General features: G+C 43.3%; 3 protein-coding genes across 10 annotated transcripts in view; all 3 read left to right on the top strand.

Annotated features, from left to right (window-relative positions):
- LOC110520786 (phospholipid-transporting ATPase ID) overlaps positions 1-31,276 on the top strand; it is an 86,212-nt gene extending 54,936 nt beyond the window's left edge. For all 4 annotated transcript variants that reach the window (XM_090223570.1, XM_090223568.1, XM_090223572.1 and 1 more), the window contains 15 exons: positions 441-475; positions 694-853; positions 4,509-4,697; positions 8,845-8,960; positions 9,128-9,292; positions 10,919-11,030; positions 17,449-17,554; positions 18,180-18,444; positions 19,420-19,603; positions 20,225-20,448; positions 20,913-20,996; positions 21,072-21,317; positions 22,558-22,827; positions 27,198-27,767; positions 27,880-31,276. In XM_090223570.1, the coding sequence (XP_090079696.1) occupies positions 441-475; positions 694-853; positions 4,509-4,697; positions 8,845-8,960; positions 9,128-9,292; positions 10,919-11,030; positions 17,449-17,554; positions 18,180-18,444; positions 19,420-19,603; positions 20,225-20,448; positions 20,913-20,996; positions 21,072-21,317; positions 22,558-22,827; positions 27,198-27,767; positions 27,880-27,978 (2,825 nt within the window). In that variant the 3' untranslated portion in view covers positions 27,979-31,276. The remainder of the gene's footprint in view (positions 1-440; positions 476-693; positions 854-4,508; positions 4,698-8,844; positions 8,961-9,127; positions 9,293-10,918; positions 11,031-17,448; positions 17,555-18,179; positions 18,445-19,419; positions 19,604-20,224; positions 20,449-20,912; positions 20,997-21,071; positions 21,318-22,557; positions 22,828-27,197; positions 27,768-27,879) is intronic.
- Positions 31,277-32,510: 1,234 nt separating this feature from the next.
- LOC149984436 (uncharacterized) lies at positions 32,511-45,340 on the top strand. Of its 3 annotated transcripts, none has more exons than XR_016492451.1 (10): positions 32,511-33,390; positions 38,438-40,387; positions 40,551-40,674; positions 41,203-41,381; positions 41,697-41,857; positions 43,135-43,279; positions 43,426-43,619; positions 43,706-43,760; positions 44,411-44,513; positions 44,838-45,340. XR_016492451.1 is itself a non-coding variant. In XM_036963718.2 (10 exons), the coding sequence occupies exons 1-10, from the start codon at positions 33,309-33,311 to the stop codon at positions 45,091-45,093; spliced, it is 3,093 nt and encodes a 1,030-aa protein (XP_036819613.2). In that variant the 5' UTR covers positions 32,511-33,308; the 3' UTR covers positions 45,094-45,340. The 3 variants fall into 3 exon arrangements, 2 of the variants coding, with proteins under 2 accessions (XP_036819613.2, XP_036819611.2); XM_036963718.2 differs by having other exon boundaries at positions 43,579-43,619; positions 43,709-43,760; XM_036963716.2 differs by having other exon boundaries at positions 43,579-43,619.
- A 6,038-nt stretch (positions 45,341-51,378) lies between these two features.
- On the top strand, positions 51,379-60,188 carry LOC149984435 (uncharacterized). 3 transcript variants are annotated; one of them, XM_090223538.1, is made up of 9 exons: positions 51,433-51,588; positions 52,449-52,600; positions 52,922-53,047; positions 53,495-53,573; positions 54,347-54,489; positions 54,929-54,956; positions 55,130-55,201; positions 56,125-56,221; positions 59,882-60,188. In XM_090223538.1, the coding sequence occupies exons 1-9, from the start codon at positions 51,531-51,533 to the stop codon at positions 59,934-59,936; spliced, it is 810 nt and encodes a 269-aa protein (XP_090079664.1). In that variant the 5' UTR covers positions 51,433-51,530; the 3' UTR covers positions 59,937-60,188. The 3 variants fall into 3 exon arrangements, with proteins under 3 accessions (XP_090079675.1, XP_090079664.1, XP_090079685.1); XM_090223549.1 differs by lacking the exons at positions 53,495-53,573; positions 54,347-54,489 and having other exon boundaries at positions 51,379-51,588; XM_090223559.1 differs by lacking the exons at positions 51,433-51,588; positions 52,449-52,600; positions 53,495-53,573.
- Positions 60,189-70,902: the final 10,714 nt, after the last annotated feature.

Raw genomic sequence — 70,902 nt, 5'->3', positions numbered from 1 at the left:
TAGTTGCTGCCTTGACAGGAACTAATGGGGATTCTTAATAAACCCCAGGAAGAGTAGCTGCTGTCTTGACAGGAACTAATGGGGATCCATAATAAACCCCAGGAAGAGTAGTTGCTGCCTTGGCAGGAACTAATGGGGATCCATAATAAACCCCAGGAAGAGTAGTTGCTGCCTTGGCAGGAACTAATGGGGATTCTTAATAAACCCCAGGAAGAGTAGCTGCTGCCTTGACAGGAAGTAATGGGGATTCTTAATAAACCCCAGGAAGAGTAGCTGCTGTCTTGGCAGGAACTAATGGGGATTCTTAATAAATAGAAATAGAAAAATACACACACAAATCAGATCAAATCAGCACTGTCCTGTTCCCCCAGTCAATGTTGCAGACGTCCTTGTGGTGCTGGGTAACTCTGAGTCTAAGTGTGAGTGTGTTCTATTGTCAGGTGAGGTGATCGACCCGTTGGGAGCACAGCCAAAGGTGAGCAGGCTAACGTAAGACTAACAGTATGACTAACAACACAGCATACTGTTCAGCTTGCTCTGTGGCAATGACATCACTCTGGCACTGTGCACTTTGCTATTTGACCATAGGAGAATACAAAGCATAGTTCTAACGGTGAATACTACAACTGTCCTCCTTCCTCTCTTCCCCCCTTCTCTGTCTCCCCTTCTCTCTCTCCTCTTCTCTCTTTCCAGAGGCTAGACTTCTCCTCCTTTAACCCCCTGGCGGACCCTGACTTCTGTTACTATGACAACGGTCTGCTGAAGTCGGTGAAGCTGGGAGACCTTCACAGCCACGAGTTCTTCCGGCTGCTTTCCCTCTGTCACACCGTCATGAGTGAGGAGAAGAAGGAGGGTGAGAGATAGCAGGAGGGAGGGATGAAACGAGGGTGAGAGAGAGGGATAGAGGGAGGAATAGAAGGAGAGGGAGGGTGAGAGAGAGGGATAGAAGGAGAGGGAGGGTGAGAGGGAGGAATAGAAGGAGAGGGAGGGTGAGAGATAGCGGGAGGGAGGGATGGAAGGAGGGTGAGAGAGGAATAGAGGGAGGAATAGAAGGAGAGGGAAGGTGAGAGAGAGGGATAGAAGGAGAGGGAGGGTGAGAGGGAGGAATAGAAGGAGAGGGAGGGTGAGAGAGGGATAGAGGGAGGGATAGAAGTAGGGTAAGAGAGAGTGAGATGAGGAATGAGGGAATGAGGGTTAGATAGAGATAGAGGGAGGATGAGAGGGAATGTGGGTTATAGAGGGATAAAGGGAGGGATGGAAGGAGAAGGAGGGTGAGAGAGGGGTAGAGGGAAAGAGAGGGAGGGGTAGAGGGAAAGAGAGGGAGGGTGAGAGAGGGGTAGAGGGAAAGAGGGAGAGAGAGAGAGGGGTAGAGGGAGAGAGAGGGGTAGAGGGAAGGAGAAGGAGGGTGAGAGAGGGGTAGAGGGAGGGATGGAAGGAGAAGGAGGGTGAGAGGGATAGAGGGAAAGAGAGGGAGGGAGAGATGGGAGATGAGGAGAAGGAGGGTGAGAGGGATAGAGGGAAAGAGAGGGAGGGAGAGATGGGAGATGAGAAGGAGGGTGAGAGGGATAGAGGGAAAGAGAGGGAGGGAGAGATGGGAGATGAGGAGAAATAAGTTGAACTTGTAATTATAGTCCATGTTTTTAAAGCTGCAAGTTCACATAGAGGTTCACATAGAAATGTGAGTTATGAATCTGCTCATTGAAAGGAGAAAGTCTATGTGTGCTATATCTATGCTGTGCTATATCTATGCTGTGCTATCAGTTTTGTTTTGGCGTCTTACTTTGTGTTTTGTAACCAGCTTCAAACAGCTGAACATACTATACTGAACCAAAATATTTTACTGAGTTACAGTTCATATAAGAAAATCAGTCAATTGAAATAAATTCATTAAGCCCTAATTTATGGACTTCACATGATTGGGCAGGGGTGCAGCCTTGTGTGGGCCTGAGAGGACATAGGCCCACCCACTTGGGAGACTGGCCCACCCACAGGGGAGCAAGGCCCAGAAAATTTTCCCCACAAAAGGGCTTTATTACAGACAGAAAATCAGCTGTTTGGGTATCTGGTCTCAGACGATCTCGCAGGTGAAGAAGCCAGATGTGGAGGTCCTGGACTGGCGTGGTTACAGGTGGTCTGCAGTTGTGTGGCTGGTTGGACGTACTTCCAAATTATGAAACAACGTTGGAGGCTGCTTATGGTAGAGAAATGAACATACAATTCTCTGGCAACAGCTCTGGTGACATTCCTGCAGTCAGCATGCCAATTGCACGCTCCCTCAAAACCTGAGACGTGTTGTGTGACAAAACTGCACATTTTAGAGTGGCCTTTTATTGTCCCCAGCACAAGGTGCACCTGTCTAATTATCACCCTGTTTATTCAGCTTCTTGATATGTGACACCTGTCAGGTGGATGGATTATCTTGGCAATGGAGAAATTCTCACTAACAGGGATGTAAACAAATTGATGCACAACATTTGAGAGAAATAAGCTCTTTATGAGTATGGAACATTTATGGGATATTTTATTTCAGCTCATCAAACATGGGACTTTACATGTTGCGTTTATATTTCTGTTCAGTGTATATTTTTGGTTGTTTAAAATGTATTTCATAGCGGTTTAGATGGTACAATGATTCTCTACACTCTGCATTGCTTGTTTTGTCACATAAACTGAAATTCTGCGAACCATGAAATGGCGGAGGGGTTTTTGCATAGTGCATCTTAAAAGCATGTTGTCTTTTGTGTTCACCTACATGTATAGAATGTGTTTAATAGATACTGTATTCTCTCTCTCTCTCTCTCTCTCTCTCTCTCTCTCTCTCTCTCTCTCTCTCTCTCTCTCTCTCTCTCTCTCTCTCTCTCCCTCCCTCCCTTCCTTCCTCCTGCCCCCATCCCTCCCTCTCTGTTAATCTCTCTCTCTCTCTCTCTCTCTCTTTCTCTCTCTCTCTCTCTCTCTCCCTCTCTCTCCCTCTCACCTCTCTCTCTCCCTCTCACCTCTCTCTCTCCCTCTCACCTCTCTCTCTCTCTCTCTCTCTCTCTCTCTCTCTCTCTCTCTCTCTCTCTTCTCTTTTTCTTTCTCTCTCTCTCTCTCTCTCTCCCTCTCTCTCCCTCTCACCTCTCTCTCTCCCTCTCACCTCTCTCTCTCTCTCTCTCTCTCTCTCTCTCCCTCTCTCTCTCTCTCTGTCTCCCTCTCCCTCTCTCTCTCTCCCTCTCACCTCTCTCTCTCTCTCATCGCTCTCCCTCTCTCTCCCCCATCGCTCTCGCTTGCTCTCTCTCCCTCCCCCATCACTCTCTCTCTCTCTCCCATTGCTCTCTCTCTCTCTCCCCCATCGCGCGCTCTCTCCCTCCCCATTGCTCTCTCTCTCTCTCTCCCTCCCCATTGCTCTCTCTCTCTCTCCCTCCCCATCACTCTCTCTCTCTCTCTCTCTCCCCATTGCTCTCTCTCTCTCTCTCCCCCATCGCGCGCTCTCTCCCTCCCCATTGCTCTCTCTCTCTCTCCCTCCCCATTGCTCTCTCTCTCCCTCCCCCATTGCTCACTCTCTCTCTCTCTCTCTCCCATTGCTCTCTCTCTCTCTCCCCCATCGCGCGCTCTCTCCCTCCCCCATTGCTCTCTCTCCCTCTTTCCCCCATCACTCTCTCTCTCTCTCTCTCCCATTGCTCTCTCTCTCTCTCCCCCATCGCGCGCTCTCTCCCTCCCCATTGCTCTCTCTCTCTCTCCCTCCCCCATTGCTCTCTCTCTCTCTTTCCCCCATCACTCTCTCTCTCTCTCTCATTGCTCTCTCTCTCTCTCCCCCATCGCGCTCTCTCTCCCTCCCCCATTGCTCTCTCTCTCTCTTTCCCCCATCACTCTCTTTCTCTCTCTCTCTCTCCCATTGCTCTCTCTCTCTCTTTCCCCCATCACTCTCTCTCTCCCTCTCTCTCCCCCATCGCTCTCGCTTGCGCTCTCTATCTCTTTCCTCATCACTCTCTCTCTCTCTCTCTCTCCCATTGCTCTCTCTCCCTCTCACCTCTCTCTCTCGCCCCATCGCTCTCCCTCTCTCTACCCATCACTCTCTCTCTCTCTCTCTCTCTCTCTCTCCCCCATTGCTCTCTCTCTCTCTCTCACTCTCTCTCTCTCCCTCTTTCCCCCATCACTCTCTCTCTCTCTCTCTCTCTCTCTCTCTCCCTCTTTCCCCCATCACTCTCTCTCTCTCTCTCTCTCTCCCATTGCTCTCTCTCTCTCTCCCCCATCGCGCTCTCTCTCCCTCCCCCATTGCTCTCTCTCCCTCTTTCCCCCATCACTCTCTCTCTCTCTCTCTCTCCCATTGCTCTCTCTCTCTCTCCCCCATCGCGCTCTCTCTCCCTCCCCATTGCTCTCTCTCTCTCCCCCATTGCTCTCTCTCTCTCTCTTTCCCCATCACTCTCTCTCTCTCTCTCTCTCTCTCTCCCCCATCACTCTCTCTCCCCCTCCCCCATTGCTCTCTCTCCCCCATTGCTCTCTCTCTGACTCCCCCACTCTACCCCCTCTAGGAGAGTTGATGTATAAGGCCCAGTCTCCAGATGAGGGTGCGTTGGTGACAGCAGCCAGGAACTTTGGTTTTGTGTTCCGGTCTAGAACCCCTGGTACTGTCACTGTGACAGAGCTGGGCCGACCCGTCACATACACACTGCTGGCCATCCTCGACTTCAACAACATCCGCAAGAGGATGTCCGTTATAGGTATACGCATGCATGCATACGCACTCACACAAGCACGCACACACCTTGACATACAGTAGACACACACACGCTCACCAAACACACCTTAACATAGTGCACTTCAGCAACTTACGCACGAGAAAAATAAAAATAAACAGGGGAAAATATCTTTGTTTAAAACATACTGTACAACAATATAAATATATGACATTAAAATGCCTATTTACTCTGTTTCATCTGACTGTGCAATCCACTGTCTCATCAGCCCAGCCAGGCAATTTATAAAAGCATCTAGACATTATCTCACATTTCTTTTAGACTAACATTTAGTTAGTGTGTCTGCAGTGCGTAACCCAGATCATATTAAAGTATGTCTCTGTCTGCAGTGTGTAACCCAGATCATATTAAAGTATGTATCTGTCTGCAGTGCGTAACCCAGATCATATTAAAGTATGTGTCTGTCTGCAGTGCTTAGCCCAGATCATATTAAAGTATGTGTCTGTCTGCAGTGCGTAACCCAGATCATATTAAAGTATGTGTCTGTCTGCAGTGCTTAGCCCAGATCATATTAAAGTATGTGTCTGTCTGCAGTGCGTAACCCAGATCATATTAAAGTATGTGTCTGTCTGCAGTGCTTAGCCCAGATCACATTAAAGTATGTCTCTGTCTGCAGTGCTTAGCCCATATCATATTAAAGTATGTGTCTGTCTGCAGTGCTTAGCCCATATCATATTAAAGTATGTGTCTGTCTGCAGTGCTTAGTCCAGATCATATTAAAGTATGTGTCTGTCTGCAGTGCTTAGCCCAGATCATATTAAAGTATGTGTCTGTCTGCAGTGCTTAGCCCAGATCATATTAAAGTATGACTCTGTCTGCAGTGCGTAACCCAGATCATATTAAAGTATGTGTCTGTCTGCAGTGCTTAGCCCATATCATATTAAAGTATGTGTCTGTCTGCAGTACGTAACCCAGATCATATTAAAGTATGTGTCTGTCTGCAGTGCTTAGTCCAGATCATATTAAAGAATGTGTCTGTCTGCAGTGCTTAGTCCAGATCATATTAAAGTATGTATCTGTCTGCAGTGCGTAACCCAGATCATATTAAAGTATGTGTCTGTCTGCAGTGCGTAACCCAGATCATATTAAAGTATGTGTCTGTCTGCAGTGCTTAGTCCAGATCATATTAAAGTATGTATCTGTTTGCAGTGCGTAACCCAGATCATATTAAAGTATGTGTCTGTCTGCAGTGCTTAGCCCAGATCATATTAAAGTATGTGTCTGTCTGCAGTGCTTAGCCCAGATCATATTGAAGTATGTGTCTGTCTGCAGTGCGTAACCCAGATCATATTAAAGTATGTGTCTGTCTGCAGTGTGTAACCCAGATCATATTAAAGTATGTGTCTGTCTGCAGTGCTTAGTCCAGATCATATTAAAGTATGTGTCTGTCTGCAGTGCGTAACCCAGATCATATTAAAGTATGTGTCTGTCTGCAGTGCGTAACCTAGATCATATTAAAGTATGTGTCTGTCTGCAGTGCTTAGCCCAGATCATATTAAAGTATGTATCTGTCTGCAGTGCTTAACCCAGATCAGATTAAAGTATGTCTCTGTCTGCAGTGCGTAACCCAGATCATATTAAAGTATGTCTCTGTCTGCAGTGCGTAACCCAGATCATATTAAAGTATGTGTCTGTCTAGAGTGCTTAGTCCAGATCATATTAAAGTATGTATCTGTCTGCAGTGCATAACCCAGATCATATTAAAGTATGTATCTGTCTGCAGTGCGTAACCTAGATCATATTAAAGTATGTCTCTGTCCGCAGTGCGTAACCCAGATCATATTAAAGTATGTGTCTGTCTGCAGTGCTTAACCCAGATCATATTAAAGTATGTGTCTGTCTGCAGTGCTTAACCCAGATCATATTAAAGTATGTGTCTGTCTGCAGTGCTTAACCCAGATCATATTACAGTTTTTCTCAATTGCTAAAACACTAAAAACCCATTGGCTGAACAAAGTTCTCAGTTGCCTGGACTCATTTAGCTAATTATGCAGTCTGTTGTCAATACCTTAAACCATTTCACATGGTAAAACACAATTTGCAGATCTCATTTAGACTTTTCAGCAAAACTCTAAACACATTCTGCGCTCTAATGCACATGTCATGCATACTGGTAAACACAAGCGGCGAGTGGTAGAGAACATATGTCATTGATTGAACACAACCACTCAAAATGTATTTAACCTGTTTCAAATGCTGCGACACAACCACTATAAGCCAGTTCAGAGAGCAAACAGGTTGTTGAAGGTGGGAAGGAGAAAGTCTGAGAATGGATACTGTAGTACAGTGCATTGTAGGCTGTATACTGTACAATGGACAAATGGTATGGCCCTGAACATTGTCCTTTCCATTTATTAACAGTACTGACTGATCAATAGATTTTGACTGGTTGCAGGTTCATATCAACAAAGAACAAGAATTACAGTATCACAGAGACAAAGGACAAGTTTGTGAGATGCAGGGTACAGTACTTTTAAAATAGGGGTACAAGGAGGAGGAAGAACAAAAAACAAAATTGCAAAGAGCAAAGCAGAGTAGTCATTTCTGATAAATTTTGAGTTTTCGTTCATCAAAAGACAATGACGGAAAAATATGAATATTTTTTTAGATTAAAAATGTACTTCTCCCTGAGAATTGTATGTTTTGAACAATGTGTTTTCTATTTTTCGGTGTATCGTTTACTGACTGCTTGAGAGTGTATATCATTTTGATCACTTGGTTTATGATTTGAGAGCAGCGTTTGATTTTGAACACAGGTAAATCTGTTTTGAGGCGAATGTTTCATTTTGCAAGAGGAGTCAGAGGTTGTGTAAATAGTGCTTGAAAGTATCTGTCTGCAGTGCGTAACCCAGATCATATTAAAGTATGTATCTGTCTGCAGTGCGTAACCCAGATCATATTAAAGTATGTATCTGTCTGCAGTGCGTAACCCAGATCATATTAAAGTATGTGTCTGTCTGCAGTGCGTAACCCAGATCATATTAAAGTATGTGTCTGTCTGCAGTGCGTAACCCAGATCATATTAAAGTATGTATCTGTCTGCAGTGCGTAACCCAGATCATATTAAAGTATGTGTCTGTCTGCAGTGCGTAACCCAGATCATATTAAAGTATGTGTCTGTCTGCAGTGCGTAACCCAGATCATATTAAAGTATGTATCTGTCTGCAGTGCGTAACCCAGATCATATTAAAGTATGTGTCTGTCTGCAGTGCGTAACCCAGATCATATTAAAGTATGTATCTGTCTGCAGTGCGTAACCCAGATCAGATTAAAGTATGTCTCTGTCTGCAGTGCGTAACCCAGATCATATTAAAGTATGTGTCTGTCTGCAGTGCGTAACCCAGATCATATTAAAGTATGTATCTGTCTGCAGTGCGTAACCCAGATCATATTAAAGTATGTATCTGTCTGCAGTGCTTAACCCAGATCATATTAAAGTATGTATCTGTCTGCAGTGCTTAACCCAGATCATATTAAAGTATGTCTCTGTATGCAGAGCGTAACCCAGATCATATTAAAGTATGTATCTGTCTGCAGTGCTTAACCCAGATCATATTAAAGTATGTATCTGTCTGCAGTGCGTAACCCAGATCATATTAAAGTATGTATCTGTCTGCAGTGCGTAACCCAGATCATATTAAAGTATGTCTCTGTCTGCAGTGCTTAACCCAGATCATATTAAAGTATGTATCTGTCTGCAGTGCGTAACCCAGATCATATTAAAGTATGTATCTGTCTGCAGTGCGTAACCCAGATCATATTAAAGTATGTATCGGTCTGCAGTGCGTTACCCAGATCATATTAAAGTATGTCTCTGTCTGCAGTGCGTAACCCAGATCATATTAAAGTATGACTCTGTCTGCAGTGCGTAACCCAGATCATATTAAAGTATGTGTCTGTCTGCAGTGCGTAACCCAGATCATATTAAAGTATGTCTCTGTCTGCAGTGCGTAACCCAGATCATATTAAAGTATGTCTCTGTCTGCAGTGCGTAACCCAGATCATATTAAAGTATGTGTCTGTCTGCAGTGCGTAACCCAGATCATATTAAAGTATGTCTCTGTCTGCAGTGCGTAACCCAGATCATATTAAAGTATGTCTCTGTCTGCAGTGCGTAACCCCGAGGGGAGGATCCGTCTATACTGTAAAGGAGCTGATACTCTGTTGTTTGAGAGGCTCCACTCCTCCAACAATCACCTGATGAACATCACAACAGATCACCTTAATGTGAGTTACAAACAAAATTATCAGAGTTCCTATTCAGCCTATCACAGCTCTCTCTTATACAAGTAACAGCACTGCCCTCTGGTGGTTAAATGTTTTCCTGCACACTACTATAGCCATCAGGAGATGATTGATTGTTTATCAATTCTTCAATTCACTTGTGTGTCTAGGAGTATGCTGGGGACGGTCTGCGGACCCTGGCCCTGGCCTACAGAGACCTGTCAGAGGAGCAGTGGGAGGAGTGGTCAGAGAGACACCGCCAAGCAGACAGAGCTACAGACTGTAGAGAGGACAGACTGGCTGACATATATGAATACATAGAACAGGACATGATGGTATCACGCTGTGTGTGTGTTTGTTTCTGTGTGTGTGTGCGTGTGCGTGTGTGTGTGTGAGCACATGTGTCCTCTCTGTAACATCATTGGCACCAAAATAAAGTTCAATCAACTTGTGTAACTGGCAATAAAGTTATATTCTACTCTGTGCTATTCTACTATTCTCTATTCTACTCTTCTCTATTCTACTCTGCTCTATTCTACTCTTCTCTATTCTACACTTCTCTATTATTTGATACTCTGCTCTATTCTCTGCTCTATTCTACTCTTCTCTATTCTACTCTTCTCTATTCTGCTCTATTCTACTCTGCTCTATTCTACTCTGCTCTATTCTGATCTATTCTACTCTGCTCTATTCTACTCTGCTCTATTCTGATCTATTCTACTCTGCTCTATTCTACTCTGCTCTATTCTGATCTATTCTACTCTGCTCTATTCTACTCTGCTCTATTCTATTCTGATCTATTCTACTCTGCTCTATTCTATTCTGCTCTATTCTACTCTGCTCTATTCTACTCTTCTCTATTCTGCTCTATTCTACTCTGCTCTATTCTACTCTGCTCTATTCTGATCTATTCTACTCTGCTCTATTCTACTCTGCTCTATTCTATTCTGATCTATTCTACTCTGCTCTATTCTATTCTGCTCTATTCTACTCTGCTCTATTCTTCTATGCTGTGCTCTACTCTGCTCTATGCTCTATTCTACTATGCTCTATTCTGCTCTATGCTCTATTCTACTCTGCTCTATGCTCTATTCTACTCTTCTCTATTCTGCTCTATTCTACTGTTCTCTATTCTACTCTGCTCTATGCTCTACTCTGCTCTATTCTGCTCTATTCTACTGTTCTCTATTCTACTCTGCTCTATGCTCTACTCTGCTCTATTCTACTCTGCTTTATTCTACTCTTCTCTATTCTACTCTGCTCTATTTTACTCTGCTCTATGCTCTACTCTGCTCTACTCTGCTCTATTCTACTGTTCTCTATTCTACTCTGCTCTATGCTCTACTCTGCTCTATTCTACTCTGCTTTATTCTACTCTTCTCTATTCTACTCTGCTCTATTTTACTCTGCTCTATGCTCTATTTTACTCTGCTCTATGCTCTATTCTACTCTGCTCTACTGTGCTCTATGCTCTATTCTACTGTGCTCTATTCTACTCTTCTCTATTCTACTCTGCTCTATGCTCTTTTCTACTCTGCTCTATTCTACTCTGCTTTATTCTACTCTTCTCTATTCTATTCTTCTCTATTCTGCTCTGCTCTATTTTACTCTGCTCTATGCTCTATTCTACTCTGCTCTACTGTGCTCTATGCTCTATTCTACTGTGCTCTATTCTACTCTTCTCTATGCTCTATTCTACTCTGCTCTATTCTACTCTGCTCTATGCTCTATTCTACTCTATGCTCTATTCTACTCTGCTCTATTCTACTCTGCTCTATGCTCTATTCTACTCTGCTCTATTCTACTCTGCTCTATGCTCTATTCTACTCTGCTCTATTCTACTCTGCTTTATTCTACTCTTCTCTATTCTATTCTTCTATATTCTACTCTGCTCTACTCTGCTCTATGCTCTATTCTACTCTGCTCTATTCTACTCTGCTCTATGCTCTATTCTACTCTAGCTCCTGGGAGCCACAGCCATAGAGGATAAGCTACAGGAGGGAGTTCCTGAGACCATCGCTATTCTCTCTCTTGCTAACATCAAGATCTGGGTCCTCACTGGAGACAAACAGGGTGAGACACACAAACACACACAGACACACACACACAGACACACACAAACACACACACAAACTAGAGCTGGCTATTTATCACTAGGATAAACTAAACCTTTCCTTTCCCTCACTTTTTTGTCTCTCTCTTTCTGTCTCTCTCTTTCTGTTTTTCTTTCTGTCTCTCTCTTTCTGTCTCTGTCTCTCTCTCTGCCGCTCTCTCTTTCTGTCTCTTTCTTTCTGTCTCTCTTTCTGTCTCTCTCTTTCTGTCTCTGCCTCTCTCTCTGCCTCTCTCTCTTTATGTCTCTCTCTTTCTGTCTCTCTTTCTGCCTCACTCTCTTTCTGTCTCTTTCTGTCTCTCTTTCTGCCTCTCTGTCTTTCTGTCTCTCTCTCTGCCTCTCTCTCTTTCTGTCTCTCTTTCTGCCTCTGTCTTTCTGTCTCCCTCTCTGCCTCTCTCTCTTTCTGTCTCTCTCTCTGCCTCTGTCTTTCTGTCTCTCTTTCTGTCTCTCTCTCTGCCTCTGTCTTTCTGTCTCTCTTTCTGTCTCTCGCTCTCTCTGTCTCTCTTTATGTCTCTCTTTCTGTCTCTCTCTCTTATGTCTCTATTTCTGTCTCTTTCGTTCTGTCTCTCTTTCTGTCTCTCTCTTTCTGTCTCTGTCTCTCTCTCTGCCTCTCTCTCTTTCTGTCTCTCTCTCTTTCTGTCTCTGTCTCTCTCTTTGTCTCTCTCTTTCTGTCTCTCTTTCTGCCTCTCTGTCTTTCTGTCTCTCTTTCTGCCTCTCTGTCTTTCTGTCTCTCTTTCTGCCTCTCTGTCTTTCTGTCTCTCTTTCTGCCTCTCTGTCTTTCTGTCTCTCTTTCTGCCTCTCTGTCTTTCTGTCTCTCTTTCTGCCTCTCTCTCTGTCTGTCTTTTTCTGTCTCTCTTTCTGCCTCTCTGTCTTTCTGTCTCTCTCTCTGCCTCTCTCTCTTTCTGTCTCTCTTTCTGTCTCTCGCTCTCTCTGTCTCTCTTTCTGTCTCTCTTTATGTCTCTCTCTCTGCCTGTCTCTCTTTCTGTCTCTCTCTTTATGTCTCTCTTTCTGTCTCTCTTTCTGTCTCTCTCTTTATGTCTCTTTCTGTCTCTCTTTCTGACTCTTTGTCTCTCTTTCTGTCTCTATTTCTGTCTCTCTCTTTCTGTCTCTCTTTCTGTCTCTCTCTTTCTGTCTCTCTTTCTGTCTCTCTCTCTTTCTGTCTCTCTCTCTGCCTCTCTCTCTTTCTGTCTCTCGCTGTCTCTGCCTCTCTTTATGTCTCTCTTTGTCTCTCTTTCTGTCTCTCTTTATATCTCTCTCTCTGTCTCTCTTTATATCTCTTTCTCTCTCTCTCTCTCTGTCTGTCTCTCTTTCTGTCTCTCTCTCTCTCTTTCTGTCTCTCTCTCTGTCTCTCTCTCTTTCTGTCTCTCTTTGTCTCTCTTTATATATCTCTCTCTGTCTCTCTTTATATCTCTCTCTCTGTCTCTCTCGCTCTCTTTCTGTCTCTTTCTGTCTTTCTTTCTGTCTCTCTTTCTGTCTCTCTTTCTGTCTCTCTCTCTCTGTCTGTCTCTCTTTCTGTCTCTCTCTCTCTTTCTGTCTCTCTCTCTGTCTCTCTCTCTTTCTGTCTCTCTTTGTCTCTCTTTATATATCTCTCTCTGTCTCTCTTTATATCTCTCTCTCTGTCTCTCTCGCTCTCTTTCTGTCTCTTTCTGTCTTTCTTTCTGTCTCTCTTTCTGTCTCTCTTTCTGTCTCTCTATTTCTGTCTCTCTCTTTCTGTCTCTCTCTTTCTGTCTCTCTTTCTGTCTCTCTGTGTCTCTCTTTATATCTCTCTCTCTGTCTCTCTTTATATCTCTCTCTCTTTCTGTCTTTCTCTTTCTGTCTCTGTCTCTCTGCCTCTCTCTTTCTGTCTCTCTCTTTGCCTCTCTCTCTTTCTGTCTCTCTCTCTGCCTCTCTGTCTTTCTGTCTCTCTTTCTGTCTCTCGCTCTCTCTGTCTCTCTTTGTCTCTCTTTCTGTCTCTCGCTTTGTCTCTCTTACTGTCTATTTGTCTTTCTTTATGTCTCTCTTTCTGTCTCTCTCTTTGTCTCTCTTTCTGTCTCTCTTTATATATCTCTCTCTGTCTCTCTTTATATCTCTCTCTCTGTCTCTCTTTATATCTCTCGCTCTCTCTGTCTCTCTTTCTGTCTCTCTCTTTGTCTCTCTCTCTGTCTCTCTTTATATCTCTCTCTCTGTCTCTCTCGCTCTCTTTCTGTCTCTTTCTGTCTTTCATTCTGTCTCTCTCTCTTTCTGTCTCTCTTTCTGTCTCTCTGTGTCTCTCTTTATATCTCTCTCTCTGTCTCTCTTTATATCTCTCTCTCTGTCCGTCTTTATATATCTCTCTCTGTCTCTCTTTCTGTCTCTTTCTGTCTTTCTTTCTGTCTTCCTTTCTGTCTCTCTTTATATCTCTCTCTCTTTCTGTCTTTCTCTTTCTGTTTCTGTCTCTCTTTCTGCCTCTCTCTCTTTCTGTCTCTCTTTCTGTCTCTCTCTCTGCTTCTCTCTCTTTCTGTCTCTCTCTCTGCCTCTCTGTCTTTCTGTCTCTCTTTCTGTCTCTCGCTCTCTCTGTCTCTCTTTGTCTCTCTTTCTGTCTCTCTTTTTGTCTCTCTTTCTGTCTCTCTTTATATCTCTCTCTCTGTCTCACTTTATATGTCTCTCTCTGTCTCTTTTTATATCTCTCTCTCTGTCTCTCTCGCTCTCTTTCTGTCTTTCTTTCTGTCTCTCTTTCTGTCTCGCTCTGTCTCTCTCTGTCTCTCTCTCTCTGTCTCTCTTTCTGTCTCTCTCTGTCTCTCTTTATATCTCTCTCTCTGTCTCTCTTTATATCTCTCTATCTGTCTCTCTTTCTGTCTTCCTTTCTGTCTCTCTCTGTCTCTTTATCTCTCTCTCTCTGTCTCTCTTTATATCTCTCTCTCTTTCTGTCTTTCTCTTTGTCTCTGTTTCTGTCTCTCTTTATATATCTCTCTCTGTCTCTCTTTATATCTCTCTGTCTCTTTTTATATCTCTCTCTCTGTCTCTCTCGCTCTCTTTCTGTCTTTCTTTCTGTCTCTCTTTCTGTCTCGCTCTGTCTCTCTCTGTCTCTCTCTCTCTGTCTCTCTTTCTGTCTCTCTCTGTCTCTCTTTATATCTCTCTCTCTGTCTCTCTTTATATCTCTCTATCTGTCTCTCTTTCTGTCTTCCTTTCTGTCTCTCTCTGTCTCTCTTTATCTCTCTCTCTCTGTCTCTCTTTATATCTCTCTCTCTTTCTGTCTTTCTCTTTCTGTCTCTGTTTCTCTGCCTCTCTCTTTCTGTCTCTCTCTCTGCCTCTCTCTCTTTCTGTCTCTCGCTCTCTCTGTCTCTCTTTGTCTCTCTTTCTGTCTCTCGCTTTGTCTCTCTTACTGTCTCTTTGTCTTTCTTTATGTCTCTCTTTCTGTCTCTCTCTTTGTCTCTCTTTCTGTCTCTCTTTATATATCTCTCTCTGTCTCTCTTTATATCTCTCTGTCTCTCTTTATATCTCTCGCTCTCTCTGTCTCTCTTTCTGTCTCTCCCTTTGTCTCTCTCTCTGTCTCTCTTTATATCTCTCTCTCTGTCTCTCTCGCTCTCTTTCTGTCTCTTTCTGTCTTTCTTTCTGTCTCTCTTTCTGTCTCTCTTTCTGTCTCTCTATTTCTGTCTCTCTCTTTCTGTCTCTCTCTCTTTCTGTCTCTCTTTCTGTCTCTCTGTGTCTCTCTTTATATCTCTCTCTCTCTGTCTCTCTTTATATCTCTCTCTCTGTCTCTCTTTATATATCTCTCTCTGTCTCTCTTTCTGTCTCTTTCTGTCTTTCTTTCTGTCTTCCTTTCTGTCTCTCTCTGTCTCTCTTTATATCTCTCTCTTTGTCTCTCTTTATATCTCTGTCTCTTTCAGTCTTTCTCTTTCTGTTTCTGTCTCTCTTTCTGCCTCTCTCTCTTTCTGTCTCTCTTTCTGTCTCTCTCTCTGCCTCTCTCTCTTTCTGTCTCTCTCTCTGCCTCTGTCTTTCTGTCTCTCTTTCTGTCTCTCGCTCTCTCTGTCTCTCTTTGTCTCTCTTTCTGTCTCTCTCTTTGTCTCTCTTTCTGTCTCTCTTTGTCTCTCTTTCTGTCTCTCTTTATATCTCTCTCTCTGTCTCTCTTTATACAGTGCCTTGCGAAAGTATTCGGCCCCCTTGAACTTTGCGACCTTTTGCCACATTTCAGGCTTCAAACATAAAGATATAAAACTGTATTTTTTTGTGAAGAATCAACAACAAGTGGGACACAATCATGAAGTGGAACGACATTTATTGGATATTTCAAACTTTTTTAACAAATCAAAAACTGAAAAATTGGGCGTGCAAAATTATTCAGCCCCCTTAAGTTAATACTTTGTAGCGCCACCTTTTGCTGCGATTACAGCTGTAAGTCGCTTTGGGTATGTCTCTATCAGTTTTGCACATCGAGAGACTGACATTTTTTCCCATTCCTCCTTGCAAAACAGCTTGAGCTCAGTGAGGTTGGATGGAGAGCATTTGTGAACAGCAGTTTTCAGTTCTTTCCACAGATTCTCGATTGGATTCAGGTCTGGACTTTGACTTGGCCATTCTAACACCTGGATATGTTTATTTTTGAACCATTCCATTGTAGATTTTGCTTTATGTTTTGGATCATTGTCTTGTTGGAAGACAAATCTCCGTCCCAGTCTCAGGTCTTTTGCAGACTCCATCAGGTTTTCTTCCAGAATGGTCCTGTATTTGGCTCCATCCATCTTCCCATCAATTTTAACCATCTTCCCTGTCCCTGCTGAAGAAAAGCAGGCCCAAACCATGATGCTGCCACCACCATGTTTGACAGTGGGGATGGTGTGTTCAGCTGTGTTGCTTTTACGCCAAACATAACGTTTTGCATTGTTGCCAAAAAGTTAAATTTTGGTTTCATCTGACCAGAGCACCTTCTTCCACATGTTTGGTGTGTCTCCCAGGTGGCTTGTGGCAAACTTTAAACAACACTTTTTATGGATATCTTTAAGAAATGGCTTTCTTCTTGCCACTCTTCCATAAAGGCCAGATTTGTGCAATATACAACTGATTGTTGTCCTATGGACAGAGTCTCCCACCTCAGCTGTAGATCTCTGCAGTTCACCCAGAGTGATCATGGGCCTCTTGGGTGCATCTCTGATCAGTCTTCTCCTTGTATGAGCTGAAAGTTTAGAGGGACGGCCAGGTCTTGGTAGATTTGCAGTGGTCTGATACTCCTTCCATTTCAATATTATCGCTTGCACAGTGCTCCTTGGGATGTTTAAAGCTTGGGAAATCTTTTTGTATCCAAATCCGACTTTACACTTCTTCACAACAGTATCTCGGACCTGCCTGGTGTGTTCCTTGTTCTTCATAATGCTCTCTGTGCTTTTAACGGACCTCTGAGACTATCACAGTGCAGGTGCATTTATACGGAGACTTGATTACTCACAGGTGGATTGTATTTATCATCATTAGTCATTTAGGTCAACATTGGATCATTCAGAGATCCTCACTGAACTTCTGGAGAGAGTTTGCTGCACTGAAAGTAAAGGGGCTGAATAATTTTGCACGCCCAATTTTTCAGTTTTTGATTTGTTAAAAAAGTTTGAAATATCCAATAAATGTCATTCCACTTCATGATTGTGTCCCACTTGTTGTTGATTCTTCACAAAAAAATACAGTTTTATATCTTTATGTTTGAAGCCTGAAATGTGGCAAAAGGTCGCAAAGTTCAAGGGGGCCGAATACTTTCGCAAGGCACTGTATATGTTGAAGAGGGTGGGGCTTAAGCTACATCCCTGTCTAACCCCACGACCCTGTGTGAAGAAATGTGTGTGTTTTTTACCAATTTTAACCGCACACTTGTTGTTTGTGTACATGGATTTTATTATGTCGTATGTTTTACCCCCCAACACCACTTTCCATCAGTTTGTATAGCAGACCCTCATGCCAAATTGAGTCGAAGGCTTTTTTGAAATCAACAAAGCATGAGAAGACTTTGCCTTTGTTTTGGTTTGTTTGCTTGTCAATTAGGGTGTGCAGGGTGAATACATGGTCTGTTGTACGGTAGTTTGGTAAAAAGCCAATTTTACATATGCTCAGTACATTGTTTTCATTGAGGAAATGTACGAGTCTGCTGTTAATGATAATGCAGAGGATTTTCCCAAGGTTACTGTTGACGCATATTCCACGGTAGTTATTGGGGTCAAATTTGTCTCCACTTTTGTGGATTGGGGTGATCAGTTCTTGGTTCCAAATATTGGGGAAGATACCAGAGCTAAGGATGATGTTAAAGAGTTTTAGTATAGCCAATTGGAATTTGTTGTCTGTATATTTGATCATTTCATTGGGAATACCATCTCTCTGTCTCTCTCTTTCTGTCTCTCTCTCTGTCTCTCTCTTTCTGTCTCTCTCTCTCTCTATGTCTCTCAGAGACAGCAGTTAATATAGGTTACTCCTGTAAGATGCTGACTGGTGATATGACTGAGGTGTTCATCATCAGTGGAAACACAGTGCTGAGTGTTAGAGAGGAACTCAGGTACTCTAACTATCCTCTATTCCTCCCTCTATCCATCTATCTCTCTATTCATCCCTCTATCCATCTATCTCTCTATTCCTCCATCTATCCATCTATCTCTCTATTCCTCCCTCTATCCATCTATCTCTCTATTCCCTCCTCTATCCATCTATCTTTCTTTTCCTCCCTCTATCATCTATCAGGGTGACACACACACACACACACACACACACAGACCCTCACACACAAACACACACACAAACTAGAGCTGGCTATTTAAAACTAGGATAAACTAAACCTTTCCTTTCCCTCACTTTTTTGTCTCTCTCTTTCCGTCTCTCTCTTTCTGTCTCTCTTTCCGTCTCTCTCTTTCTGTCTCTCTTTCTGTCGCTCTCTTTCTGTCTCTCTCTCTTTCTGTCTCTCTCTCTTTCTGTCTCTCTCTCTTTCTGTCTCTCTCGCTGTTTCTTTCTGTCTCTCACTGTCTCTTTCTGTCTCTCTCTTTCTGTCGCTCTCTTTCTTTCTCTCTCTCTCTCTGTCTCTCGCCGTGTCTCTCTGTCTCTCTCTGTTCAGTGTATTAATCAACTATTCACCCTCATCTCTTTGTCCTGTCCTGTCATTTCTCCTCCCTCATTCTCTTTCTCTTCAGGAGAGCGAGGGAGAGGATGATAGAGTTTGCCCGTACGAGAGAGGGAGGAAAGGAGGAGGGGATGGAGGGATGGGGCGAGGCCTGTTCTCTGGGGAATGGGTTTGGGGGAGACGGGGGAGGAGATGGGAGAGAGTGGCCCTCCGTGGGGGACAAACAGCAGCAGTGTCCCCCTCCCCCTGGCCCTCCCGCCCCTCGACCCCTCTCCTCAACCACGCTAGACTCCATATCTGGAGAGTTCGCCCTCGTCATCAACGGACATAGCCTGGTGAGACGACACACACACTCACACCAATGATGTATATAAGCCCTGGATTGCTGTTGCTATGTAATGGCCAATGAGAGGCTTTGATGCCACTGGTCGGCCATATTGGCACTGCCCAGAAGGAGCAGTCCTCCATTGGAATGAATGGATTTATTTACATGTATTTAAGTGTTTTTGTTGTAGTGGGGACAGTAAAATGTGTACTTTTAAAAAATTATACTTGTTTTTATATATGTCCTTTTTATGTTTAGCTCACATAATATAATTTCAAAGTCTGCATTACGGTGTCTGTAATAGAATAAACATGACAAAAGCAAATGTAGAAATTAATAAATGTATTTCTATACCTTCCTAAATGTGTTTTACACTGGTGAGGGAGAGCCAAGATGGAGGCGCGGTGGCTTAAAAGCTGCCCTAGTAATCTAGGGGATATATAACCCACTAGATATACAAACACTACTTGTGCAATAGAAAACATGGCGCTCATAACAAATCTAAAATATCCAAACAAGTTCTCTCTCTCTCTCTCTCTCTCTCTCTCTCTCTCTCTCTCTCTCCCTCCCTCCCTCTCTCTCTCTCTCTCCCTCTCTCTCTCTCTCTCTCTCCCTCCCCATCTCCCTCTCTCTCTCCCTCTCCCTCTCCCTACCCCTCCTTCTCTCTCTCCCTCCCCGTCTCTCCCTCCCTCTCTCTCTCTCTCTCCCTCTCTCTCGCTCTCTCTATCCCTCCCTTTCTCTCCCTCTCCCTCCCTCTCTCTCCCTCTCTCTCTCCCTCCCTCCCCCTCTCTCCCTCCCCTCCCTCTCTCTCTCCCTCTCTCTCTCTCTCTCTCTCCCTCTCTCTCTCTCTCTCTCTCTCTCTCTCTCTCTCTATCCCTCACTCTCTCCCTCTCCCTCCCTCTCTCTCTCCCTCTCTCTCTCTACCTCTCTCTCCCTCTCTCTCTCCCCCCCTCCCTCTCTCTCTCTCTCTCTCTCTCTGTGTCAGGCCCATGCGTTGGAGGCTGATATGGAGGGGGAGTTTGTGTCAACAGCGTGTGTCTGTAGAGCAGTGATCTGCTGCAGGGTGACTCCTCTACAGAAAGCCCTGGTGGTGGAGCTCATCAAGAAACACAAGAAAGCTGTCACCCTGGCCATAGGAGACGGGGCTAATGATGTTAGCATGATCAAGAGTGAGTTAGAGAGAGAGGGGGATGGAGGAGAGGATGTCAGAGGAGGGTTGGAGGAAGGGCGAGTGACAGAAGTGCTTGGCAAAGATGATAACAGAGATGGGAAGAATTGAGAGATAAGGGGAAGGAGGAGATATATTGAAGCAAAGTGCTCTGGCAGCACAGTCTATTTGTAAGGTCATGGAAAGTCCCCAGAATCCCCACTTTATCTGTTTACGTGTAGTTCTCTCTCCTTACGTCCTCTTTTCTCACGCCTCACCATGCCTTTCACAATTGTGTGTATGTGTGCGTGCATGTGTGTTTGTGTGCACGCATACAAGTGTGTGAGTGTGTGTGAGTGTGTGTGTGTCTATGAAAAGCAGAAGAGAGGAGGCCTCTGAGGGAGGAGAGGTCCTTGTGGTTTCACATCCTGTTTTCTGGGCTCGACACTATGTCCTTGGATACATTACTCAACTTGTTGACTGGTTACCAAACCTGAATCTGAGGGAAGAGCATAGCAGGCTTCTGTGCCAGCCCAGCACTAACACCCCTGATAATTACACTTTTCAATTGTCTACAGTTGCTCTCTGTCCTTGTCTCCTCTCCTATATCCTATATGAAGTGTCTGTCTATCCCCCCACCCAGCGGCTCATATAGGAGTGGGCATCAGTGGTCAGGAGGGCATCCAGGCAGTGCTGGCGTCTGACTACTCCTTCTCCCAGTTCCGCTTCCTCCAGCGCCTGCTGCTGGTCCACGGACGCTGGTCCTACCTCCGCATGTGTCGCTTCCTCTGCTACTTCTTCTACAAGAACTTTGCCTTCACCATGGTGCACTTCTGGTTTGGCTTCTTCTGTGGCTTCTCTGCCCAGGTGAGAGGTCAGGGGTGAGGGATCAGGAACGGTGGTTTAGAGGTGAGGGGTGAAGGGTTTTATAAGTTGGGTTGCGGTAAATAGTTTTGACTTCACTGTCAAAAAACACGTTAGGGGTGTTTAGGAGGAACTATAAGGGTTGAAGTGAAGACTCATGGGGCATGATGTTATATTGGTGCTTAAATGGGGTGAGGTTGTCGTTCTTACTGTGTGTGTTTCTCTCCCTCTCCCTCCCACCCTCTCTCTCTATCTCTCTCTGTTATCTCCCTCCTACCCTCTCTCTCTCTCCCTCCCATCCTCTCTCTCTATCTCTCTGTTATCCCCCTCCTACCCTCTCTCTCTCTTTTCTTTCTCTCTCTCTTGCTCTCTTTTTCCATCCCTCTCTCCATCCCTCTCTCTCTCTCCATCCCTCTCTTCATCCTTCTCTCTCTCTCTCTCTCTCTCTCTCTCTCTCTCTCTCTCAGACAGTATATGATCAGTACTTCATCACTCTCTATAACATCGTCTACACCTCTCTCCCCGTGCTGGCCATGGGAATATTTGACCAGGTGAGTCTCCCAAGCACTTCTGTACCCTTTGACCCCTGACCCCTGACCCCTGGTTGTTCCTCTTTCCCTCTGTAGGACGTCCCAGAGCAGCGTAGTCTGGAGTATCCTAAGCTGTATGAGCCAGGTCAGCTTAACCTGCTGTTCAACAAGAGAGAGTTCTTCATCTGTATAACCCAGGGTATCTACACTAGTGTTGTGTTGTTCTTCGTACCCTATGCCATCCTGTCCCACGGAACCCAGGGCACCGGGGAACCCCTCGCTGACTACCAGACCTTTGCTGTTACCACGGCCACCGCCCTGGTGATCGTGGTCAGTGTGCAGGTGAGCGGGGGGAAGGACTGTAGTATCCACTTCCTGTAGGCAACATGTTTGAAGGTTTGCTACATATGATAAACCGGGTAGTTTGGGCCGTGTGTATATCAGACAATATACCACGGTATTACACAAAAAGACTTGTTTACTGTTCTAGTTATGTTGGTAACCAGTTTATAATAGCAATAAGGCACCACAGGGGTTTGTGATAATGGCCAATATACCACGGCTAAGGGCAGTTCTTATGCATGACGCAACGCAGAGTACAGCCTGGATACAGCTGTTAGTCATGGTATATTGGCCATATACCACAACCCCCCCCGAGGTGTCTTATTATTATTATATACGGTCTGATATACATACACCGGCCTTCAGTACAAACTGGGTGGTTAGAGCCCTGAATGCTGATTAGCTGAAAGCCGTGGTATATCAGACCATATACCACAACCCCCCCAAGGTGTCTTATTATTATTATATACGGTCTGATATACACCGGCCTTCAGTACAAACTGGGTGGTTAGAGCCCTGAATGCTGATTAGCTGAAAGCCGTGGTATATCAGACCATATACCACAACCCCCCCAAGGTGTCTTATTATTATTATATACGGTCTGATATACACCGGCCTTCAGTACAAACTGGGTGGTTAGAGCCCTGAATGCTGATTAGCTGAAAGCCGTGGTATATCAGACCATATACCACAACCCTTATTATTATTATATACGGTCTGATATACACCGGCCTTCAGTACAAACTGGGTGGTTAGAGCCCTGAATGCTGATTAGCTGAAAGCCGTGGTATATCAGACCATATACCACAACCCTTATTATTATTATATACGGTCTGATATACACCGGCCTTCAGTACAAACTGGGTGGTTAGAGCCCTGAATGCTGATTAGCTGAAAGCCGTGGTATATCAGACCATATACCACAACCCTTATTATTATTATATACGGTCTGATATACACCGGCCTTCAGTACAAACTGGGTGGTTAGAGCCCTGAATGCTGATTAGCTGAAAGCCGTGGTATATCAGACCATATACCACAGGTATGATGGAACATGTATTTTTAACGTTAACGTTAACCATGGTAAATTGGCCATGCATAGTACCACAGCCCCTCACGCCTTATTGCTTAAATCTCTCTCTGCTTGTGTGTGTGTGCGTGTGTGTGTGTGTGTGTGTGTGCGTGTGTGTGTGTGTGTGTGCGTGCGTGCGTGCATGCGTGTGTGTGCGTGTGTGTGTAGATTGCTCTGGACACAGGCTACTGGACAGCCATCAACCATTTCTTTGTGTGGGGCTCTGTGGGCTCCTTCTTCACCATCATGTTGGCTATGCACAGCCAGACTCTATTCAGCATCTTTCCCAACCAGTTCCACTTCGTTGGCAGTGCCCAGAGCACACTGGTCCAGCCGCTGGTGTGGCTGACCATCGTCTTGGCCACAGTGATCTGCATCGTTCCAGTTCTGGCTTTCCGATTCCTCAAACTGGACCTGAAACCACAGCTCTCTGATACGGTGAGAACAATATGCTTCTGGCCACACTCACAGCTCTCTGATACGGTGAGAACAATATGCTTCTGGCCACACTCACAGCTCTCTGATACGGTAAGAACAATATGCTTCTGGCCACACTCACAGCTCTCTGATACGGTGAGAACAATATGCTTCTGGCCACACTCACATCTCTCTGATACGGTGAGAACAATATGCTTCTGGCCACACTCACAGCTCTCTGATACGGTGATAACAATATGCTTCTAGCCACACTCACAGAGCTCTCTGATACGGTGAGAACAATATGCTTCTGGCCACACTCACATCTCTCTGATACGGTGAGAACAATATGCTTCTGGCCACACTCACATCTCTCTGATACGGTGAGAACAATATGCTTCTGACCACACTCACAGCTCTCTGATACGGTGAGAACAATATGCTTCTGACCACACTCACATCTCTCTGATACGGTGAGAACAATATGCTTCTGACCACACTCACAGCTCTCTGATACGGTGAGAACAATATGCTTCTGACCACACTCACATCTCTCTGATACGGTGAGAACAATATGCTTCTGGCCATACTCACAACTCACACTCACAGCTTCTGATCCTAATCACTGATCCTAATCACTGATCATAATCACTGATCCTACTCACTAACACATTGGATAGGTGAAAACAGAAGATAAACTCCAGATAGCATTCACCAATTGCCAGCCGTCATTGTAAATAAGTATTTGTTCTTAGTTGACCTGCCTGGTAAAATAAAGGTAAAATAAAATAGTTATTCAGTCATGTGAAATCAGTGGAAGGGATGAAGAAAGGATGCTGGTTCATGACCACTTCTTTATGATCCTCTGTTCCTGTCTCAAAGTCTTTCAGTACTCATCTACATCAGTCTGGCCTTCAGTCTGGCCTTCAGTCTGGCCTTCCGTCTGGCCTTCAGTCTGGCCTTCAGTCTGGCCTTCACTCTGGCCTTCAGTCTGGCCTTCAGTCTGATCTTCAGTCTGACCTTCAGTCTGACCTTCAGTCTGGCCTTCAGTCTGGCCTTCAGTCTGGCCTTCAGTCTGGCCTTCACTCTGGCCTTCAGTCTGGCCTTCACTCTGGCCTTCAGTCTGGCCTTCAGTCTGACCTTCACTCTGGCCTTCAGTCTGGCCTTCAGTCTGGCCTTCAGTCTGGCCTTCAGTCTGACCTTCAGTCTGGCCTTCAGTCTGACCTTCAGTCTGACCTTCAGTCTGACCTTCAGTCTGATCTTCAGTCTGGCCTTCAGTCTGGCCTTCAGTCTGGCCTTCAGTCTGGCCTTCACTCTGGCCTTCAGTCTGGCCTTCAGTCTGGCCTTCACTCTGGCCTTCAGTCTGGCCTTCACTCTGGCCTTCAGTCTGGCCTTCAGTCTGACCTTCAGTCTGGCCTTCAGTCTGGCCTTCAGTCTGGCCTTCAGTCTGTCATCCATGATTCCTGTCTTCTCTCTATACTACTGTGATTCTGTCTGTTTGTCTCTTCATTGCTGTGACTGAAATCACACCAATGTCCCCTAACTCTACCAATGATTAACTGTTTGTGCGTACGCCAGCGCTCTCTGTATCCGGTCACTTATCTTCTCTGTAAATATTGACTCTGAGTCTGTGAATATACCTTCATTCCCTCGAGAACAGCTGTCCCTATCACCTTATAATACGTCATTATCACTAGGGTTTAATATTGTCCGAAAACATTCTACACGTTCTACACATCCTTCCTGAGAAAATTGCAACCGTCCTGAAATAAATCTGACATAATTATACCACAGATAGACCAATGAGACAGATATTTCACCGGATGTGTAAATGTGAAGCATCCGATTGCCATTCCCACTCACTACCAAATATGGTAGTGAGAGGAAGCCCAGTGGCTGACAGTGGAATAAGATGGAAGGAGATGGATTTTGGCCGACATTCTGCACATTTTCTCATCTGGGAAACATTTGACCTCAATACAGTTTTCTGTAAAATCTGTTATGAACAGAGTGGACTACATTTTGTAGATTTTAACCTTTGCCAAAGTTGTAAAAAATGGCATTGTTTAGAAGGAATGCAAAGGCTAATTGAGTTATTGCACACGCTCACTCCACAAAGTAGGTGTTTCCTAATGGAATTATGCAGATGTATGCTAGAACGAGCTAATAGGATCTCGCTAGCTTGTGCTTGGCTCTGCCCACCATTTTGCTTGTTCTGCCCACTATGACTCATTTGTTTCATTTGGAAAGATAGGATGTGGTCTATTTTGGTTTAGTTATAAAAAATCTTTGATTATGCCACTGTAAATTGAGGAACATGGACAGGAAACTAATGGTTTCTTGTTGTATTTTACTCAACTCAAAAGTTCTGTCAAAGTCACCACAAAATGTGTTAATGTAGCCTAAATGTAGCGTAAAATATGATGAGGTTATTAGCCTACAGGCTAGTAAAAATGTTATTTGTTTTAGCTTACCCATAGCTTTGACTGAAAGATGCCTGCCAGCTTGTTGGCTCTTTTCACTCCCCCTGGACCTGGCTATCAGGGGAATTCAGAAGGTTGTGGTTTATGACCTGGACCTGGCTATCAGGGGGATTCAGAAGGTTGTGGTTTATGACCTGGACCTGGCTATCAGGGGGATTCAGAAGGTTGTGGTTTATGACCTGGACCTGGCTATCAGGGGGATTCAGAAGGTTGTGGTTTATGACCTGGCTATCAGGGGAATTCAGAAGGTTGTGGTTTATGACCTGGACCTGGCTATCAGGGGGATTCAGAAGGTTGTGGTTTATGACCTGGACCTGGCTATCAGGGGAATTCAGAAGGTTGTGGTTTATGACCTGGACCTGGCTATCAGGGGGATTCAGAAGGTTGTGGTTTATGACCTGGACCTGGCTATCAGGGGGATTCAGAAGGTTGTGGTTTATGACCTGGACCTGGCTATCAGGGGGATTCAGAAGGTTGTGGTTTATGACCTGGACCTGGCTATCAGGGGAATTCAGAAGGTTGTGGTTTATGACCTGGACCTGGCTATCAGGGGGATTCAGAAGGTTGTGGTTTATGACCTGGACCTGGCTATCAGGGGGATTCAGAAGGTTGTGGTTTATGACCAGGACCTGGCTATCAAGGGAATTCAGAAGGTTGTGGTTTATGACCAGGACCTGGCTATCAAGGGGATTCAGAAGGTTGTGGTTTATGACCTGGACCTGGCTATCAGGGGGATTCAGAAGGTTGTGGTTTATGACCTGGACCTGGCTATCAGGGGGATTCAGAAGGTTGTGGTTTATGATCTGGACCTGGCTATCAGGGGGATTCAGAAGGTTGTGGTTTATGACCTGGCTATCAGGGGGATTCAGAAGGTTGTGGTTTATGACCTGGACCTGGCTATCAGGGGGATTCAGAAGGTTGTGGTTTATGACCTGGACCTGGCTATCAGGGGGATTCAGAGGGTTGTGGTTTATGACCAGGACCTGGCTATCAAGGGAATTCAGAAGGTTGTGGTTTATGACCTGGACCTGGCTATCAGGGGGATTCAGAAGGTTGTGGTTTATGACCTGGACCTGGCTATCAGGGGGATTCAGAAGGTTGTGGTTTATGACCTGGACCTGGCTATCAGGGGGATTCAGAAGGTTGTGGTTTATGACCTGGCTATCAGGGGATTCAGAAGGTTGTGGTTTATCATAACCTGCCCATTATGGTCACTTTGTCACAGGGAACATATCAGATGTTCCACTAAACAAACAGACAAGGAAATATGCCTAGTAGTGGAGGACAGCACAGCGTTGATCAAATCCCTGCCAATCTGACGAGTCCAGCCTTTCTACTCATTTGTGTTATTGTAACATCATGGAACAATGTTGCAAATGTCTATTTCTTCGAGAGCGTTTGTGGACACAATGTACCTACCATCTTGTTAACAGTGAGTATGGCTGGAGCTTTGTGAATGTGAAATGGAGATTGCCTTCAGTAACTGTGTCAACAGGTCGTGTGTAGCCTACACATGATAGTCAGCAATGCAGTTTATGGAAATCATGTATGTAAGTGATGTTTTCTATTGAGGACTATGTTGAGCAGGCCTATAGGCTAAATCTGTTTGGCTGCTAGCGTTGTGATGACTGGTCTAATGTAGGTTGTGAAGCCAAGGAGTCGTTATGTTCGGTTCATGCATGCAGCTATTGTGCATATTTAGTATTTTTGCAATATTTCTCTCCCGAAACGGGAAGGAGCTTGGTCAGGAAGTCCCAGGATACCTGTCACCAGTGTTAAACCCTACATATCCCTTTATACTAAGAAATAACACTCCTGTCTGTCCTCTCTACATCTCCATTTCCCCCCTCCACCTCTACCTCCCCTGCTCTCACCCCTCCCTCGCCCTGACCCCTCTCCCCCCTCCAGGTGCGTTACACCCAGCTGGTGCGTCAGAAGACGAGGAAGCCAGCGGGTCGATGCATGGGAGGAGTCAGGGGCGGGGGCGTGCCTGAGGGTCGTCTGGGGGCAAGGGGGGGGTTCAGGAGGTCAGGATATGCCTTTGCCCACCAGGAGGGCTTTGGGGAGCTCATCACCTCTGGGAAGAACATGAGACTGTCCTCCCTGGCCCTGGCCAACTTTGCCTCCAGACACAGCTCCAGCTGGATAGACACCCTGCGCAAAAAGAAACACTCAAATACACATCCCCCGCAGAGCGCCTCAGGAGAGAGCAGCCCGGCACCTAGCTATGTGTCGGGATCGGCTCCCCCCCTGTCCAATTCATCCTCTCTCCTGGGGGGGTCGCAGGATACTCCCCTGGAGGAGGGAACACACACGCTGCCTGTCATACTCCCACAGGTGGCTTCTGGCCCTCCCACAAACACACCAGCGTTAGCTCCAGCCCAGGTCCCCTCTGCTGACGCTCTCACTCCCACCTCTGTGAGGAGTCCTGGGGGAGACTCGGTTGGTGGCTGGAACCTTAGTCTGGGCGCTGTACAGGTGAGATACTGTCATCTTCTTTAATCTGTTTCTCACACACACAACCTCACACACAACCTCACACACAACCTCACACACACAACAGTAACTGTGTGTTCCACCTGTCCTGCAGGATGCTCTATTTGGTTGGAGGGGCGGCGCCTCTCGCACCAGCGGAACCAGCAGCCCGGGACCTCCCCCTGTTCCCAAGGAAACCAACCACACCGTGTGAGACGGACAGACAGATGGACAGATGATTTAAAGAAGAAGGACAGGCTGTCATATCCCACTGGATTCTCTTGGAATACGTGAAGAAATACTGCATTTGGAAGTTTGGAATACTGAAGGAGGAATGTTTGGAATGGCACTTAGGAAGAGATCCAAAGTGGCAGCCAATGTAGGCGGAAGGCATACACACCCATCAACACCCACTGGCATTTGTATGACACTGTCGTTGCAATAGTGTTGATACATATATGTATCCGTCTGAAAGACTACTGTGATTATTATTATTTGACCATGCTGTTCTGTTATAATCTCCACCCGGCACAGCCAGAAGAGGACTGGCCACCCCTCATAGCCTGGTTCCTCTCTAGGTTTCTTCCTAGGTTTTGGCCTTTCTAGGGAGTTTTTCCTAGCCACTGTGCTTCTACACCTGCATTGCTTGCTGTTTGGGGTTTTAGGCTGGGTTTCTGTACAGCACTTTGAGATATCAGCTGATGTAAGAAGGGCTATATAAATACATTTTCATTTGAAATCAATTTTATTTGAAAGATGGTGTGTGGTAGTTGTAATAGACATGCTCAGACTACCCACAACCCACTTCTCTGTCTTCTTCAACCAATGAGGCAGGCTGAAAGAAGCACTTCTTCATGCAAATGATGTAACCATCTGCTGAAGAGCTTGGTACCACAGGGTTCCGGACAGAAACCCCCCTCCAACAGCACCGTTGTGGTTCAGACATGACTATACTATTTATACAATGGATCAGATGTCATAACATCATATCAGATTGGTTCAAAACAAAGTATTGAATTGAGTCTTTATGACAGAAGAGAGGTTCATTTGATGGTCAGAAAGGTGGTGAATTGAGTCTTTATGACAGAAGAGAGGTTAATTTGATCATCAGAAAGGTGGTGAATTGAGTCTTTATGGCAGATGAGAGGTTAATTTGATGGTCAGAAAGGTGGTGAATTGAGTCTTTATGACAGAAGAGAGGTTAATTTGATGGTCAGAAAGGTGGTGAATTGAGTCTTTATGACAGAAGAGAGGTTCATTTGATGGTCAGAAAGGTGGTGAATTGAGTCTTTATGACAGACGAGAGGTTCATTTGATCATCAGAAAGGTGGTGAATTGAGTCTTTATGACAGAAGAGAGGTTCATTTGATCATCAGAAAGGTGGTGAATTGAGTCTTTATGACAGAAGAGAGGTTCATTTGATGGTCAGAAAGGTGGTGAATTGAGTCTTTATGACAGAAGAGAGGTTCATTTGATGGTCAGAAAGGTGGTGAATTGAGTCTTTATGACAGAAGAGAGGTTCATTTGATCATCAGAAAGGTGGTGAATTGAGTCTTTATGACAGAAGAGAGGTTCATTTGATGGTCAGAAAGGTGGTGAATTGAGTCTTTATGACAGAAGAGAGGTTAATTTGATGGTCAGAAAGGTGGTGAATTGAGTCTTTATGACAGAAGAGAGGTTCATTTGATGGTCAGAAAGGTGGTGAATTGAGTCTTTATGACAGAAGAGAGGTTCATTTGATGGTCAGAAAGGTGGTGAATTGAGTCTTTATGACAGAAGAGAGGTTCATTTGATGGTCAGAAAGGTGGTGAATTGAGTCTTTATGACAGAAGAGAGGTTCATTTGATGGTCAGAAAGGTGGTGAATTGAGTCTTTATGACAGAAGAGAGGTTCATTTGATGGTCAGAAAGGTGGTGAATTGAGTCTTTATGACAGAAGAGAGGTTAATTTGATGGTCAGAAAGGTGGTGAATTGAGTCTTTATGACAGAGGAGAGGTTCATTTGATGGTCAGAAAGGTGGTGAATTGAGTCTTTATGACAGAAGAGAGGTTCATTTGATGGTCAGAAAGGTGGTGAATTGAGTCTTTATGACAGAGGAGAGGTTCATTTGATGGTCAGAAAGGTGGTGAATTGAGTCTTTATGACAGACGAGAGGTTCATTTGATGGTCAGAAAGGTGGTGAATTGAGTCTTTATGACAGAAGAGAGGTTCATTTGATCATCAGAAAGGTGGTGAATTGAGTCTTTATGACAGAAGAGAGGTTAATTTGATGGTCAGAAAGGTGGTGAATTGAGTCTTTATGACAGAAGAGAGGTTCATTTGATGGTCAGAAAGGTGGTGAATTGAGTCTTTATGACAGACGAGAGGTTCATTTGATGGTCAGAAAGGTGGTGAATTGAGTCTTTATGACAAAAGAGAGGTTAATTTGATAGTCAGAAAGGTGGTGAATTGAGTCTTTATGACAGAAGAGAGGTTAATTTGATAGTCAGAAAGGTGGTGAATTGAGATGAAATAGCAGAATGAGTGTTTTTTATGATGAGCTGCTGTTAGACATAGTACTCCAATACACCTGTCTGTATCCAGCTGTTAACCAATCATAAACATGTCTTTAATAGGCCAAGTAATGCTATCTACCTTCTCTAATAATGTATGACAGCGTGTAAACCAATGCAGTAGTGTAGAGCTGTCCCTCTAACCTGTACAGTCTGTATGAGGAATGTCTCTAGAACCTTATCAGTGGTCCTGGTCTTTGTATTCATGATTACATGTTGCTGTGTCACCATGCCCAAAGGCTTAGTCAAACCAGACAGGCTGCACCATCCTACACTCTTATGGGTACATACTACTGTACATTCTCTATCCGTCTGCCTGACTGAAATCTTCACATACATAGTCCGTCTGTTGTTTTAGCCAATAACTTGGCAGGACACTGAGGGGTTCAGTCAGCCAACCAATGACTGAAGAATGCAGGATGCTGTCCTTGCTGGAATGTTGTAGTATATGTCATCATAAGTTCATGGGCAGAGTTTCTGTGTTCACTATAGTTCTCAGTGAGAACGCCATTTTAACCTTACAGGACACAGCAAGACTCCTCTTCGTCATGTTCTTCTTCATCCTCCTCCACTGCACCATATTGGTGACCTGCTGCTGGGCCCACAGACAGAACTACAGTTATATCTCTGACTCTGAGCCCCACCTGTGGGCTTAAGAGAGAGGAGCTGGACTTCTAACAACAACCTGGACCTCCATGTTGCTTTGGGGCGTACTGACTCTGAGGCGTTGTGATAGACAATGGACAATAAGCCCTCTATGGCGTCCATGTTGCTTTGGGGCGGACTGAGTGTGGGAAAAGTATGTTAATATGGGCTTATGCAGTCAGACAGGAACCTGTAGTTCCCTAGAGACTGAGCTGGTCTAGGAACAGGAGAACGTGTTAATGAACGGAGGCTTGGGAGGGAGGGATCAGGGTTATTATTATTAAGCCTTAATAAATCCACAGTAATGATGATCAACCCAGTTCATTCCTCTACTAGGCATGTCATCATGTAACGTATTCCTTCTATACAGCAGGAGAAACAAACCCAGTCCTCCAGGGCCACTGGAATGATGCTCTCACTGTTGTACTCTACAGCATACAGCTTCTGGTTAGAAAGATATAGGGGGAAACTAGGTGAGACAGCTGTTGTACTCTACAGCATACAGCTTCTGGTTAGAAAGATATAGGGGGAAACTAGGTGAGACAGCTGTTGTACTCTACAGCATACAGCTTCTGGTTAGAAAGATTATAGGGTGAAACCAGCACAACCAGTCTCTGCTGGACCTGTCTCTCCCTGCTGTAGAGGGCTCAAACCACCTGTAAGTCAGTCCAACTCAATATCACACTCAATTTGTGCAAATATGTACAAAAAGTATTTCAGCAGATTTTGTGTATTTTTATGTGGCTTAATTTGTGTGAAAATACAAAAAAAATTGCTCTTAGGTTTGCCCCCCAAAAATGTATTTTCCTATGAATGAAGTTGCACAAAAATGTGTCTTTTCACACGAATTAAGCCACACAAAAACACACAAAATCTGCTTAAATACTTTTTGTACATATTTGCACGAGTTGAGTGTGAGATTGTGTTGCAACGTGTTATAAAGTGCTTGAATTGTGCCAGAACGCAGAAGTACAGAGTATCGCACCTCAAATGTATTACTGTTTTGAGTTTTGGCACCTCTTACAGAGTTTTGCTTTAAAATATTGTGGCGTTCTGCCAGTGGCACATAATTATAAACAGTAGGGGTGCCCAAAATAAGTACTGTCACCTATTTCAGTCCACTTCAAGCACTGGTGTCATAGATGGATACAGCAGGTTGATGTTGGGTTTCAGTGAGAACGTTCAAGTTAAGAAAGTTACTCAAGTCTTTGTAAATCCAAAGAGGAAGTGTCAACTGAAATATAATTATTTACAGTTGACATCAAAGTATGATTTCATTTGTAGGGTGACTGTACAGGGAATGTAGGGAATGTTTATAATAAGGGAAACAATCAATCTAACCAATTTATAGCACTTTTTACAGACGTTTGTCTCAATGTTCTTAACCGCAACCCGGGCCTTATCTCCATAACCAAAAGAACAAAACAAGATGAACGTGGCCTTCGGAGAAGCAGGTTATTATTACTGACCATGTCATTAGGACATGTCAAGATTACAACAAAATGTTTGCTCAATCTCCTGAAAAAGCAGTGTACTACGTAAACCTAGTGTTTGTTTTGTCACATACTCTCCCCAGCGCGCTGGCCTCGCAAAAGTGCTTCTGGCCCTTCAAACATGGACAGTTTTATCTGGAAAGGAGTTTGACACATGGACACGACACTATCTGTACTTTCGCAATGTCCGATTTCTGAGAGTTAATGTTGTCTGACCAGAAGAAACTGAGATTTGGGGATATATTCTCTCTGTATCGCTGAATCGTTACATATTGCGGGATAAACTTGTAATTGTAATTTCCGATTGAGCCAACATGCAGCGTTTACCGTGAATACTGTCTCCGCTAAAGCGGGAACATTACCTTGACTTTTCAATCACGCTGTAAAGCTGAACTTCCGCGATACGGATTGAATAGAGCCCGTTGGGACTGTGTGTGTGTGTGTGTGTGTGAGAGAGAGAGAGAGAGGGGGGGTTAGTTGATGCCTGGGGTGTAATTAGGCTATTAGGACAAATTAATGTAGTTCCCTCCCCGTTTCGTCGTTTGCAAGGTTTCTACAACAGATCTGGTGATGTCTTCGCTTCTGTTATTTTATTAAAACACAGAAGGTGGTCTGATCTATTTGAGTTATGTAAATCAACAGCTGCTCATAACGGCAGTCCAGACTCAGTCCAGCGGAGAGGTAGTCTGGAGAGCTTGTACGGGAACAGGGACAACTTGTATAACGGTTTTTTTCTGCGTTTCAAATGAGTGTTAATTGATGTCTGAAAGGGAGCAGCTTTATAATCTAGTCTACTGATACGGTGTGATTGGATTTACCGACACAGAGATGACTCGTATGAAAGAAGCGTAAAGATGCCATCGTGGATCAGGCTGACGGTTCTCCTGTCTGCGCTGACAGTCCACTGCTTTCTGGACGGGACCTGTCCGCGGAGAGGTAGGTTTATTTTATTACTGGATTATATCAATCAAATATTTAATAGATCTTGTTTCATGCTTATAGGCTAATTATTTTATGTTCAGTTATGTTTAGGGTGTCCACCCACTCTGCCCAGAGCGGGGAACGCGCTATGGTGATGAAATGTCACTTTCCTTATGTTATAAAATATATTTTAAGAAGGGGCATTTTCATGGAAGAGTCCCCATGAAGTTATCAAATGAGATATTTGGAGCATATCAAATGAAAGCTACGAGTTTATATTTTGGGGGAAATAAAGGCATGGATGCATTTTTCTTAAATGTTCCATCTTAAAATTTTGGCATAAGTAAAGGCTTTGATTTGTGGATGAACAGATGGAAAAGGGGTTTCCACTTCACAATAACAGCACTTACAGTTGTCCAGGGAAGCTCTAGCAGCACTTACAGTTGTCCAGGGAAGCTCTAGCAGGGCAAACATTTGATGAACTAACTTGTTGGGAAGGGGGAATCCTATGACAGTGCCACGTTGAAAGTCACTGAGCTCTTTAGTAAGGCTATTCTACTGCCAATGTTTGTCTATGGAGATTGCATGGCTGTGTGCTCGATTTTAAACACCTGTCAGAAACAGGTGTGGCTGAAATAGCCAAATCCGCTAATTTGAAGGGGTGTCCACATACGTTTGTATCATTAGCATTATATCCAAAAAGTTGGATTTCGTAACCTAAATATAGAACTTTGTAGACAGAGTGGTGTTGCCTTCTCATATGGACTATTGAGGATTTTACATGTTGTGGTGGTCATCTGCAAAGTTGTTTCTGCTAGTCGCAAAAAGCTAAATTAACATGACATGAGCTGAATTGCATGTAAAAGGCTTTTGGTAAGCTCAGTGCTCTGTTGACATTTTACAGAGATAGGGTACTAGGGGGTAACTAGGCCCCCCTAAGAACAATGTCTAATTGCTGACACAAAAAAAGCTATGTTCTGAGGGGGAAAAAATGATATGTATGGCCTAGCCAGTGGCCTAGCCAGTCTCCAGATCTCAACCCCATAGAAAATATTTGGAGGGAGTTGAAAGTCTGTGTTGCCCAGCAACAGCCCCAAAACATCACTGCTCTAGAGGAGATCTGCATGGAGGAATGGGCCAAAATACCAGCAACAGTGTGTGAAAACCTTGTGAAGACTTACAGAAAACGTTTGACCTCTGTCATTGCCAACAAAGGGTATATAACAAAGTATTGAGAAACTTTTATTATTGACCAAATACTTATTTTCCACCATAATTTGCAAATAAATTCATTAAACATCCTACAATGTGATTTTCTGGATTTTTTTTCTAATTTTGTCTGTCATAGTTGAAGTGTACCTATGATGAAAATTACAGGCCTCTCTCATCCTTTTAAGTGGGAAAACTTGCACAATTGGTGGCTGACTAAATACTTTTTTGGACATGATTTGGAAAGGCACACTCCTGTCCACAAGGTCCCACAGTCGACAGTGCCAGAGCAAAAACCAAGCCATGAGGTCGAAGGAATTGTCCGTAGAGCTCTGAAACAAGACTGTGTCGAGGCACAGATCAGGGAAAGGGTACAAAAAAAATTCTGCCACATTAATGGTTCCCAAGAACACAGTGGCCTTCATCATTCTTAAATGGAAGAAGTTTGGAACCACCAACACTCTTCCTAGAGCTGGCTGCCTGGCCAAACTGGACAATCAGGGGAGAAGTGCCTTCGTGAGGGAGGTGACCAAGAACCCGATGGTCACTCTGACAGAGCTCCAGAGTTCCCCTGTGGAGATAGGAGAACCTTCCAGAAGGACAACCATCTCTGCAGCACTCCAGCAATCAGGTCTTTATGGTTGAGTGGTCCAAATGGAATCCACTCCTCAGTAAAAGGCACATGATAGCCCGCTTGGGGTTTGTCAAAAGGCACCTAAAGGACTCTGACCATGAGAAACAAGATTCTCTGGTCTGATGAAACCAAGATTGAACGCTTTGGCCTGAATGCCAAGCGTCACGTCTGGAGGAAACCTGGCACCATCCCTACAGTAAAGCATGGTGGTGGCAGCATCATGCTGTGGTGATGTTGTTCAGTGGCAGGGACTGAAAGACTAGTCAAGATCGAGGGAAAGATGAACAGAGCAGAGTACAGAGAGATCCTTGATGAAAACCTCCTCCACAGCTCTCAGGATCTCCGACTGGGTGAAGGTTCATCTTTCAACAGGACAACGACCCTAAGCACACAGCCAAGAGAACACAGGAGGGCCTTCGGGACGAGTCTCTGAATGTCTTTGAAAGGCCCATCCAGAGCCTGGACCCGATCCAACATCTCTGGAGAGACCTGAAAATAGCTGTGCAGCAACACTCCCCAACCAACCTGACAGAGCTTGAGAGGATCTGCAGAGAAGAATGGGAGAAACTCCCCAAATACATGTGTGCCAAGTTGAAGCTTCATACCCAAGAATACTCTGTAATCACAGCCAAAGGTGCTTCAACAAAGTGCTGAGTAAATGGTCTGAATACTTACAGTTGAAGTCAGAAGTTTACATACGCTTAGGTTGGAGTTATTAAAACTAGTTTTTCAACCACTCCACAAATTTATTGTTAACAAACTATAGTTTTGGTAAGTCAGTTTCGGACATCTACTTTGTGCATGACTCAAGTCATTTTTCCAACAATTGTTTACAGACAGATTATTTAGCTTATAATTCACTGTATCACAATTCCAGTGGGTCAGAAGTTTACATACACTAACTTGATTGTGCCTTTATTAAACAGATTAGAAAATTCCAGAAAATGTCATGGCTTTAGAAGCTTCTGATAAGCTAATTGACATAATTTGAGTCAATTGGAGGTGTACCCGTGGATGTATTTCAAGGCATACATTCAAACTCAGTGCCTCTTTGCTTGACATCATGGGAAAATCAAATGAAATCAGCCAAGACCTCAGAAAAAACATTGTAGACCTTCACAAATCTTGTTCATCCTTGGGAGCAATTTCCAAACGCCTGAAGGTACCATGTTCATCCGTACAAACAATCGTACGCAAGTATAAACACCATGGGACCACGTCATACCGCCCAGGAAGGAGACACGTTCTGTCTCTTTGAGATTAATTTACTTTGGTGCAAAAAGTGCTAATCAATCCCAGAACAACAGCAAAGGACCTTGTGAAGATGCTGGCGGAAACAGGTACAAAAGTATCTATATCCACAGTAAAACGAGTCCTATATCGACACAACCTGAAAGGCTGCTCAGCAAGGAAGAAGCCACTGCTCCAAAACCGCCATAAAAAAGCCAGACTACGGTTTGCAACTGCACATGGGGACAAAGATCTTACTTTTTGGAGAACTGTTCTCTGGTCTGATGAAACAAAAATAGAACTGTTTGGCCATAATGACCATCGTTATGTTTGGAGGAAAAAGTGGGAGGCTTGCAAGCGAAGAACACATCCCAACCGTGAAGCACGGGGGGTGGCAGCATCATGTTGTGGGGGTGTTTTGCTGCAGGAGGGACTGGTGCACTTCACAAAATAGATGGCATCATGAGGATGGAAAATTATGTGGATATATTGAAGCAACATCTCTAGACATCAGTCAGGAAGTTAAAGCTTGGTCGCAAATGGGTCTTCCAAATAGACAATGACCCCAAGCATACTTCCAAAGTTGTGGCAAAATGCCTTAAGGACAACAAAGTCAAGTTATTGGAGTGGCCATCACAAATCCCTGACCTCAATCCCATAGAAAATGTGTGGGCAGAACTGAAAAAGCGTGTGCGAGCAAGGAGGCCTACAAACCTGACTCAGTTACACCAGCTCTGTCAGGAGGAATGAGCCAAATTTCACCCAACTTATTGTGGGAAGCTTGTGGAAGGCTAGCTGAAATGTTTGACCCAAGGTAAACAATTTAAAGGCAATGCCAACAAATACTAATTGAGTGTATGTAAACCTCTGACCCACTGGAAATGTGATGAAAGAAATAAAAGCTGAAATAAATCATTCTCTCTACTATTATTCTGACATTTCACATTCTTAAAATAAAGTGGTGATCCTAACTGACCTAAGACAGGGAGTTTTTACTAGGATTAAATGTCAGGAATTGTAAAAAAACTGAGTTTAAATGTATTTGGCTAAGGTGTATGCAAACTTCCGACTTCAACTGTATGTAAATGTAATATAAAAAAAAACAGCATTTTTATAAATTAGCTAATTTTGTGTGTAGATTGATGAGGATTTTAATGTTTTAATCCATTTTAGAGTAAGGGTGTAAAGTAACAAAATGTGGAAGAAGTGAAGGGGTCTGAATACTTTCCGAATGCTCTGGATATCACTTGTAAATGATATACAAAATATACTACTTTCTAAACATGAGACAAGTTTGAAAGTCCAGGGTCCTGGGAACAGTATTGGTATTAGGCCAACATTGTCAAGGCTGGAGCCAATCGTGTTTACTCAGACCCAAGGGTAAACTAACATGCCACAGATTTGTCAAAACCCTTAAATAATTCTGTTTCTACAGGGTTTCCTTCACATTATCAGCTGGTGTCACCAGTTTGGCTTTTGCCGGTCTTTATAGAGAATCTCCAGTGTCTAGTGACAGCAGCTTTATGGAGGTTGGGGCCACAGACAGAGAGATTGTTATATTATTTGTTTATTTTTAGTAAAGAATGTTAATCAGTAAACATTTAGACAAATGTTTTGTAGCTCTGTGACAGAGCTTTAATGGTGGGAGAAAGGGATAGGGGAGGAGAGAAACAGAATGACAGACAGGGTGAGAGAGAAAGAGAGTTTGTTCAAGAAGAGACAGGCTGAGAGAAGATACATACTGAAAGGAGATGGAAGAGAGAGACTTTGAGAAAGAGGAGGGAAGAAGGGATGTGTTGAAAGAGGAAGTGAGAGAGGGGTTGGTGATCAGTTATGCAATGTGTTCTCTGTTTATCTGTACTGCCCAGTCAACCACAACCTATACCCCTCAACGTGTGTGTGTATAAGGGTACATCTGTGCCTGCATGTGTGTCCATGTCTGTGTGTCTCTACAGTATTGACTCATTATGTCTTTCTCTCTCCCTCCAGACCCCCCTCCCAGGGTGCTGGTGGTGTCCCCAGGCAGCGTTCTGGTCTTGGCCTGTAGTGGTCAGGTGGAGGTGAACGGGCTGGAGGTGACGGTTAACAGGGCCAAACACACCAGCACCATCGCTAGAAATGGAAAATACACCAGTGTCATTACCGGAGTACACCCCTCCACTGTCAGCACCACAACAAACACCACATCTAACGGAACCACTGTCAGCACCACAACAGACACCACATCTAACGGAACCACTGTCAGCACCACAACAGACACCACATCTAACGGAACCTTTGTCAGCACCACAACAGACACCACATCTAACGGAACCACTGTCAGCACCACAACAGACACCGCATCTAACGGAACCACTGTCAGCACCACAACAGACACCACATCTAATGGAACTACAGTCAGTGCTATAAAAGACGGTAGTGATAATGGAACTACAGTCAGTACTATAAAAGACGACAGTGATAATGGAACTACAGTCAGTACTATAAAAGACAGTAGTGATAATGGAACTACAGTCAGTACTATAAAAGACAGTAGTGATAATGGAACTACAGTCAGTACTATAAAAGACGGTAGTGATAATGGAACTACAGTCAGTACTATAAAAGACAGTAGTGATAATGGAACTACAGTCAGTACTATAAAAGACGGTAGTGATAATGGAACTACAGTCAGTACTATAAAAGACGGTAGTGATAATGGAACTACAGTCAGTACTATAAAAGACGGTAGTGATAATGGAACTACAGTCAGTACTATAAAAGACAACAGTGATAATGGAACTACAGTCAGTGCTATAAAAGACGACAGTGATAATGGAACTACAGTCAGTGCTATAAAAGACGACAGTGATAATGGAACTACAGTCAGTACTATAAAAGACGGTAGTGATAATGGAACTACAGTCAGTGCTATAAAAGACGACAGTGATAATGGAACTACAGTCAGTACTATAAAAGACGGTAGTGATAATGGAACTACAGTCAGTGCTATAAAAGACAACAGTGATAATGGAACTACAGTCAGTACTATAAAAGACGGTAGTGATAATGGAACTACAGTCAGTGCTATAAAAGACAACAGTGATAATGGAACTACAGTCAGTGCTATAAAAGACGGTAGTGATAATGGAACTACAGTCAGTGCTATAAAAGACGGTAGTGATAATGGAACTACAGTCAGTGCTATAAAAGACGGTAGTGATAATGGAACTACAGTCAGTGCTATAAAAGACGACAGTGATAATGGAACTACAGTCAGTGCTATAAAAGACGGTAGTGATAATGGAACTACAGTCAGTACTATAAAAGACAGTAGTGATAATGGAATAGACACATTTTCTACTGGAAAGGACACTATTGTCCTTACTGTAACAGACACTCCTGTCACAGATGATACCGGGACAGACAGTAGGGAGAAAACCGTCATCAGGAACACTCGTGCAGGAAACCACACTCTTACTGTGAGAGAAGTTAACAAAGGGAATGGAGAGAATGAGGAAGATGAAACAGAGGAGGAGCACAAAGGAGGAGGAGAGCAGAGGGATACAGGGCGGAGTCTTTACACTGTCAATCAATCAGGACATACAGATACACAGAAACTATTTCCTCTTACTGGGACATCGCTCCAACCAACCAGAGACAGCGGAGTGGGAGGGGCTGACACTGAGCTGTCCTCTAATCGGTGGACTGATGCGATGGACAGTGAGCATGACTATGAGGAAGAGGAGGAGGGAGGGAGGATGGTGAGGGGGCTGAGAGGGAGGTCTCAGTGGAGACTGAACGGGAGGCCGCTGAGAGGAGGAGAGGAAAGAGGAGTAGTGGTGTTAGGGAGGAGAGGCGCCACTCTGACCCTGTCCTCCCTGGCGGTGGGTGACTCTGGGAACTACAGCTGCCACCGCGGGGGCAAACTGGTCTCCTCTCTGAGGGTGAGCGTGGCAGGTGAGTTATACTGATGGCATCTTTCTGTCTAATCTCATCACCTCTGGTCATTGAAGCTGACAACCATACCGTGTTCTGTGAAGTGTGAATCAGCAGCAGACATTCATGGTCACATAAGAACAACGGACAAACATTATGGATTTTCCCCTGGAATGTCTTTCAGTTCCCCCAGAGAGGCCTAAGCTGTCCTGCTATAAGAGGTCACCCAGCAGTAAGATCCGCTGTGATTGGACAGCCAGTCAACCGGTGACTCCTGTCCCTCAGTGCTACCTCCTCCTCCGGAAAGGGTGAGAGCAAACATCTTCTTTTCCTTCTTTCTCATCTTCCTCATCACCCCCTTCTTCCTCGCCCTCATCACACTCTTCTTTCTCCACTTCCGCATCACACTCTTCTTTCTCCACTTCCACATCACACACTTCTTTCTCCACTTCCTCATCACACTTCTTTCTCCACTTCCTCATCACCCTCTTCTTTCTCCACTTCCTCATCACACTCTTCTTTCTCCACTTCCACGTCACACACTTCTTTCTCCACTTCCTCATCACACTTCTTTCTCCACTTCCTCATCACCCTCTTCTTTCTCCACTTCCTCATCACACTCTTCTTTCTCCACTTCCTCATCACCCTCTTCTTCCTCCGCTTCATCATCACACTCTTCTTTCTCCACTTCCTCATCACCCTCTTCTTCCTCCTCTTCCTCATCACCCTCTTCTTTCTCCTCTTCCTCATTAATTTGTGTTAAATGACTTAATTTATCATACAGATGATGCCAACAGAACAGTGTGGGTGGAATACTAACTCTCTCTCTCTCTCAGTCTATCAGGGTCATTCTCTCGTGTCAACTGTTCTTACTCCGCCCTGCTGTCTCGGTGTTGGTGTGCTATAGGTCATCAAGAGAAGGAGAGTAGAGAGCCACACCTGGCCTACCTGTGTGTCACCAACACTGCTGGCAACACCACCAGCCCTCTCCTAGACTTCACACCTCTGGACATTAGTGAGTGTGTGTGTGATATGTGTGTGCGTAAAGCATGTGTGTGTGTGTGTCTGTGTATGTGTGATATGAGTGCGTGCGTACAGGCATGTGCGTGTGTGTCTGTTTGTGTGTGTGTGTGATGTGTGTGCGTACGTGCAGGCGTGTGTGTGTGTGTGTGTGTGTGTGTGTGTGTGTGTGTGTGTGTGTGATGTGAGTATAGGTTTGTGTGCATGCTTAACAGACCACTCAATAAGACACCTTGCTAACATTCTCCTCCTCTCCCACTCTCTCACTCCCTCTCTCACCTTTTCTCCCTCCCACCCTCCCTGTGTGTAGTTAATCCAGACCCCCCCAGCTCAGTGGTGGTGAGGGGTGTGGAGGGGCAGGAGAGGAGACTGAGGGTGGGCTGGGCTGTTCCTCACTCCTGGAAAGAGAGAGACCGCTATCACGAGCTGCTTTATGAGCTCAGATACCACACCATGCCACACGGAACACAGGTGTGTGGCTTCGCATGCGTGTGTTGGTGTGTCTGTGTGTTTGTGTAATGACCCATGTTGTTCATCTAGCCTGCTCTGTTCTGGGTGTTGGTGTAATGACCCATGTTGTTCATCTAGCCTGCTCTGTTCTGGGTGTTGGTGTAATGACCCATGTTGTTCATCTAGCCTGCTCTGTTCTGGGTGTTGGTGTAATGACCCATGTTGTTCATCTAGCCTGCTCTGTTCTGGGTGTTGGTGTAATGACCCATGTTGTTCATCTAGCCTGCTCTGTTCTGGGTGTTGGTGTAATGACCCATGTTGTTCATCTAGCCTGCTCTGTTCTGGGTGTTGGTGTAATGACCCATGTTGTTCATCTAGCCTGTGCTGTTCTGGGTGTTGGTGTAATGACCCATGTTGTTCATCTAGCCTGCTCTGTTCTGGGTGTTGGTGTAATGACCCATGTTGTTCATCTAGCCTGCTCTGTTCTGGGTGTTGGTGTAATGACCCATGTTGTTCATCTAGCCTGCTCTGTTCTGGGTGTTGGTGTAATGACCCATGTTGTTAATCTAGCCTGCTCTGTTCTGGGTGTTTGTGTAATGGCCCATGTTGTTCATCTAGCCTGCCCCGTTCTGGGTGTTGGTGTAATGACCCATGTTGTTAATCTAGCCTGCTCTGTTCTGGGTGTTGGTGTAATGACCCATGTTGTTCATCTAGCCTGCTCTGTTCTGGGTGTTGGTGTAATGACCCATGTTGTTCATCTAGCCTGCTCTGTTCTGGGTGTTGGTGTAATAACCCATGTTGTTCATCTAGCCTGCTCTGTCTGGGTGTTGGTGTAATGACCCATGTTGTTCATCTAGCCTGCTCTGTTCTGGGTGTTGGTGTAATGACCCATGTTGTTCATCTAGCCTGCTCTGTTCTGGGTGTTAGTATAATGACCCATGTTGTTCATCTAGCCTGCTCTGTCTGGGTGTTGGTGTAATGACCCATGTTGTTCATCTAGCCTGCTCTGTTCTGGCTCAAACAGACATTACTTGTTCTATTTTGTCATCTGTGTGTATTTTTGGTTTTACTATCATTGTGGTGACCAGAAGTCCTCACAAGGTTAGTAAAACAAGGACAATTCAAGTGGGGACATTTCACCACAAGGAAAAGGGCTATTTTAGGCTGAGGGTTTAGATTTATAATTAGGGTTAGGGGGGTTGTGGTTAAGGTTAGGTTTAGGGTGTTAGGGAAAATAGTATTTTAAATGTGAATAAGGATAGTAAAACAAAAGTGTTGGTGTGTGTGTGTGCATGCAGATAAAAGGGACCACCACAGCCCGGTTCTACACTATAACAGATGCGTTGCCAGGAGTACAGTACCTGATCCAACTCAGAGCTAAGGAAGAGTTTGATGGCCACTGGAGTGAATGGAGCACGGCTGTCTACGCCAACACCTGGACAGGTAACACACACACCAGATCTGAACGTGCTTAATTCAACTCTTCAATACTATCATCCAGGACCAGGCTAACGAGAACCATCCAGCCCATAGACAAAGGTAGTCATGACAACCCCTCCCTGTTCCTTCCTTTCTGCTCTGGTCTCTAGTCTTAACAGATACCTTCTACAGAGCTTTACAGCTTACCTGTCAACTCCCTTACCCTTCAACGGATCCTGTTCATGTACCCAGCCAGACACACACTCCTCTATTAGCCAGTTAGCTGTGTACGTGTGGTTCATGGTGAATCTCCTTTATTACAGCCCCTGTGCCAACTGCGTTCAGCGATCTTTCTACTGTTATGGTAAGAAACACACACACAGTGGTCCTAGTTGTTTAATCTCTCTGTGACATCTTTCTTTCTCACATTGTCTCATTCTGTCTCTCCAGCAGGACTACACAGACAACACAGATTCTGGCTCTGGTATGACAGAAGAGACATCAGGTTAGTGGGACAGAGAGCTACTGTATGTCGATTGGTTGAAGCTACAGTGTGTTTGTGTTAGAGTTAAGTGGGATATTTCAATGTCAGAAATCCCCCTACCTTACAGAAGGCCATAACAGGAAGCTAATGTCATAACCTCATCAACTGAACGTGCTTCAGGAAACACAGAACCTGGGCCAACTCATCTCACCCCATTCTTTAAGTTTCACACAAATACTGTACACACACACACACACACACACACACACACACACACACAAACACACACACACACACACACAAACATCAGTATAATAGTGTAACAGTTTATTAATATCATGACCTTTCACTTGCACTCTCTCCCCCTCCCTCCCTTTCTCCCTCCCTCCCTTCCTCCCCCTCTCTCCCCTCCCTTTCTCCCTCCCTTCCTCCCCCTCTCTCCCCCCCTCCCCTTCCTTCCCCCTCTCTCCCTCCCTCCCCCTCCTTTCTCTTCTCTCTCCCTCCCTCCCCCTCCTTTCTCTTCTCTCTCCCTCCCTCCCTCTCTCACACTCTCCCGACCTCTCTCTCTCTCCCTACCTACCGACCCCTCTCTCTCTCCCGACCTACCTCCCCCTCTCTGCCTCCCAACCACTCTGTTTTCCCCTCTCCGTCTCTCTCCCTGTCCCTCCCAGTCTCTGAGTCTCGGGGTGATGTGGAGGTGTGGCCTCATGTCTTGTGGGTGGTTGCTTCCTGTGTGCTGCTGTCCATCACTCTGTTGTCCACCTACCTCTACAGGTAAACCACTCCCCTCTGCTCTTCACCTCCACTCTGATCCTCCCATTCTCACTACGATAACTGTATTCAGTCTGAACAATCTATGTTAAACCCTGTCCTGTACACATCTATGGTTATCATGATTAACCATCAGTTAATTAACTAGCTGTTAAGTTTGTCATCTACAGAAAAAACAAGCACAACAGCATTTATCTAAATACCTTCCCCTTTCTCTTGTTCCCTTTCTCATCGCACACTGCCTTTCCTCCCTCCTTTCTCCTTCTCTCTTTCCTACACCCTCTCTCTCCCCACCCTCCACCCGCCCTCTCTCTCTCGCTCTCTCAGACACAGGGAGAGGTTCCTGTCTAAGCTGTGGAGGTTGAGTCCCGTCTCCTCCTCTCCTGCTTGCCCCTCCCCCCCAGTCACAGCCCTGCCTACCCAGGAAGGACATGCCCTCGTGAACTTTGACCACCCAATCTATGGGGAACCTGTCCCACAGGAAGAAGAGAGGAAGGAGGAGGATGAAGAGGAGGAAGAAGAGGAGATGGGGGAAGTTATTCGCTTTAACAACACAAGCTATTTTCTGGTCCAGAGCAAATGATATGCCTGCTCTTAAAACAAACCCCTTACCCTCTTTTCCAGGCCCTTACCGCTAGCCCCCTGTTCCCCTAGTCCAGGCTGGAGAAGCCCTGTTATTTCACTGTTTGGATGTGTGCAGTATTTTGTTCTCTTTGGGGAAAATGAGCCAGTAGAGTAATGATGTAAATATTCATTTGTGTGTCTATAAAAAAGTATTGGGTTTTTGTAAATAATTTTGTCAGAATGAAATAAATAGTTTTGAATACAAACTTGTGTGAAGACAGTTTATTTTGAAAATGCTGTTCTGAGTGTATAATCACATTTGTAGTGAAGGAAATGTATTTGTGCCCAGCAGGTGATGGTAGTCGTCTATAAATGTGTTGTACACAACAACTAGGATATTTTTATTTGGGTATACATGCCATTTTTACTGGGATCTGTCACTGACAGTGTACACTGAGTGTACAAAACATCCGATTCAATCCGTGTAGATGAGGGGGGGGGGGGGGGGGGGGACAGGTTAAAGAAGGATTCTTAAGCCTTGAGAAAATTGAGTCATGGATTGTGTGTGTGCCATTCAGCGTGAATGGGCAAAACAAGATTGTAGTGCTTTTAAACAGGGGTATGGTAGTAGGGGGAGGGGGAGTGGGGGGGGGGGGGGGGGGGGTTCAACTAAATGTTAAGGTGTTCTTAATGTTTTGTCCACTCAGTGTAAAGTCTTGTTAACAATACACACTGAAACAGGGCCTCTCAACCAGGGGTACCAGGACCCCTAGGGGTAATGACCTGTCCAAGATTCATGAGACCATAGGCCTACTGCCTAAATGCACACAACGGGGTACTTCAGGGGTACTCTGGGAAGAAGCAACATGTAGTTGGTGGTAGTGTAACCGAAAAAGTTTGAGAACCACAGCACTAAAACATCTCACCTTTCCACTAGGTGGCGGTAAAGATTCATTATTACAGTGAGTTCTGCTCTGTAGTACGTTAGTGGCACAGGTCATTTAGGCTCTTGGAGCTTCAATAATCTTCTGGTTAGCTCCTTATTTGTAGTCCATTATTAATGATTTCAGACATAAGATAGTTTTGGTTTCATGTATCAGCGGGTATAATATATACACTGAGAGTACAACATTAGGAACACCTGCTCTTTCCATGACATGGACTGACCAGCTGAAAGCTATGATCCTGTATTGATGTCACTTGTTAAATCCACTTCAATCAGAGAAAGGTTAAAGAAGGATTTTTAAGCCTTGAGACAATTGAGACATGGCTTGTGTAGTCTAATTGAGACATGGATTGTGTAGGCTAATTGAGACATGGATTGTGTAGGCTAATTGAGACATGGCTTGTGTAGGATAATTGAGACATGAATTGTTTAGGCTAATTGAGGCATGGATTGTGTAGGCTAATTGAGACATGGATTGTGTATATGTGCCATTCAGGAGGTGATTTAAGTGCCTTTGAATGGAGTATGGTAATAGGTGCCAGGATCACTGATTTGAGTGTGTCAAGAGCTGCAACGCTGCTGGGTTTTTCATGCTCAACAGTTTCCTGTGTATCAAGAATCGTCCATCACCCAAAGGACATCCAGCCATCTTGAAACAACTATGGGGAGCATTGGAGTCAGCATGGACCAGCAACCCTGTGGAGCGAATTCGACACCCTGTAGAGTCCAGGCCCCAACAAATTGAGGGTGTTCTGAGGGCAAAAGGGGGGGTGCAGCTCTATATGAGGAAGTTGTTCCTAATGTTTTGTACACTCAGTATATACCATATATCATATCATGGTGGGTAGACCAACATTAGTCCCAGAGAAAGACACACACCTTATTTCCAGCATTGGTGGCACTGATCCTCATAGACAGAGTAGTCCAAACTGTGTATGATTCACATGGTGGCACTGATCCTCATAGACAGAGTAGTCCAAACTGTGTATGATTCACATGGTGGCACTGATCCTCATAGACGTAGAGTAGTCCAAACTGTGTATGATTCACATGGTGGCACTGATCCTCATAGACAGAGTAGTCCAAACTGTGTATGATTCACATGGTGGCACTGATCCTCATAGACGTAGAGTAGTCCAAACTGTGTATGATTCACATGGTGGCACTGATCCTCATAGACGTAGAGTAGTCCAAACTGTGTATGATTCACATGGTGGCACTGATCCTCATAGACGTAGAGTAGTCCAAACTGTGTATGATTCACATGGTGGCACTGATCCTCATAGACAGAGTAGTCCAAACTGTGTATGATTCACATGGTGGCACTGATCCTCATAGACGTAGAGTAGTCCAAACTGTGTATGATTCACATGGTGGCACTGATCCTCATAGATGTAGAGTTGTCCAAACTGTGTATGATTCACATGGTGGCACTGATCCTCATAGACGTAGAGTAGTCCAAACTGTGTATGATTCACATGGTGGCACTGATCCTCATAGGCATAGAGTAGTCCAAACTGTGTATGATTCACATGGTGGCACTGATCCTCATAGACATAGAGTAGTCCAAACTGTGTATGATTCACATGGTGGCCTCCCGAGGGGCGCAGCATCAAATCAAATGTTATTTGTCACAAACACATGTTTAGCAGATGTTATTGTGGGTGTAACAAAATGCTTGTGTTCCTAGTTCCAACAGTGCTGTAATATCTAACAATTCACAACACACATAATACACACAACCTAAAAGTAAAATAATGGAATTAAGGAATATATAAGTATTAGGATGAGCAATGTCGGAGTGGCATAGACTAAAATACAGTAGAAAAGAATATAGTACATAAATATGAGATGAGTAAAGCAAAAATCTGTAAACAGTATTAGAGTGACTAGTGCTACAGGAGTCACTACAGATCCGGGTTCGACCAGGAGACCCATGAAGCGGAGCACAACTGGCCTAGCGTCGTCCAGGTTAGAGGAGGGTTTTGTCCTTGTCCCATCGCGCTCTAGCGACTCCTGTGGGGAAACGGCATCCCCAGCCGTGTCCTCAGAGCATGCGCAGACCAGCTGGCTGGTGTGTTTACGGATATTTTCAATCAATCCTTATCCCAGTCTGCTGTTCCCACATGCTTCAAGAGGGCCACCATTGTTCCTGTTCCCAAGAAAGCTAAGGTAACTGAGCTAAACGACTACCGCCCCGTAGCACTCACTTCCGTCATCATGAAGTGCTTTGAGAGACTAGTCAAGGACCATATCACCTCCACCCTACCCGACACCCTAGACCCACACCAATTTGCTTACCGCCCCAATAGGTCCACAGACGACGCAACCACAACCACACTGCGCACTACCCCATCTGGACAAGAGGAATACCTATGTGAGAATGCTGTTCATCGACTGTTGCTCAGCATTTAACACCATAGTACCCTGCAAACTTGTCATCAAGCTGTCCAACTGGGTACTGGACTTCCCAATGGGCCGCCCTCAGGTGGTGAGGGTAGGTAACAACATCTCCACCCCGCTGATCCTCAACACTGGGGCCCCACAAGGGTGCGTTCTGAGCCCTCTCCTGTACTCCTTGTTCACCCACGACTGCGTGGCCATGCACTCCTCCAACTCAATCATCAAGTTTGCAGATGACACTACAGTGGTAGGCTTGATTACCAACAACGATGAGACGGCCTACAGGGAGGAGGTGAGGGCCCTCGGAGTGTGGTGTCAGGAAAATAACCTCACACTCAACGTCAACAAAACAAAGGAGATGATTGTGGACTTCAGGAAACAGCAGAGGGAACACCCCCCTATCCACATCGACGGGACAGTAGTAGAGAGGGTAGTAAGTTTTAAGTTCCTCGGCGTACACATCACGGACAAACTGAATTGGTCCACCCACACAGACAGCGTGGTGAAGAAGGCGCAGCAGCGCCTCTTCAACCTCAGGTGGCTGAAGAAATTTGGCTTGTCACCAAAAGCACTCACAAACTTTTATAGATGCACAATCGAGAGCATCCTGTCGGGCTGTATCACCGCCTGGTACGGCAACTGCTCCACCCACAACCGTAAGGCTCTCCAGAGCGTAGTGAGGTCTGCACAACGCATCACCGGGGGAAAACTACCTGCCCTCCAGGACACCTACACCACCCGATGTCACAGGAAGGCCATAAAGATCATCAAGGACAACAACCACCCGAGCCACTGCCTGTTCACTCTGCTATCATCCAGAAGTTGAGGTCAGTACAGGCGCATCAAAGCAGGGACGGAGAGACTGAAAAACAGCTTCTATCTCAAGGCCATCAGACTGTTAAACAGCCACCACTATCATTGAGTGGCTGCTGCCAACATACTGATTCAACTCCAGCCACTTTAATAATGGAAAAATGTATGTAAAAAATGATCACTAGCCACTTTAAATAATGCCACTTAATATAATGTTTACATACCCTACATTACTCATCTCATATGTATGTACTGTACTCTATACCATCTACTGCATCTTGCCATCTTTATGTAATACATGTATCACTAGCCACTTTAAACAATGCCACTTGTATATGTTTACATACCCTACATTACTCATCTCATATGTACAGTGCCTTGCGAAAGTATTCGGCCCCCTTGAACTTTGCGACCTTTTGCCACATTTCAGGCTTCAAACATAAAGATATAAAACTGTATTTTTTTGTGAAGAATCAACAACAAGTGGGACACAATCATGAAGTGGAATGACATTTATTGGATATTTCAAACTTTTTTAACAAATCAAAAACTGAAAAATTGGGCGTGCAAAATTATTCAGCCCCTTTACTTTCAGTGCAGCAAACTCTCTCCAGAAGTTCAGTGAGGATCTCTGAATGATCCAATGTTGACCTAAATGACTAATGATGATAAATACAATCCACCTGTGTGTAATCAAGTCTCCGTATAAATGCACCTGCACTGTGATAGTCTCAGAGGTCCGTTAAAAGCGCAGAGAGCATCATGAAGAACAAGGAACACACCAGGCAGGTCCGAGATACTGTTGTGAAGAAGTTTAAAGCCGGATTTGGATACAAAAATATTTCCCAAGCTTTAAACATCCCAAGGAGCACTGTGCAAGCGATAATATTGAAATGGAAGGAGTATCAGACCACTGCAAATCTACCAAGACCTGGCCGTCCCTCTAAACTTTCAGCTCATACAAGGAGAAGACTGATCAGAGATGCAGCCAAGAGGCCCATGATCACTCTGGATGAACTGCAGAGATCTACAGCTGAGGTGGGAGACTCTGTCCATAGGACAACAATCAGTCGTATATTGCACAAATCTGGCCTTTATGGAAGAGTGGCAAGAAGAAAGCCATTTCTTAAAGTGTCGTTTAAAGTTTGCCACAAGCCACCTGGGAGACACACCAAACATGTGGAAGAAGGTGCTCTGGTCAGATGAAACCAAAATTGAACTTTTTGGCAACAATGCAAAACGTTATGTTTGGCGTAAAAGCAACACAGCTGAACACACCATCCCCACTGTCAAACATGGTGGTGGCAGCATCATGGTTTGGGCCTGCTTTTCTTCAGCAGGGACAGGGAAGATGGTTAAAATTGATGGGAAGATGGATGGAGCCAAATACAGGACCATTCTGGAAGAAAACCTGATGGAGTCTGCAAAAGACCTGAGACTGGGACGGAGATTTGTCTTCCAACAAGACAATGATCCAAAACATAAAGCAAAATCTACAATGGAATGGTTCAAAAATAAACATATCCAGGTGTTAGAATGGCCAAGTCAAAGTCCAGACCTGAATCCAATCGAGAATCTGTGGAAAGAACTGAAAACTGCTGTTCACAAATGCTCTCCATCCAACCTCACTGAGCTCGAGCTGTTTTGCAAGGAGGAATGGGAAAAAATATCAGTCTCTCGGTGTGCAAAACTGATAGAGACATACCCCAAGCGATTTACAGCTGTAATCGCAGCAAAAGGTGGCGCTACAAAGTATTAACTTAAGGGGGCTGAATAATTTTGCACGCCCAATTTTTCAGTTTTTGATTTGTTAAAAAAGTTTGAAATATCCAATAAATGTCGTTCCACTTCATGATTGTGTCCCACTTGTTGTTGATTCTTCACAAAAAAATACAGTTTTATATCTTTATGTTTGAAGCCCGAAATGGGGCAAAAGGTCGCAAAGTTCAAGGGCGCCGAATACTTTCGCAAGGCACTGTGTATATATATATAACTTTCATTTTTCTTTATTTTTAAAAGAAATGCCATGGCGTTCGTGATGCAACATATGACTCGCAATCTGCAACCAATACATTTTTACCTGCGACATTGTTTTCAAAGTATATCAATGGTCGTGAAAATGACAAACATGGCAACTCTACTATGAGTTGTATTTCCGTCATGGCGCAGACCATATTAAGAAATCGCATGATATCATTCCATGTCACCCCACCACCTACCAAAGGACTCTTGGGCTCAATTCTTCACGGCTGACGCCACATACCTAAACTATACTGCCGTTTCGGTTAGTTAAAATGATTATTCCGATAACTTCTGGTTCTGACATTTTGTGGAAACTGAACTGCGCGTACAGTAAGTGGAAATTTTACAGCATGGCGATACATTTTTGCATACAACTTTTACACTTATTGCAATGTGACGACGGTCACTATAAACAATTGAGTGTGTTCTTTCTCAGCTGTTCCGCATCTGTAGGTTGTTGGGTGTGCACGCATTGTAAACTGCGTAACGTTACATGTATGTTACACACTTATTGAATTGTATCAGATTTTATCAACGTATTTGTATAAACGTGATGATATGGGTTTTGTTAGGACCACCGCAGGATAAGTGTATGTTAGGACCACCGCACATTTTTTACATGTGTTTTTAGGACTACCGGTATTTCATAAATGGGGAGGAACGTGCCTTTTTTTGTAACTGACCATTCATTCCATGTTAAAACAAAGCTACCAATGGGGCGAAATTACGCTCCTCCACGTAGGATGATTTGTACATTACAGTAGCAGGTACCATGCTAGTACCAAGCAAGCAAATCCAAGTTTATGGGGGGAATCCCCATCAGCCGGTCCAAACAAGCATGAGCAGGTTTAAAAGCCAAGGTGGACCTTCTTATGGGTGGAGGCAGTTACAGTATATAGGCGTAGTGGAGCATGTGAGAGGAACTCAGACACAATTCAAGCATATTGATGGTATGTTTGATTACTTTCCCCAATCTCCTCCCAACACTCCACACTCCAATTCCACAAACAATTTAGTCTGTTGTTCAGTTTTTTTCCATGCTGCATGTCTCCAACAATGCACAGACACATTGTGTGGTGAGATTTTCTGCTTTGATTTATCTTTTGCAATAGCCTAACATGATGCAACACTGACTAAATGAAATGTTGTGATTGGTGTAAATTTGTAACTGAGTTCTCTCTTTTTCACAGTCCTAGTGGGGTGTCTGCTGCCTGTTGTAGACACTCACAACATTAACTGTAAGGTGATCCAACATCCTAACTATACAACGACCTATGACCTCCATGAACTACCTGAATCTCTGCCTTTGGCCTATTGCGAGACCCAGTGGTTGGATGAAAACGTGAGTGACAGCAGAAGCTACTTACAATATGACGACTCATTAAGGAGTGGTAAAATGTTCAAGTAAAATGGTTGGTAAAATGTTCAAGTAATTGAAAGCCTGGTTCTAAAGAGATTCAGCCTTCTGCTCCAGCACAGCATAAACATCGCCCACCTGGTTCAACTAATCATGGTCTTGATGAGTAATACAGTGTGTTAGTGCTGAGCTTGAACAAAAGCCTGCACACCCAGTAGTTCTTTAGGACCAGGAGTTGGGAAACACTGAACTACAGTACTTTATGTTAAACCTCTTGACTTATGTTGTCTATTTGACTTTATTTAGATAACTGTTCTTGCCAATGACAAAGAGAGAGACGAAAACCGTACTTTGGCTCAGACCAGTCACTCCATCACTATCTTAGGCTGCCTGGACAGACTGACCTACTCAATGGACTGCACGCTGACTGTGGTATGTTACTGTTACTGATGTGGTTACTCTAGTGTGTCTGTTGGATCTGATGAAGCATGGACATAGTTTAAAATACACCAATAAGATCATGTCTATGTTGTAGTTTGTCTACACCCCAGTTTTTAACATGTTACCTACTTTGTTAGGAAGGACGGGTGGGAGGGATAAAGTTGACGTCTGAAGTTTACATACACCTTAGCCAAATACATTTAAACTCAGCTTTTCACAATTCCTGACATTTAATCCAAGTAAAAATTCCCTGACTTAGGTCAGTTAGGATCACCACTTTATTTTAAGAATGTGAAATGTCAGAATAATAGTAGAGAATTATTTATTTCAGCTTTTATTTCTTTCATCACATTCCCAGTGGGTCAGAAGTTTGCATACACTCAATTCATATTTGGTAGCATTGCCTTTAAATTGTTTAACTTGGGTCAAATGTTTCAGGTAGCCTTCCACAAGCTTCCCAAAATAAGTTTGGTGAATTTTGGCCCGTTCCTCCTCACAGCTGGTGTAACTGAGTCAGGTTTGTAGGCCTCCTTGCTCGCACACGCTTTTTCAGTCCTGCCCACACATTTTCTATAGGATTGAGGTCAGGGCTTTGTGATGGCCACTCCAATACCTTGATTTTGTTGTCCTTAAGCCATTTTGCCATAACTTTAGAAGTATGTTTGGTGTCATTGTCCATTTGGAAGACCCATTTGCAACCAAGCTTTAACTTCCTGACTGATGTCTTGGCATGTTGCTTCAATATATCCACATAATTTCTCTCTCTCATGATGCCATCTATTTTGTGAAGTACACCAGTCCCTCCTGCAGCAAAGCACCCCCACAACATGCTGCCACCCCCGTGCTTCACATTTGGGATGGTGTTCTTCAGCTTGCAAGCCTCCACCTTTTTCCTCCAAACATAACGATGGTCATTATGGCCAAACAGTTCTATTTTTGTTTCATCAGACCAGAGGACATTTCTCCAACAAGTACAATCTTTGTCCCCATGTGCAGTTGCAAACCGAAGTCTGGCTTTTTTATGGTGGTTTTGGAGCAGTGGCTTCTTCCTTGTAGAGCGGCCTTTCAGGTTATGTCGATATAGGACTCGTTTTACTGTGGATTTAGATACTTTTGTACCTGTTTCCTCCAGCATCTTCACAAGATCCTTTGCTGCTGTTCTGTGATTGATTTTCACTTTTTGCACCAAAGTACGTTCATCTCTAGGAGACAGAACGCATCTCCTTCCTGAAGGGTATGACGGCTGTGTAGTCCCATGGTGTTTATACTTGCGTACTATTGTTTGTACAGATGAATGTGGTACCTTCAGGCGTTTGGAAATTGCTCCCAAGGATGAACCAGACTTGTGGAGGTCTACAATTATTTTTCTGAGGTCTTGGCTGATTTCCTTGGATTTTCCCATGATGTCAAGCAAAGGGGCACTGAGTATGAAGGTAGGACTTGAAATACATCCACAGGTACACCTCCAATAGGCTAATTGACATCATTTGAGTCAATTAGAAGCTTCTAAAGCCATAACATCATTTTCTGGAACTTTCCAAGCTGTTTAAAGGCACAGTCAACTTAGTGTATGTAAACTTCTGACCCACTGGAATTGTAATAGTGAATTATAAGTGAAATAATCTGCCTGTAATCAATTGTTGGAAAAATTACTTGTCATGCACAAAGTAGATGTCCTAACCGACTTGCCAAAACTATAGTTTGTTAACAAGAAATTTGTGGAGTGGTTGAAAAAAATGAGTTTTAATGACTCCAACCTAAGTGTGTGTAAACTTCACCTGTATGTCATGTGAGTGTTGGTATGTCCTGACATGTTCAATCAGGACATCTCACTCTGTCCTCTTTTCAACCAGTTTTTTTTCTCTCTTACAGGCACCATTTTGGGACGTGCAGTGCCTCAGTGAGTAAACACACACACTAAGAACAAAGCTGCTAGAGGCTGTTGTATGAATGAGTGACAGGATGTGACATGGGAAGTTTGTCACATCGTTGACAGAGCATAGCAGCAGTCATTTTTTTTGTGGTGTAGCAGACAAATGACTGATTCATTACTTTTTATTTTGTGTTCTCCAGCTAACTGCAGTCATGGACCTTACAAACCTGCCACCAATCTCCACAGTAATGACCATGTCCCCATCAATCAAGGTTAGAGTATACAGAATACAGTTTCACCTTTTCAATCTGACACTGCTTATTTTACTGTCGCCAATCGGATTGCTTGCATTGAACCCGGTTCAAAGAAAAGACCCAGCTCTTTCAATCTATTGGACTGTCCTGGGGAAACAGGAAGATATAACAGTTGACGTTACTCATCAACAACTTGGTGTGTTGTCACTTTAGCACTTTCCCTTCTCTCCCTGTGTTTACAACATGGTTCACTTTAATATGGCTCAACTCTTTATTATCTCACATTAGCTTATCATCACGTGTGTTTATCTACTTTAATAGGACCATATTTAACCTCGGCTCAGAAAGTGTTACAGCTGAGATAACCACAGATTATCAGCTCTCTGAGTTGACTCAATTCACTACCTCTTTATCTTGCAATTAAACAATGGAATAACACTCCACTGCTGCGCTATAGAGTGAGGCAATGACAGAGCAGAGGCACTCAGGCTAAACAACACAGACGGAGTGTCAGTCAGATCTCTGGCACTCAGGCTAAACAACACAGACGGAGTGTCAGTCAGATCTCTGGCACTCAGGCTAAACAACACAGACGGAGTGTCAGTCAGATCTCTGGCACTCAGGCTAAACAACACTGACGGAGTGTTAGTCAGATCTCTGGCACTCAGGCTAAAAAACACTGACGGAGTGTTAGTCAGATCTCTGGCACTCAGGCTAAACAACACTGACGGAGTGTCAGTCAGATCTCTGGCACTCAGGCTAAACAACACTGACGGAGTGTCAGTCAGATCTCTGGCACTCAGGCTAAACAACACTGACGGAGTGTTAGTCAGATCTCTGGCACTCAGGCTAAACAACACAGATTGAGTGTTAGTCAGATCTCTGTAACTGGATTGGGGAGGTTTTCTGTGTGCTCAGTCTCTCTCCTCTCACATAAACAGATGCTAGGAACCACACTGTTGTCTGGGTGCTGATGGGTGTGGTTGGAGTCGCCGTGTTACTGCTGGGTGTGAAGGCAGCATATGTATTAAAGAAGAGGTATGTATGGATGGATGGATGGATGAATACATGGATTGGATGGATATATGGATGGATATATGGATTGGATGGATGTATATACTAGAGGTTGACCAATTATGATTTTTCAATACCGATAATTGGAGGACCAAAAAAAGCCGATGCCGATTTTTGTTTTTATTTATTTTATTTATTTGTAATAATGACAATTGCAACAATACTGAATCAACACTTTTATTTTAACTTAATATATTAAATCAATTTAGCCTCAAATAAATAATGAAACATTTTCAATTTGGTTTAAATAATGCAAAAACAAAGTGTTGGAGAAGAAAGTAAAAGTACAGTATGTGCCATGTAAAAAAGCTAGCGTTTAAGTGCCTTGCTCAGACCATGAGAACACATGAAAGCTGGTGGTTCCTTTTTAACATGAGTCTTCAACATTCCCAGGTAAGAAGTTTTAGATTGTAGTTATTATAGGACTATTTCTCTCTATACCATTTGTATTTCATATACCTTTGACTATTGGATGTTCTTCTAGGCACTTTAGTGTTGCCAGTGTAACAGTATAGCTTCCGTCCCTACCTGGCCTCGAACATGAACACATCGACAACAGCCACCCTCGAAGCATTGTTACCCATCGCTCCACAAAAGCCGCGGCCCTTGCAGAGCAAGGGGAACAACTACTTCAAGGTCTGAGCGAGTGACGTCACCGATTGAAACGCTATTAGCGCGCACCCCGCTAACTAGCTAGCCATTTCACATCGGTTACACCAAGCCTATCAACTCCCGAGATTAGGCTGAAGTCATAAACAGCTCAATGCTTGAAGCACAGCGAAGAGCTGCTGCAAACCCACAAAAGTGCTGTTTGAATTGATGCTTACAAGCCTGCTGCTGCCTACCACCGCTCAGTCAGATTGCTCTATCAAATATCAAATCATAGACTTAATTATAACATAATAACACACAGAAACATGAGCCTTAAGTCATTAATATACAAATCAGCTGGGCTTGACAATCTGGACCCTCTATTTCTGAAACTGTCCGCCGCCATTGTCGCAACCCCTATTACCAGCCTGTTCAACCTCTCCTTCGTATCATCTGAGATCCCCAAGGATTGGAAAGCTGCCGCGGTCATCCCCCTCTTCAAAGGGGGAGACACCCTGGACCCAAACTGTTACAGACCTATATCCATCCTGCCCTGCCTATCTAAGGTCTTCGAAAGCCAAGTCAACAAACAGATCACTGACCATCTCGAATCCCACCGTACCTTCTCCGCTGTGCAATCCGGTTTCCAAGCCGGGTGCACCTTAGCAACGCTCAAGGTACTAAACAATATCATAACCGCCATCGATAAAAGACAGTACTGTGCAGCCGTCTTCATCGACCTGGCCAAGGCTTTCGACTCTGTCAATCACCATATTCTCATCGGCAGACTCAGTAGCCTCGGTTTTTCTAATAGCTGCCTTGCCTGGTTCACCAACTACTTCTCTGATAGAGTTCAGTGTGTCAAATCGGAGGGCATGTTGTCCGGTCCTCTGGCAGTCTCTATGGGGGTACCACAGGGTTCAATTCTCGGGCCTACTCTTTTCTCTGTATATATCAATGATGTTGCTCTTGCTGCGGGTGATTCCCTGATCCACCTCTACGCAGACGACACCATTCTGTATACTTCTGGCCCTTCCTTGGACACTGTGTTAACTAACCTCCAGACGAGCTTCAATGCCATACAACACTCCTTCCGTGGCCTCCAACTGCTCTTAAACGCTAGTAAAACCAAATGCATGCTTTTCAACCCTTCGCTGCCTGCACCCGCACGCCCGACTAGCATCACCACCCTGGATGGTTCCGACCTAGAATATGTGGACATCTATAAGTACCTAGGTGTCTGGCTAGACTGCAAACTCTCCTTCCAGACTCATATCAAACATCTCCAATCCAAAATCAAATCTAGAGTCGTTTTTCTATTTTGCAACAAAGCCTCCTTCACTCACGCCGCCAAACTTACCCTAGTAAAACTGACTATCCTACCGATCCTCGACTTCGGCGATGTCATCTACAAAATAGCTTCCAATACTCCACTCAGAAAACTGGATGCAGTTTATCACAGTGCCATCCGATTTGTTACTAAAGCACCTTATACCACCCACCACTGCAACCTGTATGCTCTAGTCGGCTGGCCCTCGCTACATGTTCGTCGCCAGACCCACTGGCTCCAGGTGATCTACACGTTTATGCTAGGTAAAGCTCCGCCTTATCTCAGTTCACTGGTCACGATGGCAACACCCACCCGTAGCATGCGCTCCAGCAGGTGTATCTCACTGATCATCTCTAAAACCAAAACCTCATTTGGCCGCCTTTCCTTCCAGTTCTCTGCTGCCTGCGACTGGAACGAATTACAAAAATCTCTGAAGTTGGAGACTTTTATCTCCCTCACCAACTTTAAACATCTGCTATCTGAGCAGCTAACCGATCGCTGCAGCTGTACATAGTCCATCAGTATTTAGCCCACCCAATTTACCTACCTCATCCCCATACTGTTTTTATTTTATTTACTTTTCTGCTCTTTTGCACACCAGTATCTCTACCTGCACATGTTCATCTGATCATTTATCACTCTAGTGTTAATCTGCTAAATTGTAATTATTCACTCCTATGGCCTATTTATTGCCTACCTCCTCATGCCTTTTGCACACAATGTATATAGATTCTTTTTTTTCTACTATGTTATTGACTTGTTTACTGTTTACTCCATGTGTAACTCTGTGTTGTTGTCTGTTCACACTGCTATGCTTTATCTTGGCCAGGTTGCAGTTGCAAATGAGAACTTGTTCTCAACTAGCTTACCTGGTTAAATAAAGGTGAAATAAATAAATATGGTCAAATCAAACGTTTATTCTTTCAGTGAAATAAGGAACTGTTCCGTATTTTATCTAATGGGTGGCATGCTTAAGTCTAAATATTCCTGTTACATTGCACAACCGTATGCCATAATTACGTAAAATTCTGGCAACGAGCCAGGCGACCCAACTGCTGCATATACCCGGACTCTGTTGCACAGAACTCAAGAGAAGTGACACAATTTCCCTAGTTAAAGGAAATTCATGTTAGCAGGCAATATTTACTAAATATGCAGGCTTAAAAATATATACTTTTAAGAAAGGCGTTGATGTTTATGGTTAAGTATTGGTGCAACGACAGTGCTTTTTTAGATAATGCGCTTGTTAAATCACCCGTTTGGCGAAGTAGGCTGATAAATTAACAGGCACCGCATCGATTATATGCAAGCAGGACAAGCTAGATAAACTAGCAATATCATCAACCATGTGTAGTTAACTAGTGATTATGTTAAGATTGATTGTTTTTTATAAGATACGTTTAATGCTAGCTAGCACCTTACCTCGGCTCCTTGCTGCACTCGCGTAACATGTAGTCAGCCTGCCACGCAGTCTCCTCGTGGAGTGCAATGTAATCGGCCATGATCGGTGTCCAAAAATACAGATTGTTATGAAAACTTCAAATCGGCCCCAATTAATCGGCCATTCCGATGAATCTGTCGACCTCTAGTATATACGGCTTGGATGGATGGATATACGGCTTGGATGGATAAATGGATAGGAATGGATAGGAATGAGTGAAAATATTGCTAAATATGTTTGTACTATGCTCTTATTTTTATAGATGTGTCTGCAAGACATGGAACAAGATGTCGACCCAACACTGTTCCTCAGTGTGATGCTAGCTGGCTGGCTGGATGTGTGGGTTGGTGGATGGGGGGGATGGTTTAATGCAATGCAACTGTTTGAGTGTTTAAGAGTTTCCTGTAATGGTCATGTGGCATGACATAGCACGTGTTACATTCTGAGACAGCTTTAGTAAACTTATTCTGACTGTGGAAGTCTAGAGTCTCCTTCAGCTGCACCAGCGAGTGCACAATGAGTAACTAGGCATTATACAAACTATTATAAAATATTACTACTCTGGGAAATAATGACTCAGAATAATATCTCTTGTGGTTTGAAGAATCATATACGGGTTACATGAATACTGTCTCAAGGATATGATCAGGATTAGACTTCAGACCCCCTAATATATACAATATGTATGATCAGGGTTAGACTTCAGACCCCCTAATATATACACTATATATGATCAGAGTTAGACTACTCCCTCTACCCCCTAATATATACAATATATATGATCAGGGTTAGACTTCAGACTACTCCCTCTACCCCCTAATATATACACTATAAATGGATACTACATTGAAAGATGACTGTTCTGTTCACCATATTTTTTTTTATTGATCAGAATATATATTTTTTTTATTGATCAGAATATATATTTTTTTATTGATCAGAATATATATTTTTTTATTGATCAGAATATATTTTTTTTTATTGATCAGAATATATTTTTTTTTATTGATCAGAATATATATATTTTTTTATTGATCAGAATATATATTTTTTTATTGATCAGAATATATTTTTTTTTATTGATCAGAATATATATTTTTTTTTATTGATCAGAATATATATTTTTTTATTGATCAGAATATATTTTTTTTTATTGATCAGAATATATATATTTTTTTATTGATCAGAATATATTTTTTTTTATTGATCAGAATATATATTTTTTTATTGATCAGAATATATATTTTTTTTTATTGATCAGAATATATATATTTTTTTATTGATCAGAATATATATTTTTTTTTATTGATCAGAATATATATTTTTTTTTATTGATCAGAATATATATATTTTTTTATTGATCAGAATATATATTTTTTTATTGATCAGAATATATATTTTTTTATTGATCAGAATATATATTTTTTTATTGATCAGAATATATATTTTTTTTTATTGATCAGAATATATATTTTTTTTTATTGATCAGAATATATATTTTTTTATTGATCAGAATATATATTTTTTTATTGATCAGAATATATATTTTTTTATTGATCAGAATATATATTTTTTTTTATTGATCAGAATATATATTTTTTTTTATTGATCAGAATATATATTTTTTTATTGATCAGAATATATATTTTTTTTTATTGATCAGAATATATATTTTTTTATTGATCAGAATATATATTTTTTTATTGATCAGAATATATATTTTTTTATTGATCAGAATATATATATTTTTTTATTGATCAGAATATATATATTTTTTTATTGATCAGAATATATATTTTTTTATTGATCAGAATATATATTTTTTTATTGATCAGAATATATATTTTTTTATTGATCAGAATATATATTTTTTTTTATTGATCAGAATATATATTTTTTTTTATTGATCAGAATATATATTTTTTTATTGATCAGAATATATATTTTTTTATTGATCAGAATATATATTTTTTTATTGATCAGAATATATATTGTTTTATTGATCAGAATATATATTTTTTTATTGATCAGAATATATATTTTTTTATTGATCAGAATATATATTGTTTTATTGATCAGAATATATATTTTTTTATTGATCAGAATATATATTTTTTTATTGATCAGAATATATATTTTTTTATTGATCAGAATATACTCTTTATGTAGCTATTTGCAGAAGACACATTTCAGTTGAATGCATTCAGTTGTACAACTGACTAGGTTCTCTTTCCCTTTATTTTATGTAATATTTTGTATAATATTGTAAATGCTGTACTCAAATTTATACATAATATATTGTATTTCATAATGTATAATACATACATACATACATACATACACATACACACACATCTCAGTATGTGAAATTAATATTATGCACAATAATTGTGCCAGATGAAGACAATGCAACTTACACCCAGGTTGGGGTCACTTCCTTTTTTCAATTCAGGAAGTATACTGAAAGTCAAATTTCACATTTTCCTCAAATTGGAATTTCAGTTTACTTCCTGAATTGTCTGAATTGAAATGGATTTGACCCCAACCCTGACTTAACCATATGTGTTAAGAGTAAGTCTAGAGTAAGACATTCTTTTGAGATTGAAACCATTGTGGATTTGAGGGAGACCTATGAAATGTTTTTTTGTGTGATCATTCCATGGGTTACTGTCCTTACATGCTATATACAGTTGAAGTTGGAAGTTTACATACACTTAGGTTGGAGTCATTAAAACTCGTTTTTCAACCACTCCACAAATGTCTTGTTAACAAACTATAGTTTTGGCAAGTCGGTTAGGACATCTACTTTGTGCATGACACAAGTAATTTTTCCAACAATTGTTTACAGACAGCTTATTTCACTTATAATTCACTGTATCACAATTCCAGTGGGTCAGAAGTTTACATACACTAAATTGACTGTGCCTTTTAAACAGCTTGGAAAATTTCTGAAAATGATGTGATAGGCTAATTGACATAATTTGAGTCAAGTGGAGGGGTACCTGTGGATGTAATTCAATACCTACCTTCAAACTCAGTGCCTCTTTGCTTGACATCATGGGAAAATCAAAAGAAAGAAGATCCTGGAGGAAACAGGTACAAAAGTATAAATCCACAGTAAAACGAGTCCTATATCGACATAACCTGAAAGGCCGCTCTACAAGGAAGAAGCCACTGCTCCAAAACCACCATAAAAAAAGCCAGACTTCGGTTTGCAACTGCACATGGGGACAAAGATTTGTACTTTTTGGAGAAATGTCCTCTGGTCTGATGAAACAAAAATAGAACTGTTTGGCCATCGTTATGTTTGGAGGTGGAGGCTTGCAAGCCGAAGAACACCATCCCAACCGTGAGGCACGGGGGTGGCAGCATCATGGTGTGGGGGTGCTTTGCTACAGGAGGGACTGGTGCACTTCACAAAATAGATGGCATCATGAGGCAGGAAAAGGATGTGGATATATTGAAGCAACATCTCAAGACATCAGTCAGGAAGTTAAAGCTTGGTCGCAAATGGGTCTTCCAAATGGACAATGACCCCAAGCATACTTCCAAAGTTGTGTCAAAATGGCTTAAGGACAACAAAGTCAAGGTATTGGAGTGGCCATCACAAAGCCCTGACCTCCATCCTATAGAAGATTTGTGGGCAGATTTGAAAAAGTGTGTGCGAGCAAGGAGGCCTACAAACCTGACTCAGAGCTGGTGGAACTGTCAGGAGGAATGGGCCAAAATTCACCCAACTTATTGTGGGAAGCTTGTGGAAGGCTTCTGGAAACGTTTGACCCAAGTTCAACAATTTTTAAAGGCAATGCTACCAAATATGAATTGAGTGTATGTAAACTAATGACCCACTGGGAATGTGATGAAAGAAATAAAAGCTGAAATAAATCACTCTACTATTATTCTGACATTTCACATTCTTAAAATAAAATGGTGATCCTAACTGACTTAAAACAGGGACTTTTTACTAGGATTAAATGTCAGGAATTGTGAAAAACTGAGTTTAAATGTATTAGGCTAAGGTGTATGTAAACATGACAAAGCTAAAACAAGTTTTAGAAATGTTATATTATAAACTGATATTACAGTTAAATAAGTATTCAGACCCTTTACTCAGTACTTTGTTGAAGCACCTTTGGCAGTAATTACAGCCTCAAGTCTTCTTGGGTATGACTCTACAAGCTTGGCACACCTGTATCTGGAGAGTTTCTCCCATTCTTCTCTACAGATCCTCTCAAGCTCTATCAGGTTGGATGGGGACTGTCGCTGCACAGCTGTTTTTATTTCTCTTCAGAGATGTTAAATCATGTTAAAGTCCGGGCTCTGGCTGGACAACTCAAGGACATTCAGAGACTTTTCCAGAAGCCACTCCGCTGTCTTGGCTGTGTGCTTAGGGTCGTTGTCCTGTTGGAAGGTGAACCTTCGCCCCAGTCTGAGAACCTGCTCCAGAGCGCTCAGGACTTCATCAAGGTTCTTTCTGTACTTTGCTCACTTCATTTTTCCCTCGATCCTGACTAGTCTCCCAGTCCCTGCTGCTGAAAAACATCCCCACAGCATGATGCTGCCACCACCATGCTTTACTGTAGGTATTGTTTCAAGTTTCCTCCAAATGTGAGTTCAATCTTGGTTTCATCAGACCAGAGAGTCTTGTTTCTCATGGTCTGAGAGTCCTTTAGGTGCATTCTGGCAAACTCCAAAATGGCTTTCATGTGTCTTTTACTGAGGAATGGCTTCCGTTTGGCCACTCTACCAAAAAGCCCTGATTGGTCGAGTGCTGCAGAGATGGTTGTCCTTCTGGAAGGTTCTCCCATTTCCACTGAGGAACTCTAGAGCTCTGTCAGAGTGACCATCAAGTTCTTGGTCACCACCTTGATCAAGGCCCTTCTCCCTCGATTGCGCAGTTTGGCCGGGCGGCCAGCTTTAGGAAGAGTCTTGGTGGTTCCAAACTTTTTCCATTTAAGAATGGAGGCCACTGTGTTCTTGGGGATCTTCAATGCTACAGAATTTTTTTAGTACCCTTCCCCAGATCTGTGCCACAGACAATCCTGTCTTGGAGCTCTACGGACAATTCCTTCGACCTCATGGCTTACTCTGACATGTACTGTCAACTGTGGGACCTTAAATAGACAGGTGTGTGCCTTTCCAAATCATGTATAATCAATTGAATTTACCACAGGTGGACTCCAATTAAGTTGTAGAAACATCTGAAGGATGATCAATTGAAACAGGATGCACCTGAGCTCAATTTCAATAGCAAAGTTTCTGAATACTTACGTAAATTAGGTATTGACGTTTTTATATTTTATACATTTGCTAAAATTTCTAAAACCTGTTTTCGCTTTGTCATTATGGGGTATTGTGTGTAGATTGAGGAGAAAAAGCATTTATTTAATACAGTTTAGAATAAGGCTGTAATGTAATAAAATATGGAAAAACTCAAGGGGTCTGAATACTTTCCAAATGCATTGTATTTTCACTGTCTTCAAGCACTTATTATTTTAGTCAGTTCCATTTTATTTAATCATCAGTGTTTTGACCAACTGTGTGGAAATTAAAAGCTGGATGAGTTAAATGCAGTTGAGACCTTGGGCTCTATTCAACCTGTATCGCTGAAGCGTTACAGATTGTGCAATAGACATTTTAAAGGTAATTTCTGTTTGAAGCGACATATGCAACGCTTACCGTGAATGCAGTCTTCGCTAACGTGGGAACATTGCCTTTAAATTTCAATCGCGCTGTAATGCTGAACTTCTGCGATACGGCTTGAATAGAGCCCCTTATCTCAGTCTTAACACGCCTTTCTTATCATCATCCCAATAATTATTTGAGCAACCCTATCGCCAAACCTGTTACGGAAGTCCCCTGATTTCCATTGCTGTGAGGGAGGGAGGTAGTGTCCGAGAAGGCCCTCTCTTTCTTGCTCTCTCTCCACCTCCCCCTTTTCCCCCTCTCTCTCTCTGAACTCACCAATGACAGGTCAGAACAAACTGTTCATAACTCATCATGTTATCAATCTTTCTATCAGTCTTTACTTTGCCCTACTGCTGTTCAACAGCTTCTTTTTAAAGATTAAACCATTTGTGATGTTAAGTTCTGTCTTGATTTTAGTGGTTGCTGTTTCTCGTGATCATTTTCACTTTTAATAAACTTCATGAATGTAAGCAGAGAGTGTATGGTAATTCTTCTCTATCGATTTTACAATTATTGTACCCATGCCAAACCTTAAGCTACCCAGAACATGGGCAAGTAGAATGGTAACAGAGCAAAATATAAAAACAACACTTTGTGTGTGTGTGTGTCTATATATATATATCTCAAATCTAGGATTGGTCTATTTTACCCTAATTTCCAATTATTGTAATGTTTAACCAGAGACAATATTTTGCTTGAGGAGTGCCAGCTAGATAAAAGATTGGCATAATTCCATGACAACGTCTGCATTGTTTGTGCTATTCTTTGGCTGCTTTGTGACATGAACACCAACACCCAGTGTAGACTCCTTATATGGCTTAACATACTCCAAGAAGGACAGTGGGTGTTACCATCACCTCATGTGATCTCCCTCTGACAACAGGGTGGGACTGTATATATTTTCTCAGATTTCCTGTCACTGTGCTACAGCACCAGACTACAAGGCACAGACTGGATATGGCCAGTATATGTGACTGTTTGTCTTTGCTATTTAATTCATCAGAATTATTGCTCATGTGCAATAAAGGTACACAGTGGGTTCAACTGGCTGACAGTAGTGTGTAGAGGCTTTTGTTTGAGTAGGGGATTTATAGTCTTGTTCTGACTAATCTGTAAGGGTTTTCTTTTGTACTTGATAGGAAAGGATATGTACGGTTTTATGCCTTTTTATTGTGAGTTACAAGTTCAAACCCACAGAAACAAGAGTTTGTGGGTTCTGGCAGAACCATGTAGAGTATGAAGGCTACACCTATTAACTTCATGTAATCAATCAGTCATTTTCATTTGGTAAGCTCTGCCACAGTTGACACATCTCAATGCCAGCAGAACTTAGGGACAAAGTCCTGTTAACCACCATACTCCATACTCCTGCCTTCACCATTCTCCAGACTACTGCCTCACGTTTTCTACTCCTGCCTTCACCATTCTCCTGACTACTGCCTCCTGTGTTCTACTCCTGCCTTCACCATCCTCCTGACTACTGCCTCCTGTGTTCTACTCCTGCCTTCACCATTCTCCTGACTACTGCCTCCTGTGTTCTACTCCTGCCTTCACCATTCTCCAGACTACTGCCTCACGTTTTCTACTCCTGCCTTCACCATTCTCCTGACTACTGCCTCCTGTGTTCTACTCCTGCCTTCACCATTCTCCAGACTACTGCCTCCTGTGTTCTACTCCTGCCTTCACCATTCTCCAGACTACTGCCTCACGTTTTCTACTCCTGCCTTCACCATTCTCCTGTCAGTCACAGTAGGATTTCTATGAGCACAATTTCCGAACACTTAAAATTCCACAACATCGACATTATTTTCATGAACACGTAGCCTACCAGGATATATAGGCTACATTTTCCATCAGGTTGGATGACCATTCCTATCATTTCTGGCATGTGGAACCTGACCTGCACACCGTGCAGTAAGTTTGTAATAGTTTACAGTAAAATGGTTTGTTCTTATTTTGTGAAGTAATTTATAGCCCATACAAAAATGTATGTAACTTTTATACCTGTTATACATTGTGATGTTTGTTGATGTCAAAAATTCTGTGTTTTCTTTCTCAGCAGTTTCAGCATCTGTGAAGGTAATTGGGTATGCCGAGTGTGTGAAGGTAATTGGGTATGCCGAGTGTGTGAAGGTAATTGGGTATGCCGAGTGTGTGAAGGTAATTGGGTATGCCGAGTGTGTGAAGGTAATTGGGTATGCCAAGTGTGTGCGCATACAATAGCCTATATTACACATTTATTGAATTGTATCAGATTTTGCTAACCTCTTCCGTGACTAGATACATTTCTACAGTGTCTTTTAGAACCTGTCTATTTCATAAATTGTGAGGAACGTGCTTTTCTTGTAATTGATCATTCATTCAATTTTAAATTGAACAAACATACAAACGAAGATGGCAATAAATAATACATAGCCTACTAATAATATACATTGAAGGATGGCCTAGCCATTGAATGAGCCGGAGTAGGCTTTTAATGGAATCGCGAGCTCTCTTCCGTCAGCGATACACACCATAGGTTACAGTACTATATGTGTCACCCTAATATGTTTCCTGACTGTCACCCCACATTCCTGCACTACAAATGCTGACCCAGTACGTCCTGTCCTTGGATCTTTTGAACCATCTGTGTAAAGGGCCTCAAAATCCTGATACGCAGTATCCAGATGTCTCTTAAACAAGTCAGATAACACCCTTCCTATCTGTCTGTAGTCTCTCCAACACTTCTAGATCAACTACTGGAGGCGGGAGTAGCCATGATTGGTTTACAGGAGTAGCTACCGTTGGACTAAACCTTCCATACAGTCCCTTCGCCTGGGTATTACTCCTTCCCCGTCAGACAGCGTACTACAATTAGCACCTTCTCACACTTTCAAATACATTTTTATTGGTCACGTACACATGGTTAGCAGATGTTAATGCGAATGTAGCGAAATGCTTGTGCTTCTAGTTCCGACAGGGCAGTAATATCTAACAAGTAATCTAACAATTCTCCAACAACTACCTGATATACACAATTCTAAAGGGGTTAATGAGAATATGCACATATAAGTATATGGATGAGCGATGGCCGAGCGGCATAGGCACGATGCAATAGATGGTATAAAATACAGATGTCACACCCTGACCTGAAATATCTGTTTTTTTTAAATATTTTGGTTAGGTCAGGGTGTGACTAGGGTGGATACACTAGTTTTTGTATTGTCTAGGGGTTTTGTATGTCTAGTGTTTTGTAGGTCTAGGTATTTGTATGTTTATCGTCGCCAGATATGGTTCCCAATCAGAAGCAGCTGTTTATCGTTGTCTCTGATTGGCGATCATATTTAGGTAGCCATTTTCCCTTTTGGTGTTTGTGGGATCTTGTTCTATGTTTAGTTGCCTGTATGCACTATTCATATTAGCTTCACGGTTCATTTTGTTGTTTTGTTAGTTTGTTCAGTGTTCATTCTTTTAATACATTTGAATGTACGCATACCACGCTGCACCTTGGTCTCCTTCGTACGACGGACGTGACAACAGTATATACATGTGAAATGAGTAATGTAAGATATGTAAACATTATTAAAGCTGCATTTTTTAAAGTTGCATTTTTTTAAAGTTACTAGAGATCCATTTATTAAAGTGTCCAGTGATTAGGTCTCAATTTAGGCAGCAGCCTCACTGAGTTAGTGATTGCTGTTTAGCAGTCTGATGGCCTTGAGATAGAAGCTGTTTTTCAATCTCTTGGTCCCAACTTTGATGCACCTGTACTGACCTCGCCTTCTGGATGATAGCGGTGTGAACAGGCAGTGGCTCGGGTGGTTGTCCTTGATGATCTTTTTGTCCTTCCTGTGACATCGGGTGCTGTAGCTGTCATGGAGGGCAGGTAGTTTGCAGACCGCACCACCCTCTGGAGAGCGGTGCAGTTGCTGTACCAGGCTGTGATACAGCCCGGCAGGATGCTCTCGATTGTGCATCTGTAAAGGTTTGTCAGTGTTTTGGATGACAAGCCACATTTCTTCAGCCTCCTGAGGTTGAAGAGGTACTGTTGCGCCTTCATCACCACACTGTCTGTGTGGGTGGACCATTTCAGTTTGTCTGTGATGTGTACGCCGAGGAACTTTCCACCTTCTCCATTGCTGTCCCTTCGATGTGGATAGGGGGGGTGCTCCATCCACTGTTTTCAGAAGTCCACGATCATCTCCTTTGTTTTGTTGACGTTGAGTGAGAGGTTGTTTTCCTGATACCACACTCTGAGTGTCCTCACCTCCTCCCTGTAGGCTGCATCATCATGGTTGGTAATGAAGCCCACTACTGTTGTGTCGTCTGCAAACTTGATGATTGAGTTGGAGGTGTGCATGGCCATGCAGTCATGGGTGAACAGGGAGTACAGGAGCACGCACCCTTGTGGGGCCCCAGTGTTGAGGGTCAGAGAAGTGCAGATGTTGTTTCCTACATTCACCACATGGGGGTGGCCCGTCAGAAAGTCCAGGACCCAGTTGCACAGGGCAGGGTTGAGACCCAGGGCCTCCAGCTTGATGATGAGCTTGGAGGGTACTATGGTGTTGAATGCTGAGCTGTAGTCAATTAATTTATATTTAATGTTTTTAACATTTATTAACTAGGCAAGTCAGTTAAGAACATATTCTTATTTACAATGACAGTCTAGGAACAGTGGGTTAACTTGTTCAGGGGCAGAACGACAGATTTTTCCCTTGTCAGCTTGGAGATTCGATCTAGCAACCTTTCGGTTACTGGCCCAACACTCTAACCACTAGGCTACCTACCGCCCCAGTCAATGAACGGCATTCTTACATAGGTGTTATTGTTGTCCAGATGGGATAGGGCAGTGTGATGGCGATTGTGTCATCTGTGAACCTGTTGGGGCGGTATACAAACTGAAGTGGGTCTAGTGTGGCTGGTTTGTCTGGAAGTGTGACGCCGGTGTCTGTTAAGTGGGTGTTTTTTTATTTTTGTAGTCTGTTATTTCCTGTAGACCCTGCCACATAAGACATTGAATTGCGACTCCACCTTGTCCCTGCACCGGAATTTCGCTTGTTTGATTGCCTTGCAGAGGGAATAACTACACCGTTTATGTTCAGCCATATTTCTAAACCTCCTTCCAGGGTTAAATGCAGTGGATCACGCTTTCAGTTTTGCGTGAATGCTGCTATCCATCTACGGGTTCTGGTTAGGGTAGGTTTTAATAGTCACCGTGGGTACAACATCTCCAATGCACTTCTTTATAAACTCACACAGAGTCAGCGGCTGACCAGAACATATTCCAATCCGCGTGATCAAACCATCTTGAAGCGTGGCTTCCGATTGGTCAGAATAGCATTCAATGGTTCTCGTCACTGGTACATCCTGTTTGAGTTTTTGTCTATAAAACAATGTTTCTCTGGAAGGCAACCCTTGCTCGAATTTCGTCTACCTTGTGGTCAAGAGACTGGACATTGGTGAGTAGTATACTCGGCAGCGGTGAGCGATGTGCACGTCTACGGAGCCTGACCAGGAGGCCGCTCCGTCTGCGCCGTTGTTTTGGAATTACTGGGATTAGACCCATTGTCTTGGGTGGTGGTCCAAACCGAGGTAAACATCATTGATCATAACGGC

Source organism: Oncorhynchus mykiss, chromosome 3 (assembly GCF_057628025.1).
Source record: "Oncorhynchus mykiss isolate SJ-2025 chromosome 3, ASM5762802v1, whole genome shotgun sequence".
NCBI lineage: Eukaryota > Metazoa > Chordata > Actinopteri > Salmoniformes > Salmonidae > Oncorhynchus > Oncorhynchus mykiss.
The sequence above is the reverse complement of the archived record's forward strand: the minus strand, read 5'-3'. Positions and strand labels throughout refer to the sequence as shown.

Bases quoted from the DNA above. Each gene is read 5' to 3' on its own strand.
- LOC149984435 (XM_090223538.1), top strand. From the start codon at position 51,531: ATGATTATTCCGATAACTTCTGGTTCTGACATTTTGTGGAAACTGAAC. The intron at 52,601-52,921 runs GTGAGTGACAGC...GACTTTATTTAG, and splicing joins CCCAGTGGTTGGATGAAAAC to ATAACTGTTCTTGCCAATGA. The intron at 53,574-54,346 runs GTTTGTAGGCCT...TTGTTTGTACAG, and splicing joins AGCTGGTGTAACTGAGTCAG to ATGAATGTGGTACCTTCAGG.
- LOC149984436 (XM_036963716.2), top strand. From the start codon at position 33,309: ATGCCATCGTGGATCAGGCTGACGGTTCTCCTGTCTGCGCTGACAGTC. The intron at 41,858-43,134 runs GTGTGTGGCTTC...GTGTGCATGCAG, and splicing joins CCATGCCACACGGAACACAG to ATAAAAGGGACCACCACAGC. The intron at 43,620-43,705 runs GTAAGAAACACA...CTGTCTCTCCAG, and splicing joins GCGATCTTTCTACTGTTATG to CAGGACTACACAGACAACAC.